This window comes from Ambystoma mexicanum, chromosome 4p (assembly GCF_040938575.1).
Source record: "Ambystoma mexicanum isolate Mex_15411 chromosome 4p, UKY_AmexF1_1, whole genome shotgun sequence".
Taxonomy (NCBI): domain Eukaryota; kingdom Metazoa; phylum Chordata; class Amphibia; order Caudata; family Ambystomatidae; genus Ambystoma; species Ambystoma mexicanum.
In genome coordinates, this window is record NC_090927.1 from 79,395,606 (window position 1) to 79,467,694 (window position 72,089).

Sequence of the window (72,089 nt, forward strand, 5' to 3'; positions counted from 1 at the left end):
TTTTCGCCAGAGTGTGGTTGAATAACAGAAGAAGCTTAATCAGCGAAGCATTATTCAGGAAATTCCAAAAAGATCTGTCAATTCCCACATTTAAGTTGATTGTGTTGATTGTTGTGTTGATTTGGGGTTTCCAGGCCCACTGGAAGTGAGAAGTGGGCCTGGAAACCCCAAATTCCAAACATCTCCTGCCTAGCAGGTGTATGCTAAAAATTTCCATTGGCGACAAAAGCATAGAATATAATCGTTGGGTCGTGAGAGATGACCCTTTCACCTTTTACTTAGGCAGTGACGTTCTCAATCGATTTGCAATTAATTTGGACGTTATTAATAATAAAGCCTTGTCCCGATTGGGGGGTTACCCCATGGGCTTTGACAATACTGAAAAAGCATTTTGGTCAGCTCAATTGCTGCCTTATGCGGTTGAAGTTCAAGTGAGAGAAGAGGTTACAATGACAATTTACGATTCCCCTAAAAGTCAAGCGAGGACAGAGCCTGAAAAATCAGGACGCCTATATAAATTTGAATGATCATCTCCAACAACAAGGTTTGTAATTACATTCAACACACCTAGTTGACATACAACAAGACACCATTTGAATATTGGTGGATAACAGCGACCCTCAAAGTATCACTTTGGGCGCAGACACTTTTATTGGAATGGCGTTTGATGCCCAACATTATGCTAGTGATTTTGGTAATGAGATCATTGGACCAATCTCAAATGACTTCTTCAATATCAACGACGGTATCCCTCCTGAAAAGAATTTTACCAGACAAGGGGGGAATTTCTTGGTGTACTCTTCCTGCCCTTATGGAGTGGAAGAGGTGACATCAGGAAGGATGAGGTGGAATTCTGAGTCAACAGTGACTACCTCCCATCCTTCAACCTCATATCCAGGCCAACACCATAACAAGAGATCTCTTCACCCAACTGGAGGATACCACCGAAATTGCCAAGCCCGATGTGTTTCCAGGCTTTAGGCAGATGGTTGAAGAACTAATCAATCTTGCTGATGCCTGTGAGAATGAGGAGCAAAAGCAGAAGCTGAAACAGGTGTTTTGAGATTTTAAGGGTATCTTTTCAGTGGATTCATATGACTGTGGACGCACAGAGATACATTCAACTACCATACCCACAGATCCCGAGATGGTTCCAGTATTTGTGAAACAATACGGTTACCTCTCACGTCCATGGAGTCACTCACAGAGATTATTAAAATGCAGAATCCTGTGCGATAATCCATCCAATCCACAGCACCTTTAACAACTCGGTACTGGGGATACTGAAACCCAATGGCCAATGGAGACTAAGGGAGTTAAATAAACAGGTCCACATGTCATGATAGCCCCTTCCCTACATAGCCGAAATACGCTATTTTCTGACCCAGTTGCAGGAAGCCAGAGCAAAACTGTCAGTTGAGAAGGCGCAGTGGTGTAAAACCAGCGCGAACCTCTTAGGGCATTCAATCCCCCCTCTCAGGGTCTCAGCTCCCAGGCGAAAAAAGGTGGAAGCATTATTGAAATAAAAATACCCTACTACTCTGCGAGAATTTAGAAGCCTTCTTGGACTCACTAATTCTATGACAAGACAGGAGGCTCGCATTATGCTATTTCTTTCTTTATTTACTGACATACCAGCACTTTAAAACCTTTAACTTTAATACTGAACATTTCTGTTTTTAGAACGAAAAGTTTAGGAGAACAAAATGTAGAAGTTTAAAGATCCTTTAGTCCACACTTCTAACTGCTTAATCGGCTCCAGGGAAACTATAAGCTCCATGAGTCTTAGGTCTGTGGTAGTGCTGACCTTTCTCCTCTGCACCTATCAGAGGGCAGCTCCCTCCATAAGAACCCCTGTGACCAGGTCTGTTCCTCTTTCTTTTTGCTGCCATCAGATAAGTGACATGATTGTATTGTTTCTTATGTGGAAGAGCTAAATAAAACTATAATATCTACTAGATATGTATTAAATGCTTGGATATTAATAAGTGGTACATGTGTCCCATTCATAGTTCCTCGCGCGTGTAAACAAAAGATAATTACAGTGATTTTGTACTCTCCCCAGAGCTCGCACGTATTCCTACCATTGCGCGTATCATTCATCTGGGGAGCAGGTCAGCGCGAGAGCAGCGAGTTTCCCACACGCAACGGGGAAGAAGAGTGTTGTGAGTGAGCTGGGGCCGGAGTCGCAAACAAAGTCAGCCCGAGTCTGACATCAGTGCCCCGCTCCCTCTCTGCGCATTACGGCGCCCGCCAACACGGCAGCCGTTAGGACCCAGGGGAGAAGGAACCTTCCAGAGTTCCCAGCCTCCCCTGGGAATCCAGCTTCTGCGTGCATTGCGCATTAGCAGAGAACGAAGGAAGTTGATCAGATAGAGCTCCAGCCCCAATTTAAAAAAAAAAAAAAGAATTTGAATTCGGAAAGCTGCTTTCACACACACGCTGCTAGTATCTACAGCACGTGTTAAGAAGTGTGCAGAGGCAGTTACATCTGCTGACTTCCTCACAGTTGGCTCTGCCAACACCAAGGACATGGCTCAATTTGGCACCCCCACTAACACTCCTTCCACTTCCCCTGAGTGTAGTCAAGAAGAGTGGGTAGAAGGCCCTTCCCAACAAGATTCTGACTTCTCATTAAGTTTTAAGAAAGTGCTTGTAGACTCCTTGATGCAAGCTGTCTCACAAGGGGTGCAACCTATTACGTAAAGGCTGGAGACTCTGGAGATGATCATGGCTAAGCAGCAGAAACAGCTTACAGCCAGGAAAATACATGCTAGCAGCCCTGAGGAAGGAACGTCAGCAGGATACCCCCAGAAAGGGGTTGAAAGAAAGGGGTGTAAAGTGGTCCGGAAGAGCAAGCACTCTTTGACCCCCCGCGCAACACGGAAAGGGTTAACACTGTTCCCCAATTGGAAGGCGACCCTGTCGCCAGGCATAAAGAAGCCTTCTTGGCGAAGAAAAAAGATGGTCAGGATAGTCCCCCTGCCCCAGGGGTGTATAATCTAGGGGAAGAAGGCAAGGGCTATTCGCCCAACGATAAAGGGGGTGAGGAAGAGGAAGACATCGATAAAGATGTAGAAGACCCCCAGAACATCGACGACACAACAGATATGTTCGATCCACAGGCCATTCGTCATCCCAACTCATCAGATTGGGTGCCATCACCCAGAGTGGCAGCTTACATGGCCCTGCATATTAGAAAACCCTTGAAAGGGAAGTGAGGTCACGAATGAGATCTGAATGCCCTAAACCAGAGATGCTGAATAAGCTAGCAGACACTCCAGACCTAGACCTCACGATGGTCACCTTTGTGACCAAAGCAGCTCGTGATATCAGGAAAGGAGTAGACCGTGCCTGGAGGGGATGTCAAGACAAGCTCCTAGACATCTCAGGGTCACTAGCCAAGATCATGGATCTGGCAGAAAAATCAAAAGATACTGGTATCCCAGTGGATGCTACAGTCCTGGGTAACTGGGCTCAACGAGCGGTATGCCTCCTAGGCAATGCCAACTGAGCCCTCTCTTCAGAAAGAAGAAGGGGAGTCCTGTTAAAGATCGATAACAAATTGAGCGATCTTGCCACCTACGAGGCAGGTGAAGGCGACAAAGGACTGTTGTTCGGCGAAGCGATCCCAAAAGAAATGTCACAATTCGTGGGCATGTATTCCGCTCTGGAGAGAGTACAGAGTTCCATCAGGAAGATCTTCCCTGGGCGAATTACTGCCGGGACCGGACGACATAGGGGTCGCTCGTCCGGTCGCAATAACCTCCAGCGAAGACCCCAGGGACAACAAACAAATTACTGGGAGTCTAGACAGCAGGATACCTTCTTCCCTGCCAGGGCCAGATTCCCAAGAGGGCACAGAGGAAGAGGATCTTACCGACAGCCGGGGACAACAGCGGGTGAGTACCGCAAGCTTGCGTGTGGAAGGGAGAACTCTCCACTACCTGAACGAATGGCAAGCCTTATCAAGCGATGCATGGGTGTTCCAAGCAGTAGTGGGTCTGCGATTAGAGTTTATAGGAATACCCGTGCAGACGGCAGAACCTCGCCCCATACACATGGTGCAAGAGGAAGCAGCACTCCTGCACAGCGAGCTCAGCAAGTTAGAAAGCAAAAAAGCAATAGAGCGCGAGTACCAAAAAGGTCCCAGATTCCTCAGCAACATGTTCCTAGTTCACAGAGGGGACAAAATAAGGCTGGTAATACATTTAAAAGATCTACACAAATGGGTTGTATACAACCATTTCAAGATGGAAGGGATGCATCTGCTCCGAGATCTGTTACGTACCGGAGACTGGCTAGCTCGCCTAGATCTCAAGGACGCATACCTTATGATTCCGATAGCGACAGCATTTCAGAAATATCAGCGCTTCCGATGGAACGGGGAAGTATGGCGGTTCACCTGCCTCTCGTTCGGCCTGTCATCCGCTCTGTGGGCTTTCACCAAGCTCATGAAACCAGTGGCAGCAGCCATCAGAGAGAGAGGTATTCGTATTATTATCTATCTAGACGACATCCTCGTCTTTGGGCCAGACAAGATAACCTTAACAAAGAGCGTCCAGTGGGTTTTCTCACTTCTGACTTTGCTAGGTTTTCTAGTGAACTTGGAGAAATCTCAGCTGCTACTGGTCCAGAGGATAGAATTCCTGGGTTTCACAATAGATTCGGTGAAAGCATCTCTCGAGCTCCTAGGGTACAAAGTGAGAGCGATCAAGAAGGAGCTTAGTGCTGTGATAGCGAAAGGGGTTATCTCACTTCGCAGTCTAGCCAGAGTAGTAGGTCTGCTAGCAGCCTCTATTCAAGCGATTTTTCGGGGGCCACTTCATTATCAAGCTCTTCAGCCGCTCAAAATAAGACATCTGCAAGGAGGCCTTTGTTACCACCAATTAGTAACTCTGGATCACAAAGCCCTCACAGAGCTCCATTGGTGGTTGCAAAATATGGAAGCCTGGAACGGTCGTGCCATTTTCGGCGATGCCCCAGATCTGGTAATAGAATCAGATGTGAACAGATCAGGCTGGGGAGCCAGGTGCGAGCACATGCAGACAGGAGGGAAATGGTCAGAAGAAGAGTTACAGCTCCACATAAACTGCCTCGAGTTGCTAGCAGGCTCTTTCGCAGTACGCGCTTTTAAGAAAGACAGAGTAAATTGCTGCGTCCTGCTCAAGATGGACAACATCTCTGCGGTACGGTATATAAACAAATTGAGTGGGACGAAGTCCAAAATGCTAGCAGAATTAGCCAGGAGCTTCTGGCATTACTGTCTGCAGAACAGAATATTCGAATCAGCAGAGTATTTGCCAGGAACTCAGAACGAAGTGGCAGACTGGAATTCATGCTATCTTGTGGACTCCCGCGATTGGAAGCTACACTCCCAAGTCTTCCAGCGATTACAGGAACTCTGGGGGCCCCTACACATAGATCTGTTTGCGTCCAGACTGAACGCTCAGACTCGAGAATACTTCAGCTGGAGGATAGACCCAGATGCAGTGGGCACTGATGCTTTCCTGCAACCATGGACAGGAGCGGTACATTATGCCTTCCCGCCATTCATTATGATAACGAGAGCGCTAGCGAAAATTCGCAGGGATCTCGCGGAGATCGTGATGGTCCCACTCTTATGGAAGGCTCATCCTTGGTTTCCAGTAGCAATGGAACTTTCTACGGATTTTCCGAGGATAGTTCCCCTTCTGCCAGACCTTCTTCTCGATCCGTCAGGGCGAGCTCACCCGCTCATAGTAGCTGGCACGCTGCAATTGATAGCCTGCAGAGTTTCAGGAAAAGATGGGAATTGCCAGGAATTTCTCAGCTCGCTGCAGATTGCATCAGAGGTTCCTGGGCGCCTTCCACCCTTCGGAGCTATGGTGCGGCATGGAACGGGTGGGCTTCATGGTGTTCGGACCACGAGTTGGATCCCGTTTCAGCCCCTATAGTAGAAGTCCTCAACTTCTTAGCTTTTAAATTTCAGGAAGGCGGCGCCTTCAAGACAGTGGGAGTTGATAGGTCAGCTATCTCAGCAGGTCATGAAAAAGTAGAAGGAAACACGGTGGGAGAGCACCCAGCAGTCGTGAGGTTGCTGAAAGGGGTGAAGCTCAGAAGGCCACCGGAACCCAAGTACAAAGTGCTATGGGATGTTAGAGACGTATTTCGTCTTTATCTCAGATGGCCAGATAACGAGAGTGTATCCCGATCTCAGTCATCAGGAAAACTGGCTATGCTGCTTTGCCTTACATCCCGCAGAAGGGTTTCTGATGTCAAAGTGCTTGAGGTCGATAGGAAAATATTCTATCCAGACGGTATATCATTTACCATTTCCAAGAGGGCAAAGACAGATTCGAGAGTAAAAGATGACCCATACTTCACAAGTAATAAGAAGCTTTGCGTAGCGCAGTGTATCAAAGATTATGAGAAAGCAACAGCGCATCTCAGACCGCGAGGAGTGCCGCAGCTGCTTAAGCATGCAGCAAGCCTTATCATGCTGTAGCATCTGCAACCATTGCTAGATGGGTGAGAGAAATAATGCAATGGGCAGGAATTGATTTATCTCTTTTTGGCCGCACTCTGCTAGGGGAGCGGTGGCTTCCAAAGCTTTTACAACAGGAGTGTCTCTTGAAGACATTATGAAATCAGCAGATTGGTCCTCTGAATGGACCTTTAAGACATTCTATTTTAAGTCTATATCTGAAATTACGAATAAGGTGGTGGCAAGCGTTGAACAAGCATAATGCGAGCCTCCTGCCTTGTCATAGAATAAAGATTGCCCACGCTGATAGCTCAGGAAGTCTTCATTCTATTAAAGACAAGGAGGTGAGCATTATATCCCACCCAGAATGGCAAGATCATTGTCTGCATTGTCATATTAATAATGATGTAACTCCTTTGCTCATTCCCACCCTCATGATTTGCTCTGCATTATTTATAGGAGACGAGTAAAAGACAGCCAGATGAAGGAGTACTCAAGAGTTGAAGAGGAACAGTTCAAGTTGGTCAAGTTGGACCGGAAAAGTTCACCCTTTCATGGGACAATTCTCTGTTCAGTTATAAGGGATTGTTTGGTTTTTAAGAGTCAAGTTATTCAAGTGGACAGACATAAAGACCTGGTCAGAGGGGTTCTTATGGAGGGAGCTGCCCTCTGATAGGTGCAGAGGAGAATGGTCAGGACTACCACAGACCTGAGACTCATGGGGATTGTAGTTTCCCTGGTACGGATTAAGCAGTTAGAAGTGTGGACTAAAGGATCTTTAAACTTCTACATTTTGTTCTCCTAAACTTTTCGTTCTAAAGACAGAAATGTTCAGTATTAAAGTTAAAAGTTTTAAAGTGCTGGTATGGCAGTAAATAAAGAAAGAAATAGCATAATGCTTGCCTCCTTGTCTTTAATAGAATGAAGACTTCCTGAGCTATCAGCGTGGGCAATCTTTATTATAGTATAAAGTTAATTGAAGACTACGAAGAGGTCACTCGACCCTTGGTCCATTTATTTAAGGCCGGAGTCAAGTGGGAGTGGGGTCCAGAACAATCTGAGGCAGTAAAACAACTCAAAATATGCCTTTCCCAAGCTCCTTGTTTGGCTTACCCCATAAAGAACAAGGAGTTCTTCTTGGAGACGGGGTTCTCAGATACTTTCTTAACAGCGATACAGTACCAAAAGGATGACATGGTCAGCAAAGTATTCTCGTAGGACGGCAAGACTTTGTCCTCTGTGGAGGAAAAATTCAAAGATTGTGAAAAGACACTCCTGGTAAAGGTGTGGGCGTTGAAGAATTACCGACCATTCATCCAGAGCGAGCACATCATTGTCAAGACTCTTCACCAACCCTTGTAATATCTCCAAAGTGACCGAATCCGAACAGGGAATGTGAGTAATTCCAGAATTACTTCTGGGATTCTGTCCATGCAAGGCTTTCCTGTGGAGGTCAGATATGGCCAAAACAAGAAGGGGCCTATAGCGCAAGGAATGGCTGACTTGCATGACTGTTCTCAAGAAAACTGTCTTGAGGACGAAAGTCTAAGGACCAACGACAATATGGAGGCGTACCTTACTTCCCCGCACAAGGTCTATGAGGAATACACATGTCAGGATATACCCAAAGTTTATGTGGATGGGTGCTCCTACCATGTTGAGAATAATGGGGAAAAATCACTAGTGGCTGGCATTGGGAATGTTTGGGTGAATGATCCCCCAGAACCCTATGCTGGCTACAAAAAAAGGACCCTGTAGCAATCAGGTGGCAGAGTTGATACGGTTTACCAAACCATCCTCACTGCGGTGCACCACCAACTCAAGGAAATGGTCATAATCACTGATTCAGATAATGTCAGGAAAGGGTTTGTGGAACACCTCATGAACTGGAAAAATCGAGGCATGCTGTGTGCAAATAACAAACTGGTCAAGCATGGGAAATGAATCTTATCGATTGATGATCTAGTGACTGCTAATGAGATGACCATCTATTGGAAAAAGATCAGAGGTTGCTCCAAAATAGAGGGACCAAACAAAACTGGGAATGACTTTGCTGACCAGTTGGAAAAGACCAGAGCAATTCACAGGGATTTCCTAGAAACATAATCCCTGTTGGGATAAATCCAGGTCGCTGCTGTGAGGAGGTCCAAAACCTGTGCCAAAAATTAACTCTCAACTGCCCAGTAGAGTAAAAGAAAAAACAGATGCAGATTTGATTACTGCACAGAAAGAGGACCCAATTAGTGGGAAATGTTATAAACATATTGAAGACCCTGCACATTTTCCTCTGACAGAATCCGATTATATCAGGAAAGAGGATCTCCGGATGTTGTTGAAGTTTTCCAAAATGTTCTGAATCCAATACGGTTTGTTGATAGAAAGATAGTGTGCGAGGTTGCATACTTGCCCCATATGGGTCAGGGTCTCAACATATACTTGAAGGGGTGTCTTGTTTGTGCTCAATTTCAGTCAGGTTTGCTCACACACAGAGCACCCCTACAAAAAAGGGGAATTACACTGCCCTGGTTGGATTTGCAAGTTGGTTTCACCTGGCCAGTGAATCGCTCCTCTAGAGGAAACAAGTACATGCTGATCGTAACATGCTTGTTTACCAAGTGGGTAGAATGTCTTCCAGCCCGCATTGAAAAGCAGAGACGGATGCCGCACTAATGATCAACCATTTGAGCTCATGACTGGATGTAAAATGGTGCTACCTCAGCATATCCTGATCAACGTGTCCACTACCCATGAGTATGTTAAAAATTTAAGGAAACACCTTCAGCACGCTTTTGCTTATGCTCAGCGCAATTTAGAAAAGTCGGCAGAAGGAATGAAAACCGACTAAGACTTAAAGACCATCCAGAAGGAGTACGAAGTAGGTGACAGGGTCTATCTGTACAATTTCCAAAGGAACCAGATCAAAGAAAGTTCCTTCCCCATTGGCGCGGTGCCTTTGAAATTGTTGATAAAATCTCACCTGTCACCTATAAGCCCAGTAACAATCTGAAGAATTAATGGAAAGAATGGAAACCCTGATGGAGAATGTCACACATTTACCGGGAGTAAAACAATTCATACTTTTGAGGAATGTGAGCTTAGAGCCCTTTGGATAACATGCATGCAATGGATGGGATGCAGAATAACTGACACCAAATAATCAAACCAACTCAGGAAGATGGCAAAATTTGCTGTTTTATTATCAGTTGTCTAAAACAGGGAGTTACAATGGACATCAGTGGACGTTTGCTTGAGCTCTTGTTAAAATTCACATAAAACACATTTATATACTAAAAATCCATCATACGTGACGTCATATTACATGGCAAACGAGAAAAACGTACAAAGGGTTGTGATAGGCTCATGGGGAACATCTAAGTATACTTGCTATATGGGGTGGGATTATGATTGGATATCTACTGTAAGGTGGACAACGTATGCCTATCCTCTAAACTGTGTCATCTTCAACACTATAAAGTACACAGTACATAATTGGCTCTCAAACTACAAGGTCCTTCGTTATATGGCCCTCTACAATTGGTTGGCACACTCGTGCCATGTCTGGAACATCCGGTTCACTTAGCAGCACATAAGCTCCTACCCAGGAGCCTGTAGTTGGACTTGACTTTACTGCCCCACCTAATTAGCCCAACGTCTCTCATCACCCATGACTTCTGCCATGAAGATTGTCTTTGAACTTGGCCTTGCAGAGCATTCTTGTCTCTGGGAATATAAGGGAGTGAGAGCACACACTATCGCTGTTCTAGAACTCCAAGCTCAACTCTATTTCCATCCTTGGCTCGCATGACAGGAGACCACAATTTTGACCATTTTGCAGCATTTAAATGTCTTAAATGAATAAAACTTGGCATGCTTCTTGTTCTTTCTTTGTACCTTAACAAGGGATGATTCAGCTTCTCACGTGTGCCGCCTTCAAGAACAGATAACCGGCTTTGACTTTGATACCAGGCCAAGCAGCCTCACCATTCATATCCACAATCACAGCTAAATCTTGCTGCAACACAGTTCTCAGATTTTCTTCTCCATGGGTCCGAGCTCACTAAATTCATGACACTGATGTCCAGCTTCTATACAATGGCGGCTTTGACTGCAGCCTACTCACTACATATAGCCAGCTTCTGAGGTCACTTAGTGTAATTGCGTTGCAGCATCTGTACATTTATTGAATGGCTTGCATTTTTTGCAGTTCGTCACACACATGCAATCTTCGCATATCAAAGTTTACTTGAATATTTACTTCGTCATCAGTGTCTATAAGGTCCATGCATTCTCTTCAGTCAGTCTTCTCTGTGCATCACGTTCATCTCTTGTCATGTCACCAGTTCCACTTCCACTTTTTTCATATTCCTTTGGGGAGTTCATCCCCCAGATTGTCATTGGGAATACATTCGATAAGGTGTTCTCAGAGGGTACCTTCTTGTCCCGAAGGATAGAGGGTGGCCAGGTGCACGGTGCCAAGAGAGAACCGATCACCAGGGGAGAGGGGGAGCGAAGGCAGAAGAAAAGAGGAAGGTCTTGAGGTACTTCCGAAACAGGAGATGGTTCTCCTCAAGTTTTAGAGTGGCAGGGAGGCTGTTCCAGAGGGAGGCCCCAGCTGAAGACAGAGATCTACCCCAAGCTTGTTTCTTTGAAAAACGACTTACCCTCAGGGAGTTAGAGGTAGAGGAGCGAAGAGCTCGAGAGGGGAGGTATTTGCGGAGGGATAGCTGAAGGTATTTTGGACCCAGGCCCCAGAAAGCCTTGTGGACAATGCATGTCATCCTTGATGTCCCGGGTGTTAGTCTTAGCAGTGCACGGTGGTGGCGCGAGTTATGGTTGCTTAGCTTACCATAACTGGCGAATTTCAGGGGTTTTTCGGTTTTACTTGGAACCATAAAGTCCCTTTAACAACGTTTTTTTACTGAATTTCATAGGTTTTTAGTAGCGCACTTAATCATAATGTCCCTTTAACAAGATTTTTTTACTGAATTTCATAGGTTTTTAGTAGCACAACTTAACCATAACCTCCCTTTATCAAAGTTATTTTTACTGAATCTACATTTTCACAGTGTGAATTTGATAGATGTGTGCTAGGATTCCCTTACTTTATATACATGTAACATAGAACATACTGAACCTCCTGCTAATGATTTTGATGTCCGCGGACTGTGTGTATGACCGTGAACGGACGCAGACAACATCAACACTACCCAAACACTCAGGGGCTATCTGAAATTGTTCTATCATGCCATATAAACACTGCACAAGTTCAAAAACCGTCACATAAACACATTGGGCCTCATTACGACTTTGGAGGTAGCCATGCCCTTAATAAGGGCATGGCTACCTCCAAAATCGTGTCCGGGTCCGGGTTCCCTGAATAGGGAAATACTGGGCCATTCCGAGTATGGAGGGCCCGGTATTTCCTCCTTCAGGGAACCCAGGCCCGGTCCTTCCCCACTCCCATTCGAGCCCTTATAGGGCTCAATGGGAATGGAGAGGGAGCTAACAACGGGCCCATTACGAACGGGCCCGTTGTTAGCTCCCTGGTCCCCTCGTGGGAACCGCTATGGACGTCTGGAAAGACCACACGTCCAGAGCGGGTCCCGCGAGGGGACCTCGTATTTGTGCGGAATGGGTTTAACGGCGCCAGCACCATTACCGGCGCCGTGAAACCCATTCCGCACAAGTTATAATGAGGCCCATTATATGTAATAATAAATAAGAAGTGGAACCTATATATCTAACACATCAACCATCCATTTAAATACCATATGTACTAAAATGGAATATACCAAAACAAAAAAGATATGCCTCCAACATAATTACCTCACAGAAACTGCACAGCTAGGAGCAACAGCAGACCTACACAACAGTAAGAACACAACTTACCAGAAACTAGTAAGTAAACTTCATTTTTCTTATATATTTCTAAACTTTTTGTATTGGGTACGCTAAAATTAATATATTTTTGTCCAGTACTTTGGAATGGCTTGAGGAACATTTCCCACGTGAGGAAATGTCTGAAGGCAGTAATACTAATGGTAGACACTTCTCTTTATAAGCAAATTAATAATCAATAATTTATGTGCACTTAACATATATATATTTTTTAACAGGCCATACAAACATTGAAAATAATACACCAAAAGACACATTGGAAAATACTCTGCAACGCATGGAACAAAAAATTGAAATGCTCATGGAAAATTTCAATCTTTTGAAACATTTTGTGGAGGACCACATAAAATAAAAAATTAAATACCATTGTCCCATATGTACCTGTTCCCCTTCTCCACGTCCCAGTCAACTATCCCCAAACCCTCACCACCAAGAACAACATTATGATGAGACTTCTATCCCTTCATCTCCTCCCATCCATCCTCTCCAAACCCATAATTCCCCTGTATTTGTGTCAGTTTCTGCTTCCCCCTCTCTTTCATAAGTTTTGTATCTGTATATAATTAAAACAAACTATTATGGGCCTCATTACACGGTAGGCGGTAGCCATGGCGCTATTGGCGCCATGGCTACCCCCTACCGCCGTCGGAGTCCGGGTTCCCGGAATAGGGACTTACCGGTCTATTCCAACCTTTGCGGGACCGGTAAGTCCCCATTCCGGGAATCATTCCCCAATCCCATTCGAGCCCCCATATGGCTCAATGGGAATGGGGAAAGAGCTAATAACGGTACCGCTATTAGCGGTACCGTTATTTGCACTGAAGTCCCTCAGTGGGTCACCCACACTTTAAGGACGGGACCCTTTGAGGGACCTCGTAGTAGGGCGGTAGGGGATTACCGGCACCGGTGCCCTTACTGGTGTTGGTAATCCCCTACTGCCTACTGTGTAATGAGGCCCTATGTGTCTTTTAATTCAACCCTTTGTGTGTTATTTTTTTAAAAAAGTCACTTGGGGTGTCCGCAGACAGCGCGCCTGTCCGTAATGTCTGTAATTAGCCAAAACGGGGGTGACCTAAGGACACTATACCTGTCTGTACCGTTCGCAAGCAAGATGGAACTGTTCTTAGAACACACTCGGTGTCCGGGATGTCCGTAAATTAACAAAATGGGGGTGTCCTAAGGACACTATACCTGTCCGTACAGTATATAGAACATCTACGCACATGTGCACCACACCCATCAGTCCTGCGAACATTGCGCCTGTTTGTAACTGTCCGTCTCACTTGTGTTGCACTTTTAATTTGTTTGAGGACCCGAACGCTGTCTGCAGAACACCTGCACGCATGCGCATGACCGTTCACGGTCATTTGGTGTCATGCAGACACCCGTTCCCTTTGCAGACGTGTTCCCGACATCATCATGTGACTGCACCCAAGTTGAGCGTGTGTCCTGATTTGCGGACACTGTCCGGTTCCCCAACATTTTAAAAGAACTTTTTCAGACAATCCAAATTATTTTACAGTAAATATTCACCATTGCACATGTCCCAGACAATGACCCTGGCTTTCCACATACTTTTTGGAACTTTTTTGAACCTTTTTGGGGTGTTCGAACTGTCAGCAAAGCGCATCCCTCCAACCCTATAAAAAGCCACACCCCAGAGCTGATCTTCATTGTGCTTCTGGCTATTGCAGATTGACTTTTGCTGCCTTTGCTGCTCTTGCTTAGATTTTCTCATCAACCCTGATGGCTTCCATGGCTGCTGTTGCTACATCTGTCTCAGCACCACCCCCAACCCCTCCACCCTCACTATCTCCCCAAGGGCCTGCAGAGGGAAACAGGCGTGAGGATGTAGAGGACGAGAATTAAGAGGATGAAGAGGATGAGGTAGAGGAACTTCCTACTACCAGCACTCGCCGGGAGTCTTGGGTGTGGCTGTTGTTTACCATTCATGGTAACGTACCAAAAGCACGTGCGAACAAGGTCACCTGCAACCAGTGCAAAATGGTGCTGAGTCGTGGGAGACGTGGTTCGTACAGCTTTGGTACAACATCCATGAAGCGACACCTGAAGTCTTTCCACGGTGGGGCCGTTCGCAAGGTTGTACCTTGTGATGAACGTAGTAGGTTGAGTTCCTCTACCACATGGTCCATTTCCGCTCCTCTCACCACAAGAGACACTCCTGTGGGAGATTGCATCCCTCCAGCTGCCTCATAGGCCATTCACGATGCTGTTGACCCTTACCTTTCGAGGGTCACAATATTGTGTATCTACTGCGATGCAGTACTCTGCATGGGGAGAGTCTTCGAAGTGCTTTCGAGACTGCGGTGACGGAGCACCAAAAGACCTGCTACCTACCTACCTACCTAACTAAGGCCCACCCTACATCTTCCTCTCTCTACCTGCCCTTATCCCTGTGGTTGATGTCCCTTCTTTTTTTTAATTAAAACTTTATTTGCTTTTAGTACAAAGACGTTTACAAATAATTCGTAAATATACTACAATTAAAAACTGTAAGAAAAACATAACCTAAAAAAAAAACTGTTGTAAAAACTATAATATCCATATAAACTTTGAACTTTATGATAATCTTGACATATAACTCAACTAATAAGAACCATCTGTTTTACTTTCTAGAAACTATACCATCAATATAAGATTTCAATTTGTAATAGTCTTAATAGTCCCTTCATTACCCTCCTTTCCCCTTCTCTCCTAGTGTGTTGTGTGTAAAAAAAAAAAAATATATAAAAGAACAAAAAAGAAAAAAGGCTCTTTTCAGAGCCGCCTTTCACAGTTTAAAAATAGAAGTGTCAAATAAACAGTTTAGGGCCCTGCTCATTTTTTGGAAGTCCATGGACAGTTCTAGAACATATAAAGTTTTAGGGTGCTACCCTAGCAAAACCAATGAACTTTTCTCTGGGAGGAAGTGGTGGCTCTGAAAAGAGCCTTTTGGTGGTGTTTTTGTGTGTTTGAAAAACTTGAAATCGTCAACATCTACTGCAAAATAGATGACTGTAATTCCAAAAAAGGTGGCAATGCATTTTGTACATTTCTCAAAAAAATCTGATTGCCAGCATAAGTAAGATGGACTCCATCTCTGCGAAAAATGTATGTGCTACGAAACATAATATTTTCATTGCGAAAAGAGGACACGCCAACATCTCTTAGAAAGGCACAAACAGCCTTATTGACATTGCGCCTTGCATTCTCCATTTGTGGACCAAATGGAGAAGAATGCAGCCACATTTGTCTTTACGCAATACGAGAAAAAATTACTTCGGAATTTGGAAACATGTCCATGACCTTCCCAATCCTTCTTTCATTGCAAATTGCAAAGAAATTCCAGACACATGTCCTAAACTGTTCCCTCTACAATGAATTATTATAATTAAGTAGCACAGAGAGGAACCAAGACCAGCCACTTCGTTCCACGCACTCCATGCCAGTGCACTTCCACATGAGGGAATCCAAGATCTGCAGCTACTCCACAGTGTTCTGCATGCACCTCCAACCAATTTATCCATGAGTCTCCCAAAATCCAGATAATCTGTTTTCGGAAACACACAGCCATAGCTATCTGTTCTTCTCTCAGGAAAAAGACGTTCTGACAAACTCTCTCCTTACACAACCAGTAAACTTTATTGACCAATCCCTTGCTCTGCTCATTCTCATTTGCATGCCTCTGCACCCCAAAACCCCTGTATGTGATACGCGCTGTCCGCGGACTACTGCCATGTCTGCTGACATATCGAAAAATCTGAGCATGGTGAATGTAAATTTAAATAGTGTGCCCCATTTCCCCTTTGAGGTTGGCTCTGAAAAGAGACGTTTTTTTGTTTTTTTTGCAGATGCTTGACAGACACCTGTTATTTTGTATTTTTTGGGGGGGTTTTTCTTCTTACTTTACTAAAATCTTAACATAACCATCTCCAAAGCAACCCTTATGTTCCAAAACAGCATAGCATTTCCTAAAAAAGATAAGGAAATGCCATCTTCTTTAGAATAAACAGCATTACTGGAATCAATATTCTCATCATTACAGAAAAACATACCAGCTCTAAGCATGAAAGCACACATGCCTCGGTTGATTGCACACCTACCAATGTTTTGCTGAGGACAAAAAACAGAACTATTGTCCCATATTGCACTAGGTAGTAATCCAGAAAAAAATACTTTGGCATTTGGAAGGATGTTCATTACTGCTTGAGCCAAGTGCTCCAAATCTGCCAACAAAGTAGGGGCACTGACATAGCCCAAATGGAAAGCACCATAGTGCAAAACTACCAGATGGGGACTGTTCATCCTGCCCATATCTTCACAAACCTGTACAATTCCCTGTACATTGCAATCAGGCACAGTGCTCCACACCACCTCCACTCCTTTAACATCGAAATTGTTTGCCACATGCCTGCATTGAGCATACTGCTATACAGCATGCACAAACATATCCCCAAGCACCAACACCCTGACTTTCTCCACCTCTGCCATCTTCACTACACACAGTCTCTTTCAACACAAATACACAACCTCAAAATCGGATTGGCTGATCCCTACAGTCCTCTTTCCATGCTGGATTTGCTGGAAAACTCCGGATGTGGCACGCCCTATCCGCGGACGGCCGCGGTGTCCGCGAAGCGCATAACTCTTAGCCAGCCCTTCTACCCTTTCCACATCACTCTCGGTGCCATTCCCTCATTGGAGACAGCTAAGCAGTCACACAACCATCCACCAATCACATCCAAGCCCTCTACATCTAACTCCATCATCAGAGTTCCGCACTTCAAATGTACTGTTGATCACTCTGAGTACAAGTCTCATATCATTGGAAAGCACCTACTACAAAAACTACTCTACAAGTCTCCAAGATTTCTACTTACAGCTGCAGGCATATCCACATGCATGAATACAAACTACAGGTGTGCATATTTTATTCACAGTACATGTACAAATGCCACTAAACCTGTATAACCTATAAAATGAACTTATTGCAATTTTTCCCATCTACTATAATCAACTGTCACTTCCAAACCTGTCTGCTATCTACAACACAGCTTTAAAAAACCATGTGAATTTCATACACTTAATATTCTACTCATTTTCAAACCATGTTGAACTAACATATTGTAAATAAAATATAAAGGCTGCACATAGTCAAATGAAATGCATGCATATACTATGTTCAGATATCAAACAAGAATACTACTACAAAAACATGAAAATCAACGTCTACATTAACATCAGTGCTATAAAAACCCAAAACTACTAACTTCTTTCTTTTACAATTGCAGTGAAGACCACTCTCCTGAAAATCAGCAGCATCTGAACTACAAACAACATATCCAAAGAAACCTGCTCATTCCACAAAAAAAGAGTAAGTACAATACTAACTTAATATTCTTACTGTTACTCAAACACACTGTGTGGTTCATTGATGTAATTTGTGCACCAAAAAAACAGAGATTTCTGAACCATTCAAACAAAACAGCTAATACAGACATTTAGCAAAACAAAACAAGCTTCCAGTACAGAAACTTTGCCTCCTCTATCAAAATGTCAAACGAAACAGAAAATGATTAACAAGAATTCAGCTACCACTAATGCCAAAACTGCTCCTATAAATCTTGATATACAAGCAAGTAACCATAGCAAAAAAAGTATTTTAGCAAAAATGTTCCGCCACAGAGTCCTTCATAATCTTTTAAAAACAGGAGACAAATCATGCACAACCCTTAAAACCTACTGTAGAAAATTAATCTTAGAAGCTTTGATAGACAGTGCAATCCTTTTCAAAAGAAAGTTATTTATTTTAGTGTTAAACAGAATGAAACCACTAACAAAACTAACTACTAAATTACAAAAAAGACTTCTCAATAAACGGAATGTCAACAAAAATAACTTCTTAAATATCTGTGGAGGTGAATGGAGTCACACCACGAACACAGAACCATATTTAAATGAAGAAGCATACACACAAAACCAAACAAACACAATTGCCATACATAGCAGTGGACGAGGTTATGAAAAACCTAATAATACCATAATGCAACAAGAAATACTGCTTACAAAAATATCCCCAGTATATGAAAGGCAAAGACAAAATCAAAATGAAACTGCGGCAAATTATGGATAGCTGTCCAGTGCGCAAATACACAGGACTACAAGGACATTCATTAGCCTGCATTTCAGGACCTATTTGCAAAAGCACCTTCCATCATGTCAAAATGATATCAACACATCAATCAACTATAAGAAATCTAGTCTATAAACTGTACTATGCTAAAAGTCCTGCTTTAGCACTAGCCAATTTAAATAACAATCTTCTACATGGTACAACCAAAGACCTACTCGAAGAAATCGAGCATATCCAGAAAAAATATTTTGGAAGTGAAAGCCACTTACAAAATGCAACAGCTTTACAACAGACTAGCAACAATTCTACACATGGCACCCTTCTACTACACACATACAAAAAAGAAATACTAAAATTTCGCACTGAGGGAAGCATCAGGAAGCACCTCTTTGCACCTCTCGCTGCCCAATCTACGTTGGAACTGTGAACTGCATCCGTGAAGCTACAACGGTACTTGAGTTACCAACCGTTGAACTATAACGTTTCATTTAACTCTAATTCTATACACAAACCTTATATATTATTTTATTCCCTTGTAGAACTCGTATTAGAGCGTTTTTGTGTTGATTTTAAGTTAAGCCACGCCCACTGGAGGGCAAGGCTACAAGACCAGCATTCCGCATGCACCAGCGTGCGCACACTCAGGGAAGCACCAGGAAGCACCTCTTTGCCTCTTCGCCGAGGAGACGAGGCAGCGGGGAGAGGTTGGTGACTTCCGTGCTCCTCGACTTTCAAACTGGACTGGGAGTAATGTTGACTCAATCTTCGAAATTAGGTATGTCACCAAGATCTCCCCCTTTAGCAGCTACAGTTAAATCGCATGGTATGGGAGTGGCAGCACAGCACGAGTGCTCAACTCCGGTCAGGGGTTTGGGCAGAAAAGGCGCTTTGGTGAATGGGGACATTCGTATGTTTTGCAGCGGTTCGCTGTCCCCCACAGAGCGAAGAGGGCTCTTGGCGTTAATCAGATGCAGATGGGTGGGGGAGTTTCTAGTGTGGAATCTTTAAGTGTAAGACCTGCTCTTGACACCGCCTACAATGCACCAGTCATGGCACTGGGTCAGTTAGCTGCAATTGTGAACCAGAGCTCCCGCTTGCATGAGTTTTCCATCTCTGATACGGCTTTGCTAGACTCGTTAACTCCGGGAGTGATTCTCCCCACTGTTCCAGCGAGCTTAGCAAAAGCGGCGGGAGATGCCGCGATCATTGACCTGGATATGGATGGGTCTGCATTCTCAGATAAATGCATGTCGGACAATTTGTCCGGTTCGCCTGCCACGATAAAATCGATTGAGTCGGAGGTGGATAGTCCATGTGTATGCACCCTGAGCACGAACACCTCATTTTGCCTCGGGGTGTGCACACGCTGTACTAGCACCTACTCGCTTTTGAATGCTTCGCCTTCACCTCAGACTAACATTTCCTTGCAGGCGTTAAATCTGGCTGTTCACTCATTAAGTGATTTGTTGCGTATTTTAGATCAAAAACTTATAAGTCAGGGGAATGTGATTGGTGAATTATTGTCTGCTTCTAAAGGGCGGGGGCAGCATCTATGCGTTCAGTGGCATCACAAACAATTTTTGAGAATCCTCTCCCAATGCCTGCATGTTCGCCCGTGACTGATCCCCGAAATCATGGTTATAAGAGCATTTTACCTTGCATTAAGTCTATTATATATGAGGAGGCATCTGTGCCCGTGACTCGAGAGTTGGAAAAGGGTGTCCCACGTTCTGAGTGTGTTCGACCATCAAAACCAGCACCTGCCCAAAAAGTGTATTCAATCTTTAATTGTGCTAACAACCAAGTTACTAACTCGAGAAATGCGGCAGAAGCCTCGAAAAAGCAAGTGCTGAATAACACAGTTGAAAAGAAGGTAAAGATGAAATTATCAAAAACTCCTAAAAGCACAGGAAGGACTATTGCCAAACGCTTCCTGAAATCAATCTCTGCACCAATTAGTGCGAACAAAAAACAAAGCGTGAACGTTTCTAATGGCATTAAAAAAAAATACTTGTTGATGAATCAATCTAAGTTAAGAGAGTTTCCTATTGTGCCCAGCGCAGGAGTGGTGGCAGTACATCCCCCTCTAGACGCCCTGGTGAATGAGATTGCACAGCTGAAGTCACATAATGTTGGGCCTTCAAATTCATCTTTGACGTCTGAAGCAGGTCATCCTGGTACGAGTGTGGATACCACCCAAACCAGTATGGAGGAGACAATGCGCCACAGAACAGAAATAAGGAAGGCAGTAGATGCCTACATGCAAGGCCATAGCCTTCCGCCTCTGGTATCGGTGGTGCCGGCTGCATTACAGTGTTTGTCTACTGATGGTGCCAATAAATTAGCGAGTGCTATAAGCCGACCCACTATTGACAACAATGCATGCGGAGACAGGTCTATTGATGTGGCAGTTTCTACCATGAGCACAAGGCCAGTAAGCAAATCTTCTGACGATTGTTGACTCGTGGCCACCGATAGATTGACAGTGTCTCCCCTCGTGAACACTCCTAGTGACTTTTGGAATGCTGTGCTTTCACTGATTAAGAATGCACTGGGTGACTTGGGTACGAACATGAAAGGCAGGAGTGCTGTTTCATCTTATTCTTTAATAGGAGAACAGGAGAACAAGGGAATTCAGAAAACTAGAATTCGTCCAGCTCTATGTACCTTGGTCCTGAAATGTAGACAGGCCCCCTGCAAACAGTACTATCTAAACCGAAGAGCCATTTGGGCAATCTTTTCTGATATCCATCCACTTCAGGACATCACCTCAGCTGATCTAACTCTAGTGGAATTTGTGTCCAACCAAAATTTAAATGCTGTTCAAATTTGGATATAATCCAGAGTGATTAAAAAACCTTGTTTGGCAGGCGAAAAATCTTCTGTTTGATCTGGGTTTCTTACTTAGTGCAGAAACAGACACTGTGTCCGGCCCGTCAGTGGTAAGCACTTTGGGATGTGCACCAAAGACTAAAATCCTGCCACCAGTCATCACAATCACTAAGCAATTGGGGCAAGGGAGGGCTTCTTGTGTTTGTAATTGTAATCCAAATCTGAGCTAGCTATACAATTCCAGAGGTTATCATTCTCTCTCATTGGTCAGTTGGAATTCCCGAGGATTTAAGCACCTCCTGAACAATGATGAAAGTGGGCTAAGTAAGTTTGATATAACTCTCCTTCAAGAAACTTGGTTAATATCACCCCTAATTTGGGCTGAACATCGAGTTCATCACAATCCTGCCTTAAAGTCTGTGGTAGGTAGACCATCTGCAGGTTTAGTGGTAGCGTTGAAAGATGACCCAGGCTCTTCTTCTGAACTTTGGGCAGTGCCAAATCCCTATATGTTACTTGTTAGAGCTGTTATTCATGGTGGAATATATGCGATTCTAAATATTTATTGGAATCCTGTAGCCATCTCCACTGATCGGTTTTTCAGAGATCTTAATGCGTTGTTTGATATGGTGGATGAAGATGAAAGCATTAATTATCTCATTTTGGCTGGGGACCTGAATTTGAATTGCTTTGCAAAAAATGACGGACAACAATTTGAGAGGTTAGTGCGATGGAACGCTTTAGTTTCACTCAGAAACTTACACATTTTGAATGGGGCTTTTAATTCAGATATTCCTCCGGCACCAACTTGGCATAGAGGTAGCTCTTCATCAACAATCGATTATGTGTATGTTAACTCCGCGATATGGTTAGAGATGCAGGCGTTTCATGTGTCACCGTCAATGGCGAGTGACCATGATCTGTTTTGCGCAAGTTGGCAATCTGGGATAAAAACTGAGGACAATAAGCCTAAGGCATTGAAAGGTGGATGTTTGGTGGCCAATTGCGGTGGGAACCGCTTATGATGGACGGAGAATGCCCTGATGCATTTTAACCAAATTCTTCCTGATTCAAGTAAAATTGACAATTGTCAAACATCTAATATGGGCCTGATATATAGTAATGTTATGCAAGCGTTTAGTCAATCAAACTCTTCTAACTTGCAAAGAAGGGCCCATCTACATACTTTTGATAGGTCCCTATATATGAGGAAAACTGCATATCGTGCACAATTATGAAGACTATCAGGGCTTCATCCTTCTGTCAGATTGGTTCTCACCAAAAGAGCAGGCTTAACGTATAACAATTGGCGAAAAGAGCATCGAGCAACACTATATCTAAAAGATGGGGTCCACATGCTAACTATATTAGCACAGAAAAATATATAAAAAATGTGGGCCTCACTAAATCAGGCAAATAACAATCATCAAATGGATATGCAATCTTCGGTAGTTGACGTGCATCAGTGGGTGAGTCATTTTGAACAACTATATGCCCCACCCTCTAATTCTCAATCTTCAATCTTAACTCAGGGAAACACAGAGTTTTGGATACACTTGGATCTATCTGAAATAAAACAATTAATCATGACCTCTAGTAACTCGCGAGCTGTGGGTCCTGATGGGATATCTAATTATACAATGAAAGAACATCTGGAAATTTGGGGCTCAATTCTCTTTAAAATATTCTCTGCCATAATTCAACATCAAAAATTACCAAAGTCTTGGACTGAAGCTATTACAATACCTATTTATAAAAAAGGCGATCGCCTATTACCTGTGAGCTATCGTCCAATTTCTTTGTTGGATGCTCCAAGCAAAATATTTTGCAGAATCATACTTAAGGAGCTCAACAAGTGGGTGACTGAAAGTCAACTGAAAGATCCACTTCAGTCTGGATTTGTAAAAGGAATGGGTACGATCCCTAACATCATGGCCCTTTCAATGATCCAATCAAAACAAGTCGATGGTGGCCACTCGTTTCTAGGATTCATCGACTTTAAATCGGCTTTTGATTCTATAGAAAGATCACTACTTTCAGCCAAACTTAAGCAACAACAATGTCCCCCATCCTTAATGAATTTGGTAATGTTACTGCATTCGAATACATCTATGCGAGTAAAACTGAACTTGGAAGGCAAGCTGTCACCCCCAATTTTAACACACAGAGGAGTGAAGCAGGGCTGTGCCCTTGCGTCCTTTTTTTTTAACTTTTTTACTCTTGACTTGGGCCCGACTCTAACGAACTGCATAACTGATGCTCCTCTCATTGGCCATCAAAAGATAGCATATCTACTATATGCGGACGATTTGGTCCTGCTCTCCCAGACACCCAATGGCTTGCAAAACATGTTGAAACAATTAGAAATCTATGTAATAGCAAATAATCTAATTGTCAACACCGCCAAATCGCACATTTTAATTTGCAATAACAACAACTTAAAAAAACATCGTCCAAGGTGGCTATTTCATCAATATGAACTCTCTGTGGTTTTGAGATATAAATATTTAGGAATTTTCATAGAAAATAAAAAAACTCTAAACATCCTGACTTGTGAAATCAAATCTAAGCTGGGGGCCTTGATATCACAGTCAAAGGTGCTTCTGAGGAAATTTGGGAAGTTCTCATTGAAACATGTCATATCCTTTTATAAATCAAAGGTAATTCCAATCATACTGTATGCAGTAGAGGCCTTTGCTCCACAGGATTGGTGCTTTTGGGATGGTTGGGAAGCAAAATACTGGAAAGCAGACCTGGCACTATCACCTGGAACACCCTTGGTGATACTGCGGTTCGAACTGGGCCTAGTATCTTTGCATTCTCAAGTATGGTGGAAACAGTGTGCTTTGTTGCGAAAATTGTTAGATGGGTTGGAGAAGCCAACTCTCCCGAATGTCTAAGCTTAAAATTTGGTTTCATCTAAAGATGGATTATCGAGTAAATGGCAAAACCACACCCTAAATGCGGCAGCTGATGCCTCTGTAACAATTGAGAACTTATTAACCAACCCAGATCGTGCAAAAAGAAAAATCTATGAATATGATTGGGTTGGTAACATGGCACTGTGTTCAAAACTTAAGGATTTTAATGCTAGTGCGTTTGGCACTAAAGATATGGAGTGATATCCGACTATCTAGTAAAATCCCCATCTCTTTCGTTTCATAGAAAATTCCTAAAATTTAGGCTGAACCAATATGAAACGAAGGACATCTTGTTCAGAAGGCGATTAATTCTAAGGGAGCAAAATTGTTGTCGAGTTTGTCTGATCAGGGAACAGAGGGAAACCTTGCAGCATCTTGTAATTGAATGTACTGCACTAAAGGGCAAAAGGGCTAAATGTTTTGGAAAGAAACTGATTGTACAGGATTATCTAGACCATGATCAGATATGGAATGTGTTGTTTTCTAATCTGAGATTTACTGTACAGATTGCAATTGTGCAATTTTTAGATATAGTATTGCCTGGTACCTGAAAGTGAAAAGTGGGGACAGTGATGCTGGCATTACAAATGACATTTTATTATTTGATTGAAAATATCGTGAACACTATGTGTACATAGTTGGGGAATTCGCAGTTTGTTATGAATTGTATGTACTGCATTATCGAATATTTGACATTTGAAAAGTTGGTTTTCCAACTGTAACAAATAAAAAAAAAAGAAATACTAAAATTTAAAAGTACATCCATTGAAGTACCAAACCATGTGTGTGTGTGTTGCCGCAGACCTTTTTATAAAAGTAGCACAAAAACTATAGACCTAACATACAAAATAGAAGACAATGAAGATTCCAAATGGTTTGAATTTGCTCTCTACCTTATAGCAGAAAACAAATACGAAATAACTGACCCCTTAATAATTTGCAGTTACTGCACCACACAACTTGACAACAGCCAAACTCCTTCACGTGCTATCACAATTAACTTGGAATTATTCCCACTACCAAAACCCCTCCAGCAACTCAATTTATATGAGAGCATCATAATTCAAACAGTGCACCCATTTCAAGCAATAATACGCCTTCAACCAAAAACAGCAAAATTACATCCCTCTGAATTGGTGAAAGGCATTCATGGCAAAGTATTTTATTTACCATTAGATCTAAAAGAAAATGTTCACACTCGGGAGTGCAACGTCCAATAGAGCAATCTTTAATTGTCTTAATAAATGGTTTACCTACAAAAGACAAAACAATTTGGCAACAACTCGTAGACTTACATAAAGTTAGACAAGCCTTGCAATATCTAAAAGACAATAATGAATACTACAAATAAATAAATATTGAAGAAAACTTAAGGGAAACAACTGAAACAATTCAAGAGTCACCAGAAACTGGTCAATTTGAACTTCTAGATCCTGCTACAGTATGCAATATTTTAGATTTTTATACAATTCATCCATTACACTCTAATGACACCATAGATGATGCACTAGAAACGTACCAAATGCGACAAACCAAAGGATCACCAATCAGCATGTGGGAAAAAAGTATAAAAGCACGTGCTTTTCCTCTACTCTTTCGTACTGGCAAAAGAGGAAGGTACGATGATAGACCTATTCAGATAACAGCATCCCTCATTACGAATGTATTCTGAAGATCCTAGATTTAGACAAAATGTGGAATACATATTCCACCTACTCTTTGAAAGTGAACTAGAAACTCTATGTTACGGAGTTGCACACACATTGAAATCAGGAACCCACTTTCAAAATATGTCAGCTATGTAATTAATACAAAAAGTGCAAGAAAAAGATGAGGGTTTACAATCAAGCATTACAAATCTGTTAGCAAACATGCGTGGTACGAAAGAGTGTGGGTTCCGACGTCACGGAGATGTACGTTGTGTGATAAGAAACCTTTGCCCACCCACTTGGTTAGTTATATTAAGTTGTGCAAAATATGCATGGGAAGATTTACATGATTGCCTACGCATATCAAACAAAAACAAAACAAACATATATATACTAATACCTGGAGAACTTTGCTCTCTAGATCCTGTTAATTTTTCAAGATATTTCCATCATCGTTTCATTGCAATGCTACACTTTATTTGTAATAAAACTGCTCCTCCCCTTGGAGAAGTGCAACACTTCTTTTGGAGAAAAGAATACCAAGCCAGAGGAGCACCACATATCCACATGCTTTTATGGATTAAAGATGCTCATAAATTTGGTTAAGACAGTGATGCCACTGTTTTACAGTTTATCGAAAAATATGTCACTTGTGAAATTCCATCGGAAGCAACAAATAGTGATCTTCATGCACAAATAGTACAATTTCAAAGACACAAATGTGGCCAATATTGCTGTCGCAAATACAAAAACAAAGGGAAATACTACACTAAATGCTGCTTTGGTTTCCCTAGACCAGTTACAGAAACAGGTGAAGTGAACAATTTCATGTATTCAGTTAGACCCACTAGCCAAGACATTTTGAAAAACTATTTAATAGACACATACTACCCAAACAGGAGTACCACTTTGGAAACCATGTGTCTATTCCACATAGCCCAAAACATCACATAAATAATATAAAACCCGATGAAAAAAGGTAGATATGCCATATTGTGAAGGCAGCTTAGTGAAACTTACCAAACCAAGCTTAATTAATCATATCAAATTGTCATTAAAAATTCCTCAACATAAAGAACTATATTACATGTCCCTGCTACAACTTTTTAAACCATGCAGAAAAGAAGAAGAGATACTAGAAAACTATGAATCCTATGACGATGCTTTCAAAGCAAATGAAAGCACTATCACCAATGTAAACTTTACACAGTAGAAAAAAATGTTGCTCAATGAACAGCAACACGAAGAGGAACTCCAGGCCGAACTAGATAAGGACACTCCAGACAGGAGTCAACCTTCTGTAACAGGAAGCCAAGTGCCACTGGGACAGCCACTAATAGCAAATGAGGCAGAATTAGCTATGACAGAAGTAGAGAACACCATGTGTCACTATGAAGAAGATACAGAAGACAACTGTACTACAATCAAAATTAAACAAAGAGCAGCGTACCATTTTTCAAGAAGTAACAAAACAAATTGCACATGGTGTACAACATGAAAATAAAGAATGTACCTGCCAAAATTACAAACCTACACTACTATACGTCAGTGGTGAAGCTGGTTCAGGCAAAACATTCTTAATCAAAATCATCAGCAAGTTCCTTCAACAATTGACAAACAACAAACTGTCAGCTGTTGTAACTGCCCCCACAGGTTTAGCTGCCTAAAACATAGGTGGTGTCACTTTACACCGATTACTACTTCTTCCAGTAGAACACCAAAACAAATTAGAATATTGCAAACTTTCTACAGAAGCTGCAATGGAACTACGCAGAGTGCTAAAAGAAATGAAAATGCTACTAATAGATGAAGTGAGCATGGTCTCCAACCTAATGTTGGCTTTGATTCACCTCAGATTACAAGAAGTACTTAAAACAAACTACGGAGAGCTCTTTGGAGGAAAACACATGATTGTTTTCGGAGATCTTCTTCAATTGACACCAGTGAAAGGTGAACCTATTTTTAAAACCTTAGGACACAAACTCTGCCGTAAAACTGTTGGCAGCATAGAAAATGTCAACCTTTGGCAACATTTCCAATACAAAGAATTAAAAGAAAACATGCACCAATCTGCAGACCTCACTTACACCAACATGTTAAAAAGTATTAGAGTTGGTGTACTAACTGAAGAAGCACAAGCAATATTAAAAACCTGGCACATCCATGCACTTATGGCCATAACTCATGTGCTACTGATGTCATGGAACAATTAGCACACAAAAATGTCAATTGTATGTCCTGCAAGCTGTTCCAAATTCAATGAAACAATGTTGAAAAAAGAAATGCAACCAATAATTGAAATTTGCTCCACAGAGAAACTGGACGTTCATGGTATGACACTACCCATGTATCAACAAGCCACAACAAGAATAAATACTTTAGAAAATTATATCTCCAACACAGCTGGTTTGGAGAAAATATTAAAAGTATCCTTAAACTATAGAGTAATGCTTAAACGTAACCTTGACATGGAGCAAGGACTAGTTAATGGAACACTGGGTACAGTTGTTGGCTTTCAAACATAGCCATGTGACAACAACATTCAGTTTGTCAATATTCTCTTTGACAAACTTTTAGAAGTAAAAAGGATAGGGTGCTCAATAGCTCAATTCCTTCTTTTCAAAGACATGTATGTACGCAGAGAACAATTTTCTCTAACTCTAGCATACGCAGTCACCATTCACAAATCACAAGGTCTTACCCTAGATAAAGCACTGATAGATATTGGGAACACAGTCTTTAAAGAAGGCATGAGCTACGTAGCACTATCACGCTTACGTACACTTGACGGTTTATTTCTAATCAACTTTGATGCAAGTAAAGTAAACGCTGATATTCCTTGCATTTTAGAATACAATAGACTACGTTCACTATACACCCCCATCTAAAAACATATCCTGTTCCACAAAAAAGAAAATGTTGTAAAAGAATACTAATTGAAACAGAAATGCAACAGGATCTCACTGAAAATCCGCCAAAGAGAGTAAAAGAAGCTAATACTTCATCAATTACCACAACCAAAGAAGAATCTATTACTCAAAGTAACTCAGGTACTTCTTCAAAGAAGCAACACACACTCCGAAAAAATGACTTGGACACAGAACTATCTGGTCCATTCAAATTTTCAAATATAACAGTTGTAACTTGCTACGCAAATGTAGCATTCCATATTCTATTTCAATTGCCACCAATTGTTGACAACATTTACTTACACAGTACAGACCAATTGTATTTGCAAATGTTAGTCCTTCATAGAAACGCAACCAACAATCCTGACAACACATATTAGTGTTCATGGAATAAGACAAGAATAGGACTACTGTGCTGGAATGGTGAAATTCACTATAAACTCACAAGAAGATCCACAAGAATGTCTAATGTACATACTACAAGTACTGGAAAACAAAAACATACCTATAAATGAAATATTACAGATTTCATATACGTGGAAAAATACATACATGCACTCTCTGTAACAATGTGGCACAGGAACAAATCCCTAATGAGCGCTTCTTGCATGTAACCATACCTAATTGTGAATCCGTTCCATTTCAGCAACTTGTACAAAATGCAAACCATGGTAGATTATGTATTACCTGCAATTTAGATAATCGCTCCACCTTACTAATACAAACACATAATAAATACGTAATATTAATGCTTCTACGTTACAATGCAGATGGTACCAAAAACAACTGCAAGCTGACTGGATTTGCACATTGTCAAGTATCGCTTGGTAAGAAAACCTTCACAACAATACGTATAATCTACCACGCAGGAGCCACAACCAATGCAGGTCACTACACTGCATATATAAAAAAGAATTGTGGATGGTTCGAATTTAATGATAGTACCATTACTCTAAAGCAGAGATTACCAGCAAATCTTATACACGCTTATTTAATCTTCTTAAAACCAACATTTCATAACTAATCTGTACTTAAACATTAACAAAACTTCAATTAGAACACTATAAACAGTTAGAATACGCCAACAGGTATCTAACTGCTCCAAGATTTTTCAACAACAAAACAAATAAATCAATACCACTAATAACTAATCTGTACATAAACATTAATAAAACTTCAATTAAAAAACTATAAACAGTTAGAATACGCCAACATGTATCTAACTGCTCCAAAAATCTGCAACAACCCAACAAATAGATCAGCAACTTGAGATATAAATAAAAAAACTATAACAGTTCAAATTCAACAACAGGTATGTAACAATCTGCAACAAGCCAACAGATAGAACATTAGCCAGAAACAACAAGTGAACACTGAAAACAAACAAACAAATATACTGTAGAATAACAAAAAAAGGTTTTTTTTAATCCAACATGGATTTTTTCCCACAGACCCAATGATTTAAAAAACAAACACAGAAACTGAGCAAATTGCACAGTATACTGGTTTGTAAACTACTAACTATGAGGGTCGAAAAAAAGCTGAAATGTCTATTTTGCAATGTAACAAGTCTTTATAAAATACGTACACTAACATGATCTTTTTTTTATCACAGAAATTGAAAAAGAATATCTGCTCCAGTTACACCAACTCATGAAAAAATATATCCAATCACAAAAAATCAAACAGTAAGTATATTGTAATAGAACACATAAATACCGCTGCATAACAGAACCATTGAAGCAGACATCTAACCATACACCACAATGCAAAATGTTTACTTCCATGGATATGTTATACTGCAGTGCTTGTTACCAAAATCTACAATCTTAATGACATGACATAGCCAAAACTTCACATACAAACTATACAAATCAAACAGTACACAAACTGTAGATTTGCAAATATCTGATATTCTTTTCTATGGGTGTGATCTATGGGTGTGATATGCTGCGGTGGTTGTGGCCAGGGCAGCAAGACTCAAGGCCCTGGCCACAACCACCGCAGCATATCACACCCATAGATCACACCCATAGAATCAAACATTTTAACTATGCCATGTGGCCATTTTTTATGTCCGCGGACACCGCGCGTGTCCTTAGGACAGTTTCAACTTGCCTGCAGACAGCACGGACGGGAATAGTGTCCTTAGGACACCCCTCATTTTGACTAATTATGGACATCCCGGACAGCGCGGCTGTCTGCGTGCATGGCGAACAAATCAGGGGCACCTGCCACCTAAACAAATACAGTATTTGACCCATCTCTTACTCCCAAAACCTCCCCAAGCACTCTTGCACACCAAAACACTCCCCAAAATTGCATTTTGCCTCTGTTTGCCGCTGCGCTGTCGGATCATCAATGACATTTGTCATGTCATCTTTGATATCCTGGGTGCTAGTCTTAGCAGTGCACGGTGGTGGCGCGAGTTATGGTTGCTTAGCTGACATAAAACAAAGGGGCTAAAGATGTGATGGCGTCAGTGATGGCATCAATGACATGTGTGATAGCATCTTTTATGTCCGGGGTGGTAGTGGTAGCAGAGGAGAGTACTGATGGGAAAAATGGGTGCTTAGTCTACCATAACTGCTGAATTTCAGGGGTTTTTAGATTTTACTTGTAATCATAACATTCTTTCTACAAAGTTTTTGTACAGAATGGCATAAGTTTTTAATAGAGCAACTTAACCATAACGTCCCTTCAACAACGTTTTTTTTGTAGTGAATTTTCAACGTTTTTAGTAGGGCAACCTTACCATAATGTCCCTTTGACAAACCTTTTTTGAATGATTTGCATAGGTTGGCAGTATTGTAAGTGATTCATAACGTAAGTTGACCAATTTTATTTTGTTGATGATTTAGAAGGATTCCAATAGTAACACATAAGCATACTGTAAAGGAACATTAATAATAAACTTTAATGTGATATAGAATGAAAACAAAATCAAACTTTACACATAATAAACAGTTATTCATTGATAAAATAACAAACAAAGCAATGGGCAAATAATATTCAATACAGTGAATATGAATTTAAAAGAAAAATATTGTTAACTACTTTACCCCAAATATTAAACAAACTTATACTTATTTGATCAATAATATACATGTTTACACAACTACTCTCTCAAAATTATATAATGAACAAAATATGTGGCAGGCAAATAACAGGTCTCAAAATATCAAGGGATTTTCCCTTATTACAGTGATCAGATTGTTCAGATCAAATGGCCGAATTTTGATTCAATTTTTAGCCATATATTATAGAGTGCTATAAACAGATACATATTGCAGGTATTTGTACAGAATGCCAGAACGACATTTCACAGATAGTTAGAGGGTTGTGGGCGAATTCAGCAAGGTATAATACTATTGTATTAGTCAATGTCAGGCATTCCGTAAGAAGATGTTTGGCTGTCTCCAAACATTCTGGTAACTTACATAAGCGGCAGATTCGCTCATGGACAGGAATATTTTCCCTGACTCCCAAGTTCCTCAGAGTAGGCAGTTGTTCCAATCTAAACAGAATGATAAAACGTCTGAGTCTTTTCGTAGGACATAGATTCAGATATACTTGGAGCTTCATATAGGTATACAATCTATATTTAATGAATTGGTAGCTTTTAAGGGTGCTCAAATGGGAAAGGTTCTCGAGCAAGTCCCAAAGGTCCACCCTTTTCCCCGAGTGCATTTTGTACTTCCTTAGTATAAATTGTGCCTTTATGTGTCCAACCTATATCAGCAAGGAATTTTGACATTTCTTTACATAAAGGTGATGTGGTACGTTTTTTTACCACTTCCTGATGTATCTCTGACATTAGGGGATTAGAGCTGCCACTGATCATCTTAAGATAGAATCCGGCTCTCTTTTTGAGTACAATAGCTTTTAATGATGGAAGGCCCATTTCTAGTCTTATCAGAGCCATTGGTACTCCTGGGGACAATCCCAATATCCGACGCCAAAATTTACCTTCCAGCACTTGCAGCCAAGCCAAGTCAAAAGAAAGAAGGGCCTCTACACCGTAGGTGATCATGGGTACAAATACTTGAATATACAGGTGCCGTGTCCCCCAGAGCGTGTAACCACCCTGCTTATTTGAAAATGTAGCAATCAGTCCAGTAACTTGCGCTGCCCTGATTTTGCGTCCTTGTCTACAATACGGGTAATCGCCATTTGGCTCGATTTCAATTCCGAGGTAACGAGAGGAGGGTGCGTAAGGTATATTCATTTGACCCACCTTCAAGTTAACTCGGGATGCTCTTTTCCCAGTGAATCTGAGCTCTTTGGTCTTGTCTAAATTAATAGTCAGACCATTAAAATTAGCATATTCCCATAGAGTAGTAGCAGAACGCAGCAGCCCACTAATAGTATTATCTAATACTGCCAGGTCATCGGCGTAAGCTAGTACAATACAAGGCGCCTGCCCAATTTTCGGAGGACAATTGTCTGCTTCAGCTAGTACTGCAGGGATATCGTATACATAGAGGTTATATATCAGGGGTGCAGTAACACATCCCTGCTTTACCCCTCTATTTTGGGGCACCTTTTTGGTCATGTTACCTTCTTGTTTTAGCCTAAAACAGGCCGAAGAGTTTTGGTGCAGGAGTCTCAGATAGTACGAAAGGGCTTCCGGGCAGCCCATTGTCTCAGGTTTCTGCCACAATCTGTCTCGAGGGATGGAATCGAAGGCAGACTTAAAATCAATGTAGAGGGCATACAAAGGAGGCTGTCCCTTGGTGAGTGCACATGTACGTAATATGTCCATCACCATGAGATTGTGCGATGTAGAAAAATCCCGCCGAAATCCACATTGAAATTTGCTAAGTATGTTGGCCTCGTCTACCCATTTCTGCACTTCACTTAACAATAATGATACAAAAAGTTTACCTGTGACATCTAACATAGAGAGAAGCCTATAATTGTTGTGGTCCATGGGATTACCCTTTTTAAAAATGGGGATACGGATGGCTGTTTGCCAAGACTCAGGGATCCGCCCCTGCGCTAAGATTTTCTCAAAAAGTATGGAGAGTAACTCCACCCAGAATTCCGGGTGATTCATAATTACCACATTTGCCAGACCATTAGGGCCGGAGGCTCTTGAGGACTTAAGATCTTTTATTTTATTCAAGATAATCCCTGGGGATACTTCAAAAGGCGGGAAGGTGGGGGCTTTATTCAAAGGTGTTTTGAACATTTTAGTGTCCCCTAAATTATGTCCTTCTAAGAATTTTATAAGTGAGTGCCTCCTCACTTATGGGATTCATTGGTTGGAGTTTGTCATTTTTCCTAGTCTCATTCAATAGAGACCAAATATTGTGCGAGTTCTTAGAGCAGATAGCCTGCACTAGTTTTAAGTAGGCACCATTTCTCTCAGTCTTTTTTATATGCTTAATGCTGGTTGTATAGCAATTTTTAGCTCTTCTAACTCTCTCGCAGTAAAGAGCTACTGGTAAGTTCAAATTCTTGATGCTACGAATTCTAGCTCTCAAACCTCTCTTGGCGTCTCTGATTCCTTTATTATAGGGGTGAGTAGCACCCTCTGTTCTTATCATGTAGCCCATTTTGGCCACAGCATGTTTTCCCAAAAATGCCAGAATCCATTCTTCAATGGCATTCATAGTCATCTTGTTGAAGTCTAGAGAGCCAACCAAGGAGATATATTTGAGGGCTTCTGTAGCTCATTGAATGTTTTTTTCCGACCATATAATTCTAGAGCCTGAACTATTGCTGTTAATATTACCAATATTCAGTGTAGGGGTAGTGTGGTTAGGTAATTGAAGGAAACATTGCAGCATTGCATGGTCACTCCAGTTGTTATTAGTCACTTTCATGTCAAAAACCTTTGATTGCATTTCAGGGCACATGAAAATGTAATCCAGAGTGCTGGATGCTAACCCATTTTTCCAGGTGTGTTTCCCCAGCGTATCACCAGGCATGCGCCCATTAATCATCTCCATATCCCAATAAGCGAAAATTTGTAGCCATCCCAACCCCTCAGTCTCTCTTTTATCATGGACCATAAGGCATGTTGTACTTAGATTCGAGTTAGACGAAACATAACCCTCGCCTGTCATGTGGCAGTTGAAATCCCCCATGACCACCACTGCCACATTCCCACGTTTCAATGCCCAAGATGACATTAGGATCGACAATTCTTCTTGTAGAGGTTCTCCCAATACTGCTCCCGGGGGATTGTAAAGGTTAACAAGTAAGAACCTTAGAGAGCAACTTTCCTCTTCGTATTCAACCTCTACCGCCATAAGGTAGTCCTCGACATCACAGTGCACCCTTCGAGAGACCACCGTATTTGCCACCCCAATAAGTAAACCACCAAAGGGACGGCCCCTTGTACCCCGTTTTGCAAAAGATTGATACACAACAAAACCATCCCATAGCAGAGGGTCCATTGCCCAAGTCTCTTGAAGACAGATACAATTGTGTTTGGACAGAAGGTCGACAGAACCCTCCGTTCTTAACAAGTGGGCAAATCCTCTGCAGTTCCACGTAAGAAGGGAAAAGGCTCAGTGATTGTGTAGAACCCCCGGAAGGGATTCCATCAGCCATTTTAGGACTCGTTGTACTTCTGCAAGTTCAAGATTTTTCGCTACGGCTGGCTAGGCGCAAATAGGCTTGGGGACTGGCACTAAACTTGCCTCCAAGCCAGTGCTCGTGTCAGGTTCATTCAAGTCCACGTCGATGTCGATGTCAACAGTCCTCAATTCCTCTTTGTATTTTCTGATCAGCCGTGCTGTCGACAAGAAGGATCAGTGTAAGGCAGAGACATTAGGATAAGAGCTTGTCAGGGGCTCTAGAAAGAGGAAATCATCAGTTTTCAGAACTCGGAGTTGAGGGATACAATAAAGTCTGACTAACAACTCAGATTGTGCAAGCCAAGAATTTTTAACACTCTGATATAGGTTCTTGATAAGGCAGATGCGATTCTCGTTGATGTCTTTAGTATTGTTTCCTAATTCAGATGTCACCGGTATCGATGAGTTTCCCTCATGTGCAGACACAGCTGGTTGCTCAGTGCATTCTGGCAAGCTACAATCTAGATCCGGATCCAGCTTTTTGATATGGTCCATATCTGGATCTGGACTAATAGTTTTTTCTTCCGGCACAAGCCAGCCAAAGAGAACCTTTAGCCATAGGCACCCGTACACCAGATTCCACTGATCTCTTTTTGGCCTTTTTCAAACGGGGATCCAGACCTATCTGTGGAGCAACCGTAGGCAGTAGGGCATTTGTTTTAGATTTTCTGTTTTTAAGAGCCTTCCTCACCAGTCTGCGTTGTTTCCTTGAGTAGAAAATAAAGGGGCTTTGTACCACCTCCAAGTCGTCTAACTTCTCCTGAGTTACTTCCAGGGTTTCAACATTGATAACGGATTCTGCGGGCTCTGATACAGCTTCTTCCATGGTACCCGGGTCATTGCTTTCTTCAGCAATGTGCAAGGCATCAGATAGGTTGGTTTCCGCCTCTTCACGGAGATGTTCCTTCTGTTCTAACGCCATGGTAAGGATGTTAGTATTGGTCAAAATACGACCTGTCATTTGCAGCAAGATCTTAAGCGCAAATTGAAGAGCAGCAACCGATGATTGAAGCTCGGCTCCCTCAGATGATCCGGGATGTTGACAGTCCAGATCATCGTCCTGTTTATCAGGTGCATCCTCCATAGACGCCATTGCTAAATTAGGGGAGGCAGACAATTGACCACTACTACCAATGGTATTATGTAGGCAAGGAGGAGTGCTCCTATTACTTATGTTATGAGGTAATGAGCCACTAGCAATCATAAGTGGAATTTGCGATGACATCCCTCTCTGGATGTTTAAACACAGATTTAGGAGAGAATTGTTATCAATGTCATCAAAATTGGTGGTATTCAGTGAATTGTTGCCACTAGGGCTAGGAACAACGGTTTCCTCAATGGTAGTTGAGTTTATTTCTGGAGGTGGATTTGCTGGAAAGAACTCAGTAATAGTAATATTCTTCTTAGTCTTAGCGACCTTCATGTCCGGCTCCATATTCTCCTTAATGGAAAGGGTCTTAAATATCTGCAGATTGTAATTCGAATTGGGAAACTTTTTCCCCTGCTGCATATCGGTGGAAGGTATAGGGTATGCTTCACCAGCCTTATCTGCCAAAGGACAGCAGACTCTCCAGTACTAAGTTATATAGCAAGTATGAGGATTATCAAAACAAAGTTGATGTTCCCTTCACCCATGAAGAGAATGATTCACACTCCTCGATCACTGTCGAGTGTATCTTCTCACCTGGGAGCCTGAAGGTTGTAGAGAGAACAAGATAAGTAGATGTCCAGGATGAAAGGCCAAAACCCACAATCTCCTGGGCCACACCCTGGTAGCTCAAAGGCAATTATGCCTGCAGTCGCAACCAGTGGTAGTAGCAGCTAGGTGCCCAGTAGGACTAGGAAAGGGACATTAGACAATGTAGCACCTAATCAAATTCTCCCTACCCATGTATAGTAAAGCCAATAGTTAATTTAGGCAAAAGGATAGTCGGTGCATAGAGTATAAATAAGGGGAGGAGCGCCAAAGTAAAAGTGCTGGGGGGGGAGAAAACACCAAAGCCGTAGCCCCACTCTACTCCACTCTGCTGTGCCTCCAATCCTCAATGCCCGCCCTTGAAAAGCCCTCAAACTCTCCACCAGCCGTCCGTCCCTTCCTCAGCTGGTAAATCTCCCACGTTATCCACATGGAGATTTTAAGGGAGGTAAGAGGGGCTCAGAGAGCAAGATACCGCCTTACCCAATTGCAGTCTCTCCAGGTCTCTCCAGGTCAGGAGCAGCACTTGACTTCACACCTTGTACCCCCTCCGAGTGCCCTCAGAATGCCCCACTGCTGTCAGAGTGTTGGCACATGGAGGGGTAAGTAAGGTAGGATCCAGCAGGTCTATTTCGGCTGGCTGGCTTCCTGTGGCTAGCTTCCCACAGGCTTCCGGAGCTTCTGTCTCTGCACCGGAAGGTGCTCGTGCACTCGCGAGGGTTAGAGTAAGGTACCTTCGACCGTACCGAATGCGTGCTGACTGACTACGGAAACACAAGAATCAAGCCGCACCTCCGAGTAACACGTATCACTGAGGCCGCTTACGATTCCGATTCGTGCTCTGGATTTGACATTTGACTTCACTGCCCATCTTCCTACGAATTGCACAGTAGCACATGCTGTTGCACAGCCTCGCCAAATGGTGCAGAACTCATGCACACTTCACAATACGATGTGCAAGTCGTTCATAGTGTGGAAGGACATTGTATGTTGTTCTACGAACTTGTAACTGCAACACTTCCCGTGCCCACCTCAACAGGGCAAGTTTGCACCACAATAGAAGCAAGAGTGCATACCAAGGTCTTTGAATCAGTAGACCCCATTCCACCCTAAAAAAATGGGCGATGAATGCCATTACCAATAGAGATTTTACACACACTTCACAATAAGATGTATGAGTCGTTGATAGTGCGGAAGGACATTGTATGTTGTTCTACGAACTTGTAACTGCAACACTTCCCGTGCACAACTGAACAGGGCAAGTTTGCACCACAATAGAAGCAAGAGTGCATACTGAGGTCTATGAATCAGTAAACCCCATTCCACCCTAAAAAAATGGGGGATGAATGCCATTACCAATAGAGATTTTACGGCAATAACTCATGGGACCAAAAAAAAAGGATTTTTTTATCTTCAACCGGAACTCCTCTAGCATTCCCGTTTGAAGAAAACAAATCCTTTTCCAAGATGGCACCATGGAAAGGGAAGGCGGGCGTTGCATAGAAAGTCTTTTTGCGCTTTCCATTACAGCTGCCAGAAAGTAAAAAAGGAAAACGTGTGACTGTAGTGGGTGAAGAACATTTGTATTAATTCTAAAATGTGTGGTTATCAGCAACACCTTTAACAGAAAGTCAGTGCATGGTGGACATGGCGACTTCAATACAATTTTTTGTCCCAGCCAGTAAATGGCAGTATTTACCTCCCCGACATTGTGGTCATTAAGCATACCTACAGCCTACCCTTTAGAGACGAAAAGGCGTACAGTTGATTTGTTATGTACATGACGACACTTGTGAAGTATGAAAACACTACCAAATGTAAAACACAAAGGTGTTTGTTCGTGGGCAATGAACTTTACATAAATGTGTGGAACATACAGTAAATGTGTTTGGCAAAAATGTACGTACAGAAGGCAAATGAGTAGTCTTCTAACATCTGGACCAAATCACAACAAATTCTGTGAAGTAAAGTGCAGTAATGGCAGAAATCTGCAAGCAACACCATTACAACTGACCTGTGCACACATTTTTGTGTAAGCGCCACAAGTTGAAATGGGTGAAGAAATGTGTAGTGGGAAGGTATAACGAAGCATTGCTTTTCAAACGTTTCTGTACAGCAAACACTTTCACTGCACCTGATCTAATTTTTCCACTTTTAGAAAGATCCGAAATCTGACAACATAGCGTCTTCATGAAGAACTAATCTTGGTAATTGGGGCATCTGGGTGAAAGAAAGTACCCTGATGGCACGAAAGCTTAATAGATAGGCCTGAGCCTTACGTAGCCAAACCAAGTGGTGTGCAATAGCGTTCTGGATAACGTACCTTGGCAGCGTAAAGAAATGATTCCATAATGACTTACGTACCGTGATACGGCACCTATTAAAGAACATACTGCAACCTGCAACGTAGCATGGCACATTGTGAAGGGGAATATTAAATGGTTAAAAAACACACTAACATGTAAAAATTTTTGTAAGGTACTTTTATTTCACAATGCACAGCTCTAAATCATCACAAGTGTGTGTCTGTGCTGCACAATGAAAATGGTAATTTTGATGATCATGTTGATGTTTCCCCACAGAGTCACCATGCGTTGGCGCCACAGTTTTTATGACACACACACTATGCATTGGCGGCACAGTAGTCGGTTTCCACTCACATTCATTGCCAAGACGGCGTCAATCGCTGTGATGTAGTCCATCAGAAAGCATGATATGCTACTTAAAATGTCAGTGGCAATGGTGACGTTGTTGTTTAACCACACAGAAATTACGCGTTGTTGACACAGTAGTCATATTCCTGTGATAGTGATTTACAGTGCGACGTCAATGGCTGCGAACTATGAAACCAGAAAGGATGGTATGTTGCTTCTTACTGCTACAACTGCGTACGGACATAGAGGTCTGATGCGGTCATCCCATTCAATGAGGACGCACGTACAACCGGTGACGAATAGCTGCACTTGACGATTAAAAAAAATGTCACTCGGGCGCTGCAATCCGTGACATTCACAATAGGGAAGGAAGTAGCTGAGGGGAAAATTAAAAAAAAGATCTATCAATACAAAGCCTTTGCGGAAATGAAAGGTGTAACACATAACATTTATCTAAACAATTAATGTTATATGGGGAAATGTAGTGACTCCCTACAAACGGCGACAATGTACAATCTGCATAATAGGTAAAAAAATATCAATGCCACATACATTTTGTAGGTGATAGTGGAAATTCTAGTGACATCGTACAGACGGCGGTAATGTGCAATCTGAAATTTCAACGGCACAGAAACGTCCAAATGCATTAGTAGTAATAATTTATTTTAATTTTTTCATACTAAGTAATTAATGGCAGTTTGGGGTACAGGCCTGAAAAATAAGCTTACATGATATGCACCGCCTCCATTTCGGCCTCCGCAGTCACACAGTAGTTGTTTGCAGAAAGACATCCTCAGGAATTGATATTTCATGTGCTTCACAAACCTTTTTGAAGCATAACTTATCAAACGGAATGTTTTACAAACTGTGACTACCTAGATTCTTTCTGTCTCTTCCCTGTACATCAAGGTCGAAAAACTATTGACCCTTATGAGTTTTGGTACATGTGTCCCATACTGAGTGCCTAGTGAAAAAATGCAATGAAGTGACCTTCACTCAGAACGCAAATACATTCTCATTTTGCAACAACATATCAGCAGTCAATCATGAGAACCGTTACAGCCGAATACATGCAGAAGGGCTGTGTTTACGAAACCGTGCAGGTGGCTGCCTCAAATTCCAAACTATAGGACGCCAGTCTGACCGCAGTACTTTTGATTGTGGCTTCTTACATAGACGCAGTAAGCACTTGTTGTACATTGCCTACCAAGTTTCACTGTACGGTATGATAGTGGTAACAAGAATAAATCACTGTTTCACTTCCTACTGCCACATGTAAGTAATGCTTACCTTTTGACACAGTGTTCCATAAGGGTTTGTTTGCGGGGATTTCCGTGCACAACAAAAAAATGAAATGACCATGGCGGCCGTATTGAAAGAATGTTACGCACTTGACGCTGCGGCAGAACCAATCGGTGAAAGCACAACATCTTGACGGGCAGCATGCCATAGATTAGCCAATAGAAATCTTCTCCACTGAACGAACAGGGAAGTGCGAACGCGGAGCGGACATAGATATCACTAATTCTTGCTACTTTTTGATTGTTTTAAAGGAAACTACTGGACGATTTCTCACAAAACGTACAAAATCACCCTTTGGGGAACAAGCCCCTGCCGCAAAATTGGTGACAATCCGTCCAGTGGTTTGGCCTGTAGCCGTGCGCAAAGTTTTTGCCCCTTTCAGTCTATGGGAAAAAAAGACGTTTTGGGACCCCCCCTATAACTTTGCCCCCCCGGACGAATCCTTACCAAACTTTGGAAAAACATTCAGAGTGGCCCATATACTTTCTTTGCAAACTTTCATAAGGATTCGTCCAGGGGGAGCCAAGTTATAAGCCGCCCAAAAAGTGCTCTTACTATGGAAACAGCGACTTAACCATAACGACACGGCCACTACCGTGGCCATGTAATATATATATATTCAGAAAAAAAAACTTTGTTAAAGGGATGTTATGGTTCCAAGTAAAACCAAAATACCCTTGAAATTTGGCAGTTATGGTAAGCTCAGCAACCATCATGATATTTATTCCAATAATCCTTCACACTTTTTTTTATCAACATTACTATAAGAATCCCTTGTACAGACTTTTCCTGAAAAGTAAATGCACATGTGATGTCATCAGTGATGTCATCAATGACATTTGTGATGTCATCTTTGACGTCCTGAGTGTTAGTCTTAGCAGTGCACGGTGGTGGCGCGAGTCATGGTTGCTGAGCTTACCATAACTGGCGAATTTCAAGGGTTTTTTCGGTTTTACTTGGAACCATAACATCCCTTTAACAAAGATTTTTTTACTGAATTTGCTAGGTTTTTATTAGCACAACTTAACCATAACGTCCCTTTAACAAAGATTTTTTCACTGAATTTCATAGGTTTTTAGTAGCGCAACTTAACCATAATGTCCCTTTAACAATGTTTTTCACTGAATTTCATAGGTTTTTAGTAGCGCAACTTAACCATAACGTCCCTTTAACAAAGTTTTTCACTGAATATAGACATAGATAAATGTAAATGTTATAAATGTTTACTAAGACTCCCTTAGCTTACATACATATAACATAAAAAATGCTGAACCCCGTACCCCGCTAGTGATTTTGATGCCCGCGGACCGTGCACATGTCCGCGGACGGACGCGGTCACCAACAAGACTGCAAAAATTCAGGGGGTATCTTACATTATTGTATCATACAATAAAAACACCAAACCTGTTTAAAAATCACCACATAAACACATTACATTTAATAATAAATAAGAAGTGGAAACTTTATATGTAAGACACCAACCATCCACTGAAATAGCGTTTGCAATATAATGGAATATACCAAAAAAATCAAAATATGCCTCCAACAGAATTATCTCACAGAAACTGCACAGCAAAAAGCAAGAGCAAAGTTTGTAAGAAACTAGTAAGTACACTACATTTATTATATATATTTATAAATGTTCTGTATTAGGTACACTAAAACATTTTTTTTTTTACACAGAAATGTCCAGTACTCTAGAATGGCTGGAAGCAAATTTCCCACAAGATGAAATGAGTGAAGACAGTGATACTAATGGTAGACACAACATTTCTCTATATAAGCCAATTAATAACCATTACTTTATGTGTACTTTACATATATATATTTTTTAACAGACCATACAGATAATAAGTATAATATACCAAAAGAGACATTAGAATATCCTCTGAAACGAATGGAACTAAAAATGGATATGTTATTGAAAAATGTCTACCTTCTAAAACAGCTTGTTGAGGACCACATTAAAGAAAAGATTCAATATCACAGTCCCACATGTACCTGTTCCCCCTCTTCCATCCCTTCCTTCCCTCCCATATATCATGTCCAAACCCCTAATTTCCCTATATTTGTTTCAGTTTCTGATTCCCCCTCTTTTTCATAATTTTTATACTGTTAAACAATAATACAATTTTAAGTGTGTTCTTAGTATATGCCTGTGTCTTATTTTTTTAAAAAAAGGCATTTAGGGTATCCGGGAACAGCGCGGGTGTCCGTTATGTCGGCAATTAACAAAAATGGGGGTGTCCTAAGGAAAATATACCTGTTTGTACGGTTCGTAATTAAAATGGAGGTGTCCTTAGAACACACAAGATGTCCGCCTGTCCGCAGTCACCCAAAATGGGGGTGTCCTAAGAACACCCCCCTGTTTGTAATGTCCGCAACCAGAATTAATATATCTGTAGAACACATATCCCGTCCGCCTGTCCGCAAAGTTTTGACGCACATGTATTTTATTTGGGGACTTCAACACTGTTCCTAGAACACCCGCGCACATGCGCATCACACACTGCTGCATGTGTGTCGCACTTTAATTAGTTTGGGAACCCGAACACCGTAGAACACCCGCGCCCATGCGCACAACTGTCCCTGCGCATTTGGTGTCCTGCGGACAGCTGTCCCATTCACAAACATGTCCGTGATGTCATCATGTGACCGCACCCACACTGAGCTTGTGTCCTTATTTGCGGATATTGTCCGGGCCCCAGAATATTTAGCAATCCATCGTGAGTCTTGGGTGTGGTGGTTATTTACCAACATTGATGGAAAGACAAAAGCTGATGCGAGCAAGGTGATCTGCACTCAGTACCACATGGTGCTGAGTCGTGGCAAGCCTGGTTTGTATAGCTATGGTACTACATCAATGAAGCAACACCTAAAGTTGTTCCACGATGGGGCTATTCGTAAGGTTGTACCTTGCGATAAACGTATTAGGTTGAGTTCCTCTGCATCATCCTCTGTTTCCGCTCCTGTCACCAAAAAAGACACTCCTGTGGGACAGCGCATCCCTCCAGCTGCCTCACAGGCCATCCATGATGCTGTTGACCCTTACCTTTCGAAGGTCACAATATTGTGCATGTACTTCGACCCAGTACTCCGCAGGGGGAAGAACCTTCGGAGTGCTTTCGAGACTGCCGTCAAGTAGTCTACCTCAATAAAGCCCACCCTACATCTTCCTCTCTCCACCTGCCCTTTCTTATCCCTGTGGTTGGTATCCCTTCCTTACCCTTGTTTTCCCTCCTTTCATTGTGTGTCATGTTTAAAAAAAACAAAAAAATATAAAACAACAAACCCCCCCCAAAAAAAGGCTCGTTTCAGAGTCGCCTTTCACAGTTTAAAAATAGAAGTGACAAATAAATAGTGCAGGGCCGTGTGCTTTTTTTAGAGGTCCGCAGACATTTATTTTTTGGGGGAGCTGCCCTATCAGAACCATTGCACTTTTCTATGGGAGGAAGTGGTGGCTCTGAAAAGAGCCTTTTTGTGGTGTTTTTTTGTGTTTCAAAAACTTCAAATGGTCAACACCTACTGCAAAATGGATTGCTGCAATTCCAAAAAAAGTCGCAATGCATTTTGTATATTTCGCAGAAAAATCAGATTGCTGACATAAGTAAGATGTACTCCACCTCTGCTAAAAATGTGTGTGCTACAAAACATAATGCTTTCATTCTGAAAAGAGGATATACCAAAATCTCTCAAAAAGGCACAAACGGCCTTGTTAACATTGCGCCTTGCTTTCTCCATTTGGTGACCAAATGAAAAAGAACACAACCACATTTGTCTCTGCGCAATACGGGAAAAGAATTACTCTGGAGTTTGGATTCATGTCCATGACTTTCCCAAGTCCTTCTTTCATTGCAAATTGCAAAGAGATTCCGGACACATGTCCTAAACTGTTCCCTCCACAATGAATAATAGTAATGTCTGGATGACGCTGCGTCACCAAAGAAGCATAGAGAGGTACCAAATCCACCCACTTCATTCCACGCACTCCATGCCAGTGCACTTCCACATGAGAGAATCCAAGATGTGCAGCCACTCCACAGTCATCTGCATGCGCCTCCAACCAATTTATACAAGAATCTCCCAAAATCCAAACAATCTGCTTTCTGAAACACACAGCCATAGCTATCTCCTCTTCTCTCAGGAAAAAGACCTACTGGCAAACTCTCCCCTTACACAACACACCCAGTAAACCTTATTAACCAATCTCGCGCTCTGCTCAGTCTCATTTGCATGCCTCTCAACCCCAAAATCCCTGTATGTAATATGCGTTGTCCGCGGACAAAGCGAAAAATCTGAACGTGGGGAATGAACATTTTAATAGTCTGCCCCATTTCCCCTTTGAGGTTGGCTGTGAAAAGAGCCTTTTTTTGGTTTTTTTGCAGATGCTTCAGAAACACCATTTATTTTGTATTTTTGTGGGTTTCTTTTCTTATTTTCCTCCAAAAAGCTTCACATTAGCTTCTTCAAAGTAACCCTTATGTTACAAAACAGCATGGCATTTCCCACAAAAGATAAAGATATGCCATCTTCTTTAAAATAAACAACATTAGCAGAATCAATATTCTCATTATTACAAAAGAACATACCAGCTCTAAGCATGAAAGCAAACATGCCTCGATTGATTGAACACCTAGCAATATTTTGCTGAGGGCAAAAAACAAAACTATTTTCCCATATTGCCCTAGGTACTAAACCAGAAAAAAAATAACCTTGGCATTTGGAAGTATTTTCATTACTGCCTGAACCAAGTGTTCCAAATCTGCCAACAAAGTAGGGGCACTGACATAGCCAAAATGCAAAGCACCACAGTGCATGTGGACTGTTCACCCTGCCCATATCTCCACAAACAATTCCCTGCACATTGAATCCAGGCATAGTGCTCCACACCACCTCCACTCCTTAAACATTAAAATTGTTTGCCACATTTCTGCATTTAGCATACTGCTCCAAACCATGCACAAACATATCTCCAACCACCAACACCCTGACTTTCTCCACCTCTGCCATCTTCACTACACACAGCCTCTTTCAACACAAACCACAACCTCAACATCAGTCCCTTTTCCATGCTGGATTTGCTGAGAAACCCCAGATGTGGAACGCCCTGTCTGCAGACAACCACAGTGACCGCGGAGCGCGTAACACTGGGGCAGCCCTTCTACCCTTTCCACTGCACTCTCTGCACCATTTCCTCATTGGCTACTGTTAAGAAGTCACACAAGCATCCACCAATTACATACAAGAACTCTACTTCTAACTCTATCATCACAGATCAGCACTTTAGATGTACTATTGATCACTCTCAGTACCATTTGGCTGTGACTGCAAAGGACCTACAGCAAAAACTACTATAAAACTCCCCTGCAGATTCATGCACATCCACATGCATTAACACAGACTACAGGTATGAATATTTTCTACACAGTACATGTACAGCTCTTCTAGGAATACAACACATCCCGGGAGCATAGCTCACCGTCAACGTGCGGCTGCCTTGGAAGCAAGACAACAAGAAGCAACACAGGTTTGATCCCCGGGTGCGCGCTTAGAAACCTCTTGGTGTTTAAGCACGTTATAAATATGCAACTAAGACAAAATAATTACGCAACTAAAAAAACAAACAATTCTTGTAACAGCACCACGATGCCCGCAGGCTTTGTGAGCGCTTTACAAATGTAAAATAAAAATATAAAGAGAGTAACTGCCACTTACCCTGTATAAACTGTAAAATGAACTTACTGCCATTTCTCCCATGTGCTATGATGAAGTGTCAATTGCAAACCATTCCGCTCTCCTAATTTTTTTTAACACACACCTATCTAAAAATATATTGTTTCATATTATAAAATGGGAGAAATAACAGTATAATTATGAAAAAAACTGTCGAGTGTGTTATTAAATTACACGCAGCCAGGATGAGTACATGCATCTTCATTGAAGCACACACACAGACAATGGGCCTCATTCCGAGGTTGGAGGTAGTCATGGCACTATTAGCGCCATGACTACCTCCAATACCTGTACCGAGTCCGCCCTCGTTCAATGGGGAATTACCAGTGTAGTCCGACCTTTGCGGGACCGGTAAGTCCCCATTGAAAAAGTCATTCCCCATTCCCATTTCAGCCCCCATAGGGCTCAATGGGAAGGGGGAAGGTGCTAATAACGGTACCGCAAATTGCGGTACCGTTATTAGCTCTGAAGTCCCTTAACGGGCTCCGTCCATAACGCCTGGTAAAACCATGCGTTAAGGAAGGGACCCGCTAAGGGACCTCAGAATAGGGCGCAAAGGAATTACCAGCACCGATGTCCTTAACGGTGCCCGGTATCCCTTTGCACCCACCTCGTAATGAGGCCCAATATCATGAGAAAGGTTCCCAGCTCAAACAACACCACTGCCTCTATATGAAATCCTTCTACTTTATTTTTTCCCACACCTTCACAAATGCACACATTGCATGCTTTTCTGTAAAATATCTGCCATTTACCCTGTAAAAATAGCAAAAAATCCATATGATTATTTCTTCGATCTCTTAACATCCATTAACATAACATTAAAAAAAGAAGTGTGCTAAACAAGTGTGCTCTATTTCTTTACTATCATACTCATTTGTAAAACATGTTCAACTAACCGATTCTTAATAAAATATACAGGCTGCCCATATGCAAAGGAAAGTGCATGTACATACTATGCTCAGTTGTAAGAAAACACTACTACTACAAAAAAAACAACAATGGGCCTCATTACGACATTGGAGGTAGCCATGCCGCTATTTGCGGCATGGCTACCCCCATTCCGGGTACCTGGTCCTGGTCCCCTGAATGGGGAAATACCGGGCCATTCCGACCTTGGAGGGCCCGGTATTTCCCCATTCAGGGAACCCAGACCCGGTACATCCCCATTCCCATTTAAGCCCCCATAGGGCTCAATGGGAATGGGGAGGATGCAAACAACGGGCCCGTTAATAACAGGCCAGTTGTTTGCATCCTGGTCTGCTCGCGGGACCCGCTAAGGACGCCTGGTTTTACCAGGCATCCTTACCGGATACCGCGAGGAGACCTTGTAATGAGGAAGTAGGGGGTTAACAGGGCCGGCAGCTCTACCAGCCACGTTAACCCCCTACCGCCTAACGTGTTATGAGGCCCAATGTCTACATTAACAAAAGTGCTATGAACACACATATTCACTAACTTCTTTCTTTTACAATTGCCGTGAAGACCACTCTCCTGAAAAGCAGCAGCGTCTGAAGTACGAACAAGGACTTAGAAGAAACCTACTCTTTCCATAAAAAAAAATAAGTACAATACTAACATTGGGCCTCATTACAACCCTGGCGGTATGGGTTTAACGGCGCCGGTAGAACTGCCGGTGCTGTTAAACCCATACCGCCCTATTACGAGGTCCCCTTGTGGGATCTGCTCTGGACGTCTGGTTTTACCAGACGTCCTTTGCGGGTCCTGCGAGGGGACCAGCATGCTAACAACGGGCCCGTTGTTAGCATGCTCTCCATTCCCAATGAGCCCTATGGGGGATCAAATGGGAATGGGGATGGTCCGGTCCGGGTTCCCTGAATGGGGATAGACCGGGCCCTCCAAAGTCAGAATGGCCCGGTATTTCCCCATTCAAGGACCACGGACCGTGGCCTGAGTTTGGAGGCAGCAATGCCCTTTTTAAGGGAATGGCTACCTCCAAACTCGTAACGAGGCCCATAATGTTCTAACTGTTATTCAAACACACTAGCATTTTAGTATTGTAGAAAAAACAAGTGTATTAACCCTTTACCATTAGATGTAGTATTAGTGCTTCCCATTACCAGTTGCATACTTTATATTGTCATCTGAAGCCCAGTATAGTAACACACAAATACAAGAATAGCCTTCCCAACTTGATGTAGCTGCCCATTGCACAATCACACACCTCTACAATCATCCTTACCATCATACTCAGACACTCATGCACAAAGCATGCATACACTGCACAACAGCCCAACCCACACTTTCTTTTTTTCTCCAACAGACCCCAAAGAATGCCTAATAAAAGAAACTCCATAGAAAGCAACGCAGAAGTAGAGCAAATCAAAATAAGTGTCCAAAATAAGCATCCATCTCTAGCAGATTTTGTACAAAAAGTTCAAACAAAACAGCTAATACAGTCATTAAGCGAAACAAAACAAGCTTCCAGTACAGAAACGTTCCCTCCTCTATCAAAATGTAAAACGAAACAGAAAGTGATTAACAAAACTTCAGCTACCACTACTGCTAACGCTGCATCTATAAATCTTGATGTAGTGGCAAGTAACCATACCGAAAAAAAAATTACAAAAAAATGCCCGCCACAGAGTCCTTCAGAACCTTATAAAAACAGGAGAGAAATCATGCACAACCCCTAAAACCTACCGTAGAAAATTAATCCTAGAAGACAGTGCAATCCTTCTCAAAAGAAAGTTATTTTAGTTTAAAACAGAATGAAACCACTAACAAAACTAACTACTAAACTATAAAAAAGATTTCTCAATAAATGGAAAATCAACAAAAATTGCTTCTTAAACATCTGTGGAGGTGAATAGAGTCTCACCACGAGCAAAGAACCATATTTTAATGAAGAAGCAACCAAACCCAATTGCCATACATAACAGTGGGCGAGGGTATGAAAAACTTAATAACACCATTATGGAACAAGAAACTCTTCTCACAAAAATATCCCCAGAAAACTCAGTATCACCTCTCCATTCTACTGAACCAAAATGTCCAGTCTACAAATGGCCGTGCACATCAATGTGTAACATTGCCAAAAAATCTTTCAAATCTTTACGCCAGTTGCTCAATCAGTATGTAAAAAGCAAAGACAAAATCAAAATGAAACTACTACAAAATATGGATGCCTGTCCAGTGCGCAAATACACAGGACTACAAGGACATTCATTAGCCTGCATTTCAGGACCTATTTGCAAAAGCACCTTCCATCATATCAAAATGATATCAACACATCATTCAACTATAAGAAATCTGGTCCATAAACTCTACTATGCTAAAAGTCCTGCTTTAGCACTAGCCGATTTAAATAACAATCTTCTACATGATACAGCCAAACAACTACTCAAAGAAATAGAGCATATTAAGAGAATATATTTTGGAAGTGAAAGCCACTTACAAAATGCAATAGATTTACAACAAACAAGCAACTACTGTACAAATAGCAACCTTCTATTAAACACATACAAAAAGAAATACTAAAGTTTAAAAGTACCCCTGCCGAAGTACCAAACCATGTGTGTATGTTGCCGCAGGACTTTTTTATAAAAGTAGCACAAAAACTGTAGACATAACGTACGAAATAGGAGACAATGAAGATTCCAAATGGTTCCAATTACCTCTCTACCTTATAGCAGAAACCAAATATGACATTACTGACCCCTTAATACTTTGCAATTTCTACACTGCAACACTTGACAACAACCAAACAACTTCACGTGCTATCACAAATAACTTGGAATTATTCCCACTACCAAACCCACTGCCACAACTAAATTTATATGAGAGCATCATAATTCAAACGGTGCACCCATTTCAAGCAATAATACGCCTTCAAACAAAAACAGCAAAATTACCTCCCTCTGAAGATCTCAAAGAAAATGTACGCACTCTAGGAGTACAACAGCCAATAGATCAATCTTTAAATGTCTTAGTAAATGGCGTACCTACAAAAGACAGACAAATTTGGTAACAACTCGTGGACTTACATAAAGTTAGACAAGCCCTGCAATATCTAAAAAGCAACAATGAATACTACAAAGAAATTAATATTGAACAAAACCTGAGAGAAACCATTGAAATCATTCAAGAGTCAGCAGAAACTGGTCAATTTCACCTTTTAAATCCTGCTACTGAATCCAATATTTTAGACCATTATACAATTCATCCTTTACACTCTAAAGACACTATAGATGGTGCACTGGAAACGTACCCAATGCGACAAGCCAAAGTGTTACGCTCACCTGGTCTCCACAGGGGCGCCGAACGGAACTGGATGGACTGATGTTGAATGGCTCCACGTGCCCCCTCTGTTTGCCCCTTCCGTCCCGAAAGCAGATTTGCCTAAAATATTAAGATGAAATGTTACCTAACCGTAAGGAGGGTAACAGACTCCCACCTCCCGTGGCCTCCTTATGCACCCCTCAGCTATGTCTCACGTTAGTGTTATGAATGGCGGGCTTTCCATCCTGCGACTGTATGCAGGGGTGCGTAGCAGTTCAAGGATCTAGTTACTTCACTGATCCTGAAGAGTTTTGGGAAACTATGACTCAATAGGGTAAGTCTTTATACCAATGGTATGAATTGCTTTAGAGTTCAAGTTGTCAGAGGTTCACTCCTGTGCCTCTTCTTTGCAGCTTTCCTCTTGGTGCATAAAATGAAGCGGACCCCTCCCCAGAAATGTTGAATAATGTCTTAACATATGGTATAGTTCTTCTGCGCGACTAACCTGCTGTTCTTTAATGATCCGCAGGTGTGCGACCTCCGGGCAGAGATTGCGTGATGATGTCTTGAAGGACTGCAAGGAAATGCAGCCTCAGGTGAGTAGTAGCGCTGCATAAGATTTAAATGTCTTTAATGAGGCCTTTCCCCATTGCGCCACTAACCTGTTGCCTTGTTTTGTGTTCGACAGGTGCGGCAGCTCCAGAGCAGTGACTGAGTGAAGGCGCTTCGATTGACCACAAGGATGAGCAACCTTCTGGTAAGTATCAGCGTTGCGCAGCGTGGCAATGTCTTTAACGTGGTCTGCGCGGCTAACCTGGTATTTTCCTTTTCAGCTCAGCAGAAGCGGAGACTCCAGAGCGATCGAAATGGAGCATCAGGAAAGAACCTTGTTCTGTTTTCTCCTCTTTCTTCCTTTCCTTGCAGGCAGCTCGTGAAAACCTGGGCGGGCGTGGCTGAAGACTGGCCTGAGGTTAGCAGACACGGTGAGTGTTACGCTGCAGGAGTGCAGAATAACGTGAAGCGTGTTCTGTTCTGAGGGCGTGGTTTATATAGCTTTCAAGAAGTAGTCCCCAGGTAAAGTAGTCCCTCCAATCGCACCCAATCAAGTAGTCCCCAGGTAAAGTAGTCCCTTCAACCTGCCTCAGATTGGTCTGCACGTGGTTCTCTTTCCTTGTAGCCTGGCTTGCTTTAGAGGGCAGCACTAGCCTGGCGCCAACGGCGCCAGGACCCGAGTCCAGGAAGCCCTTAAGCAATCCTTTGGGGCCTTAGAGGTCCCCATGGGTGCCAGTACCCTGGGCAGGCTGGTCTGCCCCTGATGTCTGGGGGCAAGCACCTTGACACCAAGGATCTCCAATCAGCATATGGAAAAAAGTATAGAAGCACAGACCTTTCCTCTACTCTTTCCTTCTGGAAAAGGAGGTGCGGCAGGGCCGTAATGACACGGTAATTGCCCATTCACGGGCGCCAGAAATTTTTGGGAGTTTGGCGGCAGCCTGCCGGTTTTACCGGCAAGGGTACTGCCAAACTTTTAATGAGGCCCCATGTGTCTCTACCACGTAGCCCAAAACCTCACATACAAAAATAATATTTAACGAGATGAAAAGAAAGGTAGATACAGAGTTGTAAATTGTGAAGGCAGCTTAGTGAAACTTACCAATTGCAGCTTAATTAATCATATCAAATTGTCATTAAAAACTCCTCAACATAAAGAACTGTATTACATGTCCCTGCTACAACTTTTTAAACCATGGAGAAAGGAAGAAGAGTTACTGGATACATATGAATGCTATGAAGACGCTTTCAAAGCAAATGAAAGCACTATAACAGACGTAAACGTTACACAGTACCAAACAATGTTGCACAATGAACAGCAATACGAAGAAGAATGCCAGGCCCAACTATAAGTGGACACTCCCGACAGTAGTCAACCTTCTGTAACAGGAAGCCAAGAACCACTTGACAGCCACTAATAGCAAATTAGGCAGAATTAGCCATGATAGAAGTAGAAAACACCATGTGTCAGTATGAACAAGCTACAGAAGACTTCGCTGTCCTGAAATCACAACTGAACAATGAGCAGCGTAGCATTTTCCAAGAAATAACAAAACAAATTGAACATGGTGTGCAACATGAAAATAAAAATTGTACCTGCCAAGACTACAAACCTATACTGCTGTACGTGAGTGGTGAAGCTGGTTCAGGCAAAACATTCTTAATCAAAATCATCAGCAAGTTCCTTCAACAATTGACAAACAACAAACTTTCAGCTGTTGTAACTGCCCCCCATAGATTTAGCTGACTACAACATAGGCGGTGTCACTTTACAATGATTACTACTCCTTCCAGTAGAACACCAAAACAAATTAGACTATTACAAACTTTCCACAGATGCTGCAATGGAACTACGCAGAGTTTTTAAACAAATTTAAATGCTGCTAATAGATGAGGTGAGCATGGTCTCCAACGTAAAGTTGGCTTTGATTCACTTCAGATTACAAGAGGTCCTCAAAACAGACTACGAAGAGCTCTTTGGAGGAAAACACATTATTGTTTTCGGAGATCTGCTTCAATTGTCACCAGTGAAAGCTGAACCTATTTTTAAAATCTTAGAGCACAAACTGTGCCGTAAAACTCTCGGCAGCATAGGAAATGTCAGCCTTTGGCAACATTTCCAATACAGAGAATTAACAGAAAACATGTGCCAGTCTTCAGACCTCACATACGCCAACATTTTAAAAAGTATTAGAGTTGTTGTACTATCTCAAGAAGCACAATCAATATTAAAAACCAGGCACATCCATGCACTCTATGGCCATAACTAATGTGCTACTGATGTCATGGAACAATTAGCACACAAGAATGTCAACTGTATGTCCTTGATGCCAACTCGTTCAAGCTGTTCAAAATTCAATGAAACAATGTTGAAAAAAGAAATGCAACCAATAACTGAAATTTGCTCCACAGATAAACTGGATGTACATGGTATGACCCTACCCATGTGTCAACAAGCCACAACAAGACTAAGGGCCTCATTACGACCCTGGCGGTACGGAGTGAACGGTGCCGTAAAAGGTGCTGGCGCCGTTCACCCCGTACCGCTGCATTAAGTGTTCCCCTTCCGGGACCCAGGAAGCAACGACTGGGAAAACCAGGCGTGCTTACCGGGTCCCGCGAGGGGAAGAGGGAGCAAACAACAGGCCATCTCGTAATGGCCAGTTGTTTGCGCCCTCTCCCATTCCCATTCAGCCCTATGGGGGCTGAAATGGGAATGGGGAAGGACCGTGTCCGGGTCCTTGGAGGGAGGAATTACCAGGCCTTCTGAACTTGGAATGGCCCGGTAAGTCCTCATTCCGAGGACCCGGACCCGACGCGATTTCGGCGGCAGCCATGCCGCCAATAGCGGCATGGTTACCGCCGAACTCGTAATGAGGCCCTAAATATCAGCTGGTTTGGAGAAAATATTAAAATTATCTTTAAACTGTAGAGTAATGCTTAAAAGTAACCTTGACGTGGAGCAAGGACTAGTTAATGGAGCACTTAGTACAGTTGTTGGCTTTCAAACATACCCACATGACAACATTCAATTTGTCAATATTCTCTTTGACAAACTATCAGAAGTTAAAGGGATAGGACGCTCAAAAGCCTGCTTCCTTCTTTTCAAAGACATGTATGTACGCAGAGAACAATTTTAACTAATACGCAGTTACCATTCACAAATCACACAGTCTTACCCTAGATAAAGCATTAATAGATATTGGTAGCACAGTCTTTAAAGAAGGCATGAGCTATGTAGCACTATCACGCTTATGTACACTTGACGGGCTATTTCTAATCAACTTTGATGCAAGTAAAGTAAATGCAGATATTCCTTGCATTCTAGAATACAATAGGCTGTGTTCACTCTACACCCCCCATCTAAAAACCTATCCTATTCCACAAAAAGCAAAACATTGTAAGGCGCACCAAGTGGGTTAAGTGGCTTGGCTGTTTGGCTGGGACCCTTTGATCGTCCGTGGAGGCTGCTGAATATTGTTTATGGACTCTGTCGGCAATAGGAAGCCCTGCGCCGTATACAGAGTGTGGAAACACGTATAAAACTGCATACAAGGAGTACAAATCCGCGAATGCATTGCAAGTTCTCTACGACCTTTTGCTCCGCCCCTCTAAGCCCTGTAATTCTATTTTACGGCTGGTGTTAGCGCACCTGTGCACGCGCCAAGTGGGTCAAGTGGCTTGGCTGTTTGGCTGGGACCCTTTGATCGTCCGTGGAGGCTGCTGAATATTGTTTATGGACGCTGTCGGCAAGAGGAAGCCATGCACCGTATACACGTATAAAACTGCATACAAGGACTACAAGTAAATATATACCGAATCGTCTTTATTTAAGGTGGAGTCCACGCTAGTGGACTTTCGATTGGGACTTTGGACGCTGTTTGCTTGTGGTCTTACTTACCTTCATTTGTTTTGCAGCTCCGCAAATTCATTGCGAGTTCTATACGACCTTTTGCTCTGCCCCTCTAAGCCCTGTAATTCCATTTTACAGCCGGTGTTAGCGCACCTGCGCGCACACAAAGTGGGTCAAGTGGCTTGGCTGTTTGGCTGTTCGGGTGGGCTGGTGAGTTGTGTGAGGGCAGGGCATTTTTCTTGTGGAATTCTGAGGCTTCTTTTAAATCAATCTTTGCATTTTAGGTATTTGCTAAAAAGGTGTTTTGACACAGAAAGTTGCGATATTTGTGTCATTGTGCTTTGTATTGAACTTCGGGTGTCGCAGTAGATAGCACAATTGAGCATCTGAACAAAGGGATTCAGTATCAATTTCTTACATTGTGTTCTTGAACATTGAACGTTGTGTTATTGAAACTTTATTTGCTCTTTTTGCTACTTGAGTTTGAGACCACAACGTAGGCGATAGGCAGTAGCTGCTGAGTAAAATTGTTAAAAATCTTAAAAGTGGCAAACGCTGCCACAATGGGCAGGCCAATAACACGTTAACTGAGACGCCATTTGAACCCAACCTAGCTGATCCACCTCAAACTCAGTCTTAAGAGGACCAGTGCCTAACTGCAGGTGTGGGGGAAGTAACGTTGAGTGAAACTCGCATAAAAGTTGAAGCTACTTCCCTGGACAGGGCAGCTTTTAAAGGTAAAATGCCAGCCATGGAAGACATAGGGGACATGTTTAGTGTACCTTCTAGGCCCTCATTACAAATTCATTACAAAATGCCCCTATTAATGATAATTAATTATTGGGTCTTGTTGGTGACGTGTCTGGCTCTCACCCGACTGATACATCAATTGTAGCCCCTGCGGTATTATCTGAACTAAGTCGGCGTGAGAGAGCAAGTGCATTTCCACGATGCAGTGGCTGCAAACCTACAACAACAACAGTGATGTTGAACTGAAACCAGTAATGTCTAAGATTAAAATCAAGGCGAGATCTCCAGCCCTTGACGCATCTTTGAATCCTAGAGAGACAATTGATGCTCAGTCACCGGTTCTACCTTTTGAACCAGATGGGTTTAAAATATCAGGTGAAAAAAAAAGCCCTGTAAATTCTTCCTTACCACTTTACCCTTTAGAAGACACGCTCATAGACTTGAACCATCAAGAACTTAAACATTTTCCAGTTCTGACTAAAATCCTAAACTTACTTGATAAAGGGCACAAATTTACACACACTGCCATTAACACGCTGAGTGTACTAACTACCGACATTTCTAATAGATTAAGCAGAATTGAAGGCTTTATGCTAGCCCAGGAGAAATGTCACTCATTCTGGGCGTCCCAGCTGGTTAAAGAGCATAAGAGCTTGCAAAAAAACGAAGATACTTCTCTGGTTCTTACTCATGAACAGTGCACGCAAACTTGTGCAGCAATAAGGGCATATGACCCTCTATTAAAATCCTTTGCTCAAACGGTACAACAGCAGAAGTCCATTGCTGACACAAGTATGTTGCCTCCTGGACCTGAGTATTTGGAAGTTGCTAATCTTCAACATGACCGAATTTTGGTGATTGAAAATATTCTTGTAAAAGCAAATTTGGTTACAAGGGTTGCAGTGATGGGTGTACAGGAAATAGCCGCTCCGTTGAATATGGAAGTGGTCAAAGATACACTTTATAGCCCCTCTGCTCTAACTGATTAGATAATTGATCTTAACATAGACAATGACAATGACGGTGAAAACCAAATAAACATCCAGGTTACGCACCAGGGTGAGCCCGAGAACAGCTTTTTCATGTCTCGTAAAACTAGAAAAATGCATGCAAGGGCTCTAAAAAGGCACCATCAGGCTAGTCTGCTCCCTACAAACTCTAATACTTCGAGTTCATCTAAGTCTAAAACCAAGAATCTACCAAACACAAAAATCAAAGGGCATAACACTGCAAAAAAATATTGCTCAAATTTCCTCTGATGACTTGGTCATTGATTTAAATCAGCTAAATGCTGAAAGCCAAGTTCATCTGATCTTAAATAAGGGAAACCAAATTAGCAGTGATCCAGTTTCTTCTGAGGATCAGTCAAATGTACCTGCTAAAAATCTATCGGTGAACTTAGTGGGGCTAAAGAACGAGGGTATAACGGTGGGTTCGCTAGCTCATAAGCCCACCACTCCTTTGCTTATACAATCTCAATTGCCAAGATTTTTTGAAAAAATTGATAAAAAAAATGACTACAATGTCGCCCCAAACCATGCTTTTATCAAACAGTATTGATCATTTGGTTCATCCAAATGTATCAGCTGGAAATTCTAGTGGCATTGTTAACAATTGCTTGCCGAGTGGTGAGGCCAAGACCTCAGGTATTGAATCAACACAGGGAAATGAGGTAGTGTCTGAGACTGAGCACGCGACAACTTGTGAACAGAATTTGCAGAGTGTAAGTCCTTCTAGCTCTGAATTCTGTGGTATGGTCCCAATATTGAACAGGAAAGTGTCCCAGGTAAAACCTTCTGAGAAATCCGAAGAGATCTCAGTGGAAATGAAATTGGTGATGGGATGGGAGGGAAATACAACAATGAGTGAAACAACAAACTAAATCGTTCCCATTAGAGTAGACATTAATGATGACCTTAGAGGATAGGAAGGAGGCCAGGAGGGCGTCCCAATGGGTACCACCATTAATGGGAGAAGAGGAGAAAGGAGAGAGAACAGAGACCATATGAGGGGTCCATAGATCTGGTGAAGGAACGACAGAGAGGATGTCAGTAAGATTTTCCTTGGAGGAGGCACTGGTGTAGGTGTCAGCGATAGGGAGGCCTGGGTTGGAGACCAGGATGTCCTTTTTAAACTTTTTCCTACCAGACTAAGTGAGGAGAGCAGGATAGTCAATAGAGAAACAGTTTGAAAAGATAGGGGAGACAGAGAGCACCATAGAGTAGGTGGGAGAGCAGGGGGGGTCAAAGGGGCAGACAGACAAAACAGAGAGAGACAAGTGCGCAGGAGAGTGGGACAAGAGGACAGCACTTAGAGGGCGAGCATAAGAAAGGCACCGAACATTCTAAGACAGGAAGGAAGACAAACCTAAGTTTGAGAATCTTAAGGAGGGACAAAAAGGCCTAGGTTTCACAATGCAGTTATAGTGGTGGTACTGTGACAAGCAATTTAACGCCAACTAAATTTGAGAATCCTAGAGAGGGAGAAAAAGACCTAGGTTTCACAATGCGGTAGTAAGGCAGGCAGATTTTTGCTAGTAGAACAGCAGAGGTTTACAGCTAGTGAGTGGAAGGAGGGGTGAGCAGGAGGTCGAAGGGAAAGGTAGAGGGCTGGCGCCTGGCGTCCCCTGCGGACACCTGCAGACACACACAGGAGCCGCCCTTTGCCTGACGGGCCCTTAGCCATGGGGGCTGCCGGGCAGGGGGCTACCCAGGAGGGTCGGTTAAGATAAGATGAGATGAGCACCCAACAGGGGTTGGAGAGGGGGTGGTGGGCGGGCAGGAAGGTAGGAAGGAGGAGGGGACCAGGAAGTTGCTGCAAGGGGGGGGGGCGGGTGAAAACAACAACGCTCTCGGAGCGCAGTGGCAAAAACAAACAGTACAGTAGGATAAAAGAAAAATAAAAACATAAAAAATAAATAAACACTCACAGGACCCCGAGGATCGGAGGGGTCAGATCAGCAGCTGGACTGTGCCGCCGAGGTGCTCTCACCGCAGTGCTCTGAGAAAGAGGCGAGCAGGGAGAGCAGCTGCCGGGGAGTCCAGAGGGACAACCAGCGGCACCAATCAGAGGGGCGTGGGTGGGCAGGGAGGCGGGAGGGAGGAGGGGACCAGGAAGTGCCTGCAAGGGGGGGTGAAAACAACAACGCGCTTGGAGCGCAGTGGCAAAACAACAGTACAGTAGGATAAAATAAAAAGAAAAATCATTCACTGGACCCCGAGGATGGAGGGGTCAGATCAGCAGCTGGACTGCCGGCGAGCTGCTCTCACCGCAACGCTCTGAGAAAGATGTTTCGCAGGCATTTGCTTATTTTGGCCATCCAGCAAAGACAGGGTCAACCGGCCTCTAACTCTAAGATGTTTGACAGTGAAATTGCAAGAGCCAAACAACAAAAAAATGTGGCAATACGTAAAGTGCAGGCAATAATGACTAACTTTGAGGATGGTCTAGAGGCAAAAAAGCAAATCTTATCAAAATATAAAAATATTGTTAAACATCTTAAATTTGAAAGTTATTTTAAAAAGTCAAAATATGATTAACTATCTGAGCACAAAAAAAACTTGTGAAATCTGGTGCCTTTTGAGAGATCCATCTGGGAAAATTCCAGTTACATTTCAATCTGCTATCAGCGGCCAGACTTGTATGGATTTTTTCAAAGCAAAATATGCCTTTCCCTTAAGATTTAACAGTATGGTATAAAAAAAATTCAAAGGCGGCAGGAGGTGACGTTATTCCGCTGTGTGTGCTTAAGGAAGATTCAAAATTTTGGGCCAGTTTTTTTAAACACCGGTTTGATCACATCTTTTTTTGAAAGCTAATACCTACCCCCTGGGACACAGCGATTATTATCCCTTTGCATAAGAAAGGCCCTATTGACAATCCAATAAATTTTAGACCTATCGCATTACTGGATGTGGCTGCAAAAGTTTTTGCCTCCATTGTCCTTGAGGAATTGAATCAAGTCATATCATCTAGACATATTTTGTCTCGATTTCAAACTGGCTTTAGAAAAGAAATGGGAACACAGTTAAATGTAACGATTTTAGCTCACATTTTGCTATCTTCAAGACAATCGGAAAATGGACCCATCTTCATGGCTTTACTCGACCTATCATCTGCATTTGATAGCGTTATTAGGGAAATTCTTTGGGACATATTACAACGGTTCCAGGTCCCTCTTCATATTATTGCTATGATTGCGCTTTTACACTGTAACACAAACTATAGAGTGTGTATTGATCATCATGGCCTGTTAACAGATATGATTCATAAATATATAGTAGTAAGACAGGGTATAATTTAGCTGCCATTGTATTTAACATGTACCTAGCGGATACACCCTGTGGGCATTTCCCAAAAATTCTACAGTCAAACTAGATGGCTTGCGTATAAATTGGCTGGCTTTTGCTGATGATGTCATTCTACTAGATTGTACACTGTATGATCTCCAAAAAAAATGGTATCACTTTTCTGGATTTTGTGGACAACATAATTTTAGCCCCAACCTGGCTAAGTCGAACATCGTGGTGTTCACGAATAAAAGGAAACTCACGTCATATAGAGGGACCTTGGACACTGCTCCTATCCCTTGTTCCTTTGGAATGACATATCTGGGTTATTCTTTGTCCAACTCCAACTCTATTATGAAATGGCAATTATCAATTTCCATCAAGATTTTTCCTATGATAAGCCAAATGAAGATCATATTACACAAGATTTGTAGATTCTCCCTATTGCCTCTAATAGAATTCTATCTGTTGAAGGTTGAAGCGGTCATTTTATATGGCCTGGATCTTTGTCTGTTACAGATCGGTACTGTTCTTAATGCTATTCAAGGACGGATTTAGAAGGAGGTATTACAATTGCCAAAATCACTTCCAAATGTCATCCTTATACACAAGCTTGGGTTAAATTCACTGGCATCAAAGTTGGTTTGGAGGAGAATGACTATTTTGGCTAAAATGTTGAAGCCTCCACCAAATTCTTTATATGAAGATCTTGCAGCGATGATTGCCTGTGGAAATCCAAAGTCATTGACATTATTTTTTAATCAAAGGTCTCTTGAGGATATAGCTATGTATCCCAGTCACCTTATAACATGCCCTCAAATTATGAAAAAATAACTATATCAAAGGGATTGGGCAATGACCTGTGACTTAATAGGCACTTATAAAGCTTATGTTGAATATGTCAAATGTAGGTATAACCAAAGGGCGTATCTTCCATATATCATACAGGTACCATGTCATCAGGTTCGCATAATGCTTATGCGATTTAGATTTAATCTCTTCCGGAAAAAAGAACGTATGAGGAATTGGTCCAACAAAAACGGGAGCATAAATAACTTAAATTGTTGGTTTTGTAACGAAGCAAGCGAATATGAAACATCAAAGCACTTGGTGATCTATTGTGCTTTCTTTGAAAAATATAGAGTAAAATTATTTCGAGCATACGAGAAAAATAAGTCCTTTTTTTGTTTGATACCTTGTGGTCCCAATGTATGAATGGATACAGCAAATCGCTTACTTTGGCTTTATTTAACTTGATGAAAATTATTGAAAGCCACCTAGCGTTATGAATTAAAGTATTGAAGATCAAAATTGTGGTAACTCAATCTACTAACTGAATCTGTCTGTTCTATTGAAGTGATGAGGTTGGTGACAAACTACTTTTTGAAAAATCAAAATATCTGAATGTGACAAATGTTGCTGATATTGTGTTTTGCAAGAATATCTTGAACCAAGATTGGATTTTAGGTCTGTGTACCTTGAGTAATAGTTACAATGCCATGTTCCATAAGAGTAATTGTCCTGTGTTGTTTTTTTAATCTTTTTGAAAAATGTTTTAATGTAATTGTATTGTTGGAAATCTTAAAATTGTATTGTATTTGTTTTGTATTTCCTTTGAATTGTGTTGTAAAAGTGTTTCACCAAAAACAACAATAAAATTAATTAAATTTAAAAAAACATAAAAGAAAACTATTTCAAACTGAAACGATACAGGATATCACTGTAATTCCTCCAAAGAAAAAAAAATTAACTAATCTTCATCAAGTACCACAACCAAAGAAGAATCTACTGGTCAAAGTAACTCAACTACTTCTTCAAAGAAGCAACACACACTCTGAACAAATGACTTCGACACAGAACTGTCAGGTCCATTCAAATGTTCAAATATAACTGGTGTAAATTGCTACACAAATGTAGCAATAAATATTCTATTCCAAGTGCCACAAATTATTGAGAACATTTACTTTCACAGTACAGACCAATTGTGTTTGCAAATGTTAGTCCTTCATCAAAATGCAACCAACAATCCTGACAACACTTACAGTGTTCATGGATTAAGACAAGAATTGGACGACTGTGCTGGAATGGTCAAATTGACTATATACTCACAAGAAGATCCACAAGAATGCCTTATGTACTTACTACAAGTACCGGAAAACAAAAACATACCTATAAATAAAATATTCCAGATTTCATACATGTGGAAACATACATGCACTCTCTGCAGCCATGTGGCACAGGAACAAGTCCCTAATGAACGCTTTGTGTATGTATCCATACCTAACTGTGAATCTTGTACAAAATGCAAACCATGGCAGATTATGTACTACCTGCTATTCAGATAACTGCTCCACCTTACAAATACAGAAACATAGGGCCTCATTACCCGGTAGGCGGTGAGCCATGGCGCTATTAGCGCCATGGCTCATGCCGGTAAAATACCGGCACCGCCTTGGCGGAAAGGGATTTTACCGCCCCATTCCAAGGTTGGAGGGGCGGTAAATCCCCCTTCCGCCATTTCCCTTCCCCATTCCCATTTCTGCCCCATAGGGCTCTATGGGAATGGGGAAGGCGCTAATTACGGCACCGCAATTTTGCGGTGCAGTAATTAGCTCCGAGGTCCCTTAGCGGGTTGGATTTTAACGCCTGCAAAAAGCAGGCGTTAAATCCCCCAACCCGCAAAGGGACCTCGTAGTAAGGCGGTAGGGATTTACCGGTACCAGTATTTTACTGAGGCCCATAGTATATACGTAATAGTAATGCTTTTACGTTACAATCCAGATGGTACCAAAAACAACCGTAAGCTGACTGGATTCACACAAGTATCACTGATCAATTTTCAAAGATCCATAAAGAGAGTTCCCCCTCCCGCCAAAGCATTCTCCTTTACTCGGGGCATATCATCATAAAATTCAACATAATTAGCACAGTCATGCACATGGTCGCCTTCCTTCAATGGCTCATCTATAAACATGGCAGGATTCACTATATTACATTTTACAATCTTAATTGTTGGATTTGAAATCATTACTTCATAAGCTGAAGCTCTTTGGGATGTCAATGTGCCTTTGGATTTCTCTAAAATGGCAAACAGAGCATGTTCCACGAAGCGAGTCATAGAGAAGCCCATGACAATACTTGTAGACTTCTCAATTGCAGATGTGGCAGCTGCCAATGACTGTTCACAACTGGGTCTACAATCCCACTGTAATATGCTAAAGGCTTGTACCCCAATGTGGTTCTCTGTGTAAGCGCTGTTGTCATGACTGGCCCATTTGTGTGCGAAAACAGATCCAATTCCTCACATAATTGGGAATTCCCAAAACAGGGGCCGTACAAATTGCTTTTTTCAGCTCCTCAAACGCTTCTTCCATTTCTTTAGTCCATTCTATTTTTACTTTATCCACTTGTGCTTTCTTTAAAGCTTGCAAAAGGGGTCTCATGTATGAACTGTAATCGAACACCCAGATTCTAACATAGTTGCATAGCCCCAAAAACTGTTGCATCTGTTTCACTGTATTTGGCTTTGAGGTTTTCATAACCGCCTCAGCTCTTTCAGGTGTCACCTTCCTTCCTTCATGTGACATCAACTGCCCTATATTTAACACCTATTCTTGGCAGTATTATAACTTCTCCTGGTCTTCCTTATATCCCTTGTTTTCTAGAATAGTTATCAACTGAATAGAATCTTGCCTGCACTCATCTTCCGTGGTGCTACAAATTAAAATGTCACCTACGTATTGTATCACTGTACTCTTAAGATCAATATTGCCTAGATCCATCTGTAAGACTGTTAAAAATTGATGGAGATTCAAAGTACCCCTGGGGCAAACAAGCATGTTTCAGTTGAGTTTGTTGAAATGTAAAGGAAGTCAATTCTTTTTTTTTTTTTTTTTCCAACTCTCATCGACACAAATGTGTACGCAAGAAAGATGGACCGCTCTCCTCAGCGGCCACAACAACAAGTACACTTACACAATTGCTCTCTTCCTATCTTCTATACTCGAACTAAACAAACAAAATTAAAAAAGCCAATCCAACTCAAGCAAATGATGAAAAAGTTTTCAAATAAACTACAGCATCAAAAAAAAAAAAAAAAAATGGAAGTCAATTCTTGTGAGTCTCTGTACAACGGGATTGAGAAAAACAAATTTTTCAAATCGACCACCGTGTAATATCGAGCTTCCACCGGGATACTGCACAGTATTGTCACTGGATTAGGAAATAAAGGAAACTCTGCATATACAATCTGGTTAATCGGTCTCATATCTTGTATCAATCTCTATGACCCTCCTTTAGATATTTTTATCGGATACACTGCAGTGTTACACAACGATTCCGATGGCATCAGAATTCATTGTTTCATCAGTGCTGAAATAGTCTGAAATATACCTTCATCAGCCTCTCGAGACATGGGGTACTGTCTTGCTCATGGTAAAATTGCTCCTGGCGTCAGTTTTATTTTGACTTCCTTTATTACTTTTAATAAACATACATCATAAGGTCCTGTGTCCAAAGGACGCTTGGCACCTTCTCCAAGTGTTCCTGAAAATATGCTGGACGCTGTCGCATTATCGTCATTCGCTGTGGGACCTCTCTCTTTTCTATCCTTATCCAGTATGTGATGCTCATAAAGCACATCACTTCATCATCTGTTCGGTCTTCCCTAAACATGTTGTCATCAGTCATGTCAGTCAATATATACCCTTCCTCGAGAGCTATTACTGTTCACCATGGTCTACCCTCATTGTCTACTCCTTTGAGCATTGCCATTTCCCTTTGTACTGTGGCTCCTTCTAATTCCATAGGGATAGTCTGCCCTCCCTCTTCATCCATATGCATTAGTGGTCTAAACAGAAACTCATTAGGTATCCTCACAATTTTCCCCACTAGACTGGAAAGCCATGTCAGTAGGATGCTCACCCCATATAGAAAAACCTATGGATCTACTGGAGCAATTTGCAGAATCACTTGTCCCGTGAACACCCGTATAAATTTGCCCACATTTAAATAGTGTATTCCTGGGGTGGAGCACACTATTCCTTGATCAGTGAATGAAATCATCATGTTAAGTTTTGTCATCAAATCTCTTCCCAAAATGTTAACTTGTGTCTGTCGGGAATATAACAAGGGAACACACATGTCACACTCTCCTATAGAGACTGATAATTCATCAGTAAAAGGAACTTGACTCGTAGCTCCAGAGAACCCTTCAGTATTCATAGCAATTCCTGACATTGGATATTTCCCCTCTTGTATACATGAACGAGTAGCTCCAGTTTCTACTAGGAAAGAAAAAGATTTGGCTCCTATCATCACATCGACCCTTGTTTCCTCTTGGGGGTCTGGCATCAGAGATAGTACTGAACACATCAAGTCACCCTGTAATCTGTCCTATTGTGGGTGCAGGCTCATGCCTGTCCCTGATTTCCTCCTACCACATTGACACCTCCTATTCTGGGTGTCAACACTTGTCTTATGTTTGCATACTGCTGTGTCTGCATAGGGGCCTGTTGTGACTGCCCTTGTGTTGGATTCATTTGCACTTGCTCTTGCCGCTGTTACTACCCTGCTTGCGGTGCCTGTTTCTGATATACTGTGTGATCTTGATAAAACCCTTCCCTAGTTTGTGTGCTATATGGTGGAGGATAAGCTGGCCCCCCTCTTGAAAATAGGCCATTCCGTGCATTCCCTTGGCACCCACATACACGTGCAATGTGCCCTGTCATCCCACAAGTCCAACATACTGGTGGTGCTCGTCTGACAAGTCCCCCTTGGTTGAATTCTCCCATTCAGTGTATTCTGAAACCCACCTTGATTACTTTGGAATCCTCTCCCTCTTCCTCTATAGCCTATACCTCTGCCTCGTGGCACAAGCCCATATCCACCTTGGTCCATTGGGCGCTGATTACTCGCTTGCGATGTACCCATTTCTTCCTGCATTCCCAATCCTTCTCCACTTGTCAATACCGCCCCTTCTATGGCAAATTTTGATAATTTCTTCTGAACTAACTTGGCTTCCTCGATTTTCCTAGTCTCATCTTTCTTCCTATTTTTCTCTTGCAACAACCGGCAATGATGCACTATCGTCAACTGTATCTCAGCCCATGATTTCGCTTCCATTCACACTTGTTTCTTCATCTGTCTCTGTACTGGCTCAGGCAACCCCTGACATAAAATGCTGTAAAATAATGCCACTGTTTTTTCCCAAGGCTCAAGAGCTTCAATTTGCCATTTCTCTTGAATGTCCTGAATGTAAGTAATAGGGTCTTCATCTTCCTTCATCTTATGTGTAATAATTGCACCCGCATCTGATGTGTCAAGATACTGTACCTGAGAGCCCTCCATACGACTGCTCTGCAATTATTAAACGGTGCTCAGTCAGGCCCTGTGTTTTGTGCTGTCACACTCGAATATCCTGCTCTCCTCCATATATCATCAGCACTCTCTCCAAGAATAACTGCCAAAAGACACTTAATGTCCCCTATGGCCAGCGTGTTTCCTCCTGTCATTTTTTCGAACTCATAGATCCATTTCCTAGAACCCGAAGTCAAACTCAGGAGCTTGCACATTACATTATCCTTATCCATCTGCGGCCATGGAATTTTCTGTGGTCTTGCTCCCCCATTTTCCAGTAAGGGAAATTGCATAAACCCCAACCCACAGTCGGTGCCCATCGTTAGTCTATCTATGGCAGGGACGATTGTCCCGGTCTGCCTCCTTGCTCGCAGTGACCTTAATCTGCTCACATATGGCAGCGATTCTCCCATCTCACTATACGATCATCCTCTAGGACGTTCTGGATATGGTTTGGGATCTGGCGTCCTACCTCAAAGATGGACTCGCTTTCCTCATATGACATGTCTTGTCCCCAACTAGTGTGACTATCATCCCCTTCACCTTTGTCTAAGTTCAGTCTGCTTAAGGACAACGCTCTATGTTCGTGATTGAACAGAATTTCTTCTTCGCTTTGTAACTGAAATGCTAGGGATTGATCCCTCTTTCCTCGACTTTCATAGTTGCTACCTTCATTTAATTCTTGATAGATCTTATTGATCCTTTCTCTGATGCTTCCCTCATCAAAGTTCTATTCTTCCAATACTAAGCTAGAGGACCCTGATGTTGCTTCCTTTATCGGAAAGGAACTGTTCTGTTTTATCCCATGCTGGGCTTGGCCCTACTGGCTCTTTACAAACAACACTAGTATCAGGACCCCGCTGTCTACTCCCTCATTCTATTTCTTCACTTTATTGCCTCCCTTCTAAATCTTTCTTCCTCTTGCCTTTGTTCTTGTCATGCCTCGGGGTCCTCCTGGCTTCACCTTGTGTACCTTGTGGTACACAAAGAATTGGAGACTGCTGTGGTGTCTTGCACAATGACAGTCTCGGCGCAAGCAATAGACTACATTTCCCATCAGTCCTGATGTACCTTGCCTGCATGGAATGCAATGCGCTGTCTATTCCACGCCTCACCTGGAACTTAGTATTTAGCTTCCTCCATGAGGAACAGTGCTACTCCTAAACCGTTGTTTTCCATCCACAGCCCAGTTGCTCTACTGATTCTGGTTTTCTTCGTTTTTGACTTTCACCCCTGGCTGTGCTATTTTGGAATTGGCTTTGCTTTAGCCCTCATCTGTTTCCGACATACGGCTTCCCTAGGATTGCTTACACGACCCCTGGAACACAGCTACATGGCTACCGGTATCTCTTCTGCCTTGCCCTCTGGTGTCTATTGTATCAGCCCCATTTCCCCTGTGTGAGCACCTGCTGACATCAGCTGTCTTTTCCATTGTGCTCTGATCTGCATACCATTTTGCTCCTACTTATCTGTTTCCACTGCCATATTTTACCGCCCCTAAACTTCTGGGACGCTATGCTGCAGTAACTCACCTCAGATTGCTACGCTGCAATCTGATGAGGTTACCTTTTTGTTTTTGATCTTGGAATTGCTTGTCTCTCACGTATTGCTCAGGGACGCTTTGCTGCATCAACACGTCTTACTATTGGTCCGCCACTTTTCCATTGGAGCTGCTTCTGCTACTGGAATACTTCTTCATTTCTGGATTTTGATGACTCTGTGTATTTCCGCTTATCTTCGCCCTGGTGCCGTCTGGGTCTCCCATTAGAACTACCCCTTGGAGGAACCCTTCATCTCCTGTACTGGCCTGTTTTGGCATCACATGCAAACTACTCAGCCTTGGTTGCTTGCATTATAGCAAGTAGGTTTTCCGCTCCAAATAACAGGGTAACAGGTAAGAGTGGGGTGCTTTGGGGGTGCTACTGGTGGAAACTAGAAGGATTTACCCGAAGTCATATTCATTGTCTGTATTTGATTTGTTCTTCCTTCCTTACAGCTCTGCTGTCACTCCTGCCTTTCCATTCAAACCCCGAGCCTGTCAGGTGTTTTTCTACACTACAGGCTGCGCTCTTGGGAGGAAAGTCTCTCATTCATCTATGGAAAGAGGTTCCAGTGGCCAATAAGGATGGGGGCTATCTCAACTGTTGACTCTTAGCCCCGAAGGTCCACGACATGTGACAGTTCTTCTCTCCTTACGCCGTCCGTTCTTTCCTCTTCTTCCCTTCATCTGTGTATTCTTTTGTCCATACATTTTTGTGCGTCATCCTCTTCTCTCTTCCTTTCTCTTATATCCCTGTCTTCAATCGCTCTCTGTCTATTGTCATATTTTCTTTGTTCCTCGGCCCGTTCTTTTTTCTCTCTTGCTCCTCTTGATAGATCTGCTCTCGTTGCTCTCTGTTCTTCCTTTTCTGCTCATCTTCTTTCAATCTCTTCTCTCGTTTCTTGTCGCATCTTTCTTCTTCATCCTTATCTTCTTTTTGCCTAACTTCTTTGATGCTTTTCCCATTGATTTTGAGTAATATCTATCCTCTCATACATTTGTTCTGCACGCGCACTCTCGTTAGCTTTATCCTTCTCTCCTTTCCATCTCTTAATCTCTCTTTCTATTTCTGTTGATATATTCAACCGCTCACTATTTTCTTCTTTGTCTTGTATGATCTTACAGATCTCTTATTTTCACTTATTCTCCTCTGAACTATCATCGCTGCTATAAGCGGGCATTTTGCATATCAGATTACGTTACCCTGTTGCCGTTTTTGACTCCTTTAAAGGGCACAACCCTATTTCCTCCATACTAGCGCCTTTTTCTTCAAGCGAGGGGAGCTGAGGGCTCAACACCTTTTTCCTTTCTGTGACTAAGCATCCACTCCTCAGGTGGCAGAGCTTGCCTCCCTTCTTGGTACATTTTCCAGAGCTCTAGAATTGCTAATCTTTTCTCTAATTTCGTCCCCGTGTACGCAATGTGCAAGTATATAACCCATAAATGCCTCACACTTACAGCCCCCACTTATCTTGTTGAAAAAGTAATCAGAGCTACCTCCTCCAGACCCAAAAGGTCACATCAATCCAATCAGCTTAAAGTCACCTCCTTCAAAAGGGCATAAGCAGGAGTTACCAGCTTCTCTTTCCATGCCCCCAAACACTGGAATTCCCTCCCCACAACCATGTGAAATGAGACCTCTCACCTAGCTTTCCTCAAATCTCTGAAAATTGTGTTCTTCAATTAGTTCACCACAGTGTTCAATGCCTACCCTCCCACTCCTCCATCCCGGGGAAGGTCTCCTGTGTCATGATCTCTGCTTCCAAAAGATCAGGACTTGCCCGACTCCCTTGGAAGCAGACCCATAACCCCGTTTCCGAGTGGCAGCCAGTCCCAATTGGGACCTTTTGGACCCTGTCCTGGCGCCAGTGGCACCAGGCTCATAAAGATGCCCAGTCCCAGCGCTGGAAGCGCCGGGCTCATAATGCTTGGGTGGACTTACCTGCAGCAGACCATTCTGCTTACTTACCTGCCAGTTGAACCCCTGATCCTCTTCTGTTTGGGACTACTTTTCCTGTTGGGTGGGGCAGGAGCCACTCCCTAGGTTCAGAACACTGGAACTCTTCTGGAAAGCAGGAACTCTTTTCTTAGGCGTGGCTGTGGAAGGAGACACCTAAGCACTACAGGAGGCTATTTAAACCACACCCGATGGATGAATCTTGCTTTGCGTTATTCTGCATTCTCTGCAGCAGAACGCTCATCGTGTCTTCTGCTTCTGATCCTGGGCCTAAGGGAACAAAGGCTTACCATCCTGGAATCCAGTCTTCAGCAGCACCTGTAAAGACAAAGAAAGAACAGGTTAGCACTACGGTCTTCAGTGGCAGCGCATCTTTTACCTGGTCCATCGGCTGTCACCAACGCCTCGCGCTGCATTCCGGCATCTGAAAGACAAAAGCTTACCAGCTCTTCGCACGCTCCGGAGGCCTTCGGCGCTGCATCCCGCATCTGAAAGACAAAAGAAGGTGCGTTTAAAGACGTTGGGCAACTTTATTACTCACGTGCCATTACTCCTTCCCACGCCGAATCCAGTGGGTATTCCAGCACCCTTCAGCTTCTCTAAAGCTCCGAACTTGTACCTGCAAGATAAAAGGGACAGTTAGTGTGCATCGTGAAGCAGGCTACAAGCGCTTACTTACGTGCTTCCAGGCGCTTCTATTCCTCACGCGGGTTCGATCCTCAACTCTCATCAGCCCGCCATCCGCCATCGCCGGAACCCTGCAAAACAAGAGATATCATTACAAAAGACTTTTAAGACATTTAAAGTGCCCAGAACTTACCGTCCGTGCAGTTAACGACGGACAGCAGCCCTCTGAGGTCAAGAGGCCTGCACCCTTATCCAGTGAAGAAACTGGTTACGGCACCCTGCCCCGAGGCAGATGGAGAGCTCAGCGTTCACTTACCTAAGGTGAGGGTGTTACCCTTTGGGGTTCTACAGGAGAAGAGAAAGGGAAGAGGAGAGAGGCACCCAATAACCCCAGTTCATTAATCCCATATTTTCTATCTGCAGACATCTTACTCTTCGAGTCAGACATACAGTGCACAGAGGTCCAGCCCAAAGAGCCAACCGTGTGTTACACATCACCTTTGAAGATACGGCATTCACCCAGTCAAGACCGGCGCCTCTGCGGGAATCAGGTGAGCGTTACATCCTGCCATCGGACTGTGCATTGGGCATTCTGTCTCATACCTTAACCTTTTGAGCCTGTAACTCTGCCATTTCTGCATCAATGTAACATCCATCTGTCTGGCACTAGGTTCAATGGAACCAAGAACCACATACAGGCGAGTCTATTCTCTTTGTAACTAAGTAAGCACTGCTGTAACAGTGCCACGATCCCCCAGGGCCGCTTTGTGCGCTTTACAAAAGTAAATAAATACAGTAAATAAATAAATGTGTTCATGTGTTGCAATACCGCTTTTGATAGCGATCCCCCTTGTGGCCATGGCATGAACATCTTATCTGCCGTGCCTTTCACCCATTCCGTACTATACTGTTTGAGAGTGCTTGGTAATCTCCCAAAAGTATGGAGGAAAGAGGACGGGATGTAGGAGTATAACAAAGTTACTCACTGTAGTGACTATCTTACTCCTAGTCCATAGTCCCCTTTCCTCCATACGCCCGCCCGCAGTCCCCTCTAATAAGTATCCTCTATTATTACTTAAAGGTCTCAGACCTGGCGATAGAAAAGGGCTGAAGGGTGATGCGCAAGGCGGAGCTAAGGA